This window comes from Gobio gobio (assembly GCF_949357685.1).
Source record: "Gobio gobio genome assembly, chromosome: 18".
NCBI lineage: Eukaryota > Metazoa > Chordata > Actinopteri > Cypriniformes > Gobionidae > Gobio > Gobio gobio.
This window is the reverse complement of record NC_137111.1, coordinates 26805684-26877772: the sequence shown is the minus strand read 5'-3', so window position 1 is coordinate 26877772 and position 72089 is coordinate 26805684. Positions and strand designations below refer to the sequence as shown.

At 38.5% G+C, this 72089-nt stretch overlaps 3 protein-coding genes and 1 long non-coding RNA gene across 6 annotated transcripts; 2 read left to right on the top strand and 2 right to left on the bottom strand.

Annotated features, from left to right (window-relative positions):
• Positions 1–12316: 12316 nt before the first annotated feature.
• LOC307142063 lies at positions 12317–16126 on the bottom strand. The gene is made up of 6 exons (XR_013818419.1): positions 15991–16126; positions 15739–15785; positions 15480–15564; positions 15321–15390; positions 14848–15003; positions 12317–13233 (listed from the first exon to the last, which is right to left on the bottom strand). It is a non-coding gene; the product is annotated as an uncharacterized lncRNA (long non-coding RNA).
• Positions 16127–23303: 7177 nt separating this feature from the next.
• On the top strand, positions 23304–47734 carry ercc6 (excision repair cross-complementation group 6). The gene is made up of 20 exons (XM_079841950.1): positions 23304–23443; positions 23914–24309; positions 24428–24548; positions 24759–24867; positions 26539–27247; positions 28974–29105; positions 29921–30079; positions 31705–31840; positions 32604–32774; positions 33637–33813; positions 38608–38724; positions 38936–39031; positions 41431–41649; positions 42084–42194; positions 42281–42400; positions 42524–42618; positions 43042–43187; positions 43514–44198; positions 46156–46234; positions 46334–47734. Exons 2-20 carry the CDS (start codon positions 23924–23926, stop codon positions 46763–46765), a joined length of 4200 nt encoding a protein of 1399 aa, XP_079698076.1. The 5' UTR covers positions 23304–23443; positions 23914–23923; the 3' UTR covers positions 46766–47734.
• A 1297-nt stretch (positions 47735–49031) lies between these two features.
• Positions 49032–53873, top strand: drgx (dorsal root ganglia homeobox). 2 transcript variants are annotated; one of them, XM_079841948.1, is made up of 7 exons: positions 49032–49181; positions 49335–49428; positions 49919–50019; positions 50706–50807; positions 52310–52479; positions 52566–52678; positions 52843–53873. In XM_079841948.1, the coding sequence occupies exons 2-7, from the start codon at positions 49371–49373 to the stop codon at positions 53172–53174; spliced, it is 876 nt and encodes a 291-aa protein (XP_079698074.1). In that variant the 5' UTR covers positions 49032–49181; positions 49335–49370; the 3' UTR covers positions 53175–53873. The 2 variants fall into 2 exon arrangements, with proteins under 2 accessions (XP_079698074.1, XP_079698073.1); XM_079841947.1 differs by having other exon boundaries at positions 49033–49428.
• On the bottom strand, positions 52217–71815 carry cUnh10orf71 (chromosome Un C10orf71 homolog). Of its 2 annotated transcripts, XM_079841946.1 has the most exons (4): positions 71308–71815; positions 59759–69602; positions 53716–53815; positions 52217–53138 (listed from the first exon to the last, which is right to left on the bottom strand). In XM_079841946.1, exons 2-3 carry the CDS (start codon positions 69477–69479, stop codon positions 53751–53753), a joined length of 9786 nt encoding a protein of 3261 aa, XP_079698072.1. In that variant the 5' UTR covers positions 69480–69602; positions 71308–71815; the 3' UTR covers positions 52217–53138; positions 53716–53750. The 2 variants fall into 2 exon arrangements, with proteins under 2 accessions (XP_079698072.1, XP_079698071.1); XM_079841945.1 differs by lacking the exons at positions 52217–53138; positions 53716–53815 and having other exon boundaries at positions 58062–69602.
• Between the last annotated feature and the right edge of the window lie 274 nt (positions 71816–72089).

The following is a 72089-nucleotide window of genomic DNA, read 5'->3' as shown; positions in this document are numbered from 1 at the left end:
CCCCACCTTGCAACTTAAAGGACTTAAAGGATCTGCTGCTAACATCTTGGTGCCAGATACCACAGCACACCTTCAGGGGTCTAGTGGAGTCCATGCCTTGACGGGTCAGGGCTATTTTGGCAGCAAAGGTGGTACCAACACATCAGTCATAATGTTATGCCTGATCGGTATATATACCAACAATTTTGAACTTATAATAATTAGGGCACAATTACAATCGCACATCTGTAGGTAATAGATAGGTGCGTAGGACAAAGGATAACCAAATCCAAAAATTTCAACGAATAAAGGGAAATCCCGCACACTATCAGTACTTGCAAAAAATATGAAAACTTTTTATTAGCAACGTTTCGGTCTACTGACCTTCATCAGGCATCTAATAAAAAGTTTTCATATTTTTTGCAAGTACTGATAGTGTGCGGGATTTCCCTTTATTCGTTGAGAACTTATAATAATAAAAATTACTTTAATATTACAAATACCTATACAAATACAAATATAGTAAAAATAATTTTTACTAAGATTCCGAAAAAATTACATTCATAAAATGCAGCTCAGTAGTAAAAAACTCAAATACGCTCCTTAAAATGTATGTTATAGAGAGAGTTCTTGACCTTTGTTCTCACTGGTATGTACAAATTCTCAATTATTTTGAAGGATAATGTGCCAAAAAAATATTTCTTTCTTTTTATCAAAACGAATAGCAGCAAGTGGGCATATTTATGAAGTGATCCTACAACCGTGAGTCTCTTTGTAATAACCTTTTCCCTGTACATAAATAATATATTAAGGAGTGGTCTATGTCTGCTGTTCTACTCTGGGCCATTTAGTTATCCAGAACAGAGCTGCTATTCCCTCCACACTTGTTGTGAATTCAGTCAAATTATTAGTGCACTGAATTTGACATATGATCCGATTCGTCACAAAATCCATTTTCTCTGAAAGGTTCGCCAAGTCACAGCAGAGCCCAGAGTTCACATAACCTTCACTTGATTAGATTCAACTAAAAACCAGCAAGACTAAGTAAAAAGTAAGTCCCAATAGGTTTAATTGATTGTCTGCCAAAAAGGACAGATTGCAAGAAATAAACTCTCGCTGCTAAAAGTAAATTAGGAAGTGCAGCGTAAGCTGACATTATACAAATGTAATGTCACCAGGCCTAGAGCACGATAACAAGGGTCCTGGGAAAAGGAAACCACTCAAGTGGTTTAGCCTGCAAACATTTTTTGTGAATGAATGAAGAAACAGCCCGGAATTTACAATGATCTATTTGCCCCTAACTGGCACCTTGACCAGGTGCTGACAGCAGCTACGCTGGTTGCCGAGCAAGAAAAACAAAGAACGAAGCCAAGAACATGCTTTGTTTGTAATGCCAATCCAACCAATGTCAACATGATTTCCTTCCTGACTGCCAGAAAACTGAAAGTACACATAGTTGTACTCCTCTTAGTTGCGTTTTACTGAAATAAAGCTACAAAGGTGGTGAGAATTATGTAACACACAGAGCAGGTAAAGCTTTGGGACTTTGGTCTCAAATCAGTCCAAAGGAATCCATTCCCAAAATCCTTAGTGATCAGTTATAGACATCCTGTAACCTGTAAATGTACATTGCAAAACTAGAATGCATGCTCGACCCTCCGAAGAGAACACTTAATCATTCCCTTCAATGTTAATTTACTGTTTATTTTTGATTACGCTAACTTATTTCTTTATAGTCCTCGGGTGCAGTGAACCACTAAGATGTCAAAGGCAAAAGACCCGTACATACAGTACCTTCCAAAAATTTCAGCACATTCTGTTCACATTTTCAAACTATTATTAGATGTGGCCAGCTGATTCTTGACTTTATCACTCCAATTCCTGATATTCCACATTGCACAATGACCCCTCAAAACAAAACAAAAAGAAGTGCATTATGTTTCTCCCAGTGGGGATTGTGCAACTGATACACATTTAAGTAAGATGTAAGATCAATCACAATATGTCTTACATGACCTGCAGTTGATTTCTGAAAGCGTAGGTTTCACGCACAATAAATAAAATGATAAAAACAAAAGCAATTGGACATGTTTCACAGGCTGATTTGTAGCTGCTGAAACTCGTTTAAGTGTTAAACAGGTCTTCCCCCTGGGCCGCTACAAGAAGGTTGCACAGCTTCAACCTTGATTCTGTGTGACATTACAAACCTTGTAGAACATGACTTTACTGTGTTGAAACAAATGACGTTTGAACCCTTGAGGTCTACCTTGAGGTCTGGTCTCTCTAGTCGCTTAACTGACAACACAGTCTACATCTGCATGCTGGAAAAACGCAGCATCCTAAATATTTAGGCCAAGTTAAATTGTGTGTGTGTTGAATTAAATTTAATGAAATAAATCCTTTAATATAGCATATCCACCCTTGTGGGGCTGGAACCCACAACTGTACACAAAATCCACTGGTTATGTATTATGAACGTGCCAGTTCTAAACATGCAGAAGCATGAACAAGATCTAAGACAGAATGTCCTCTTTTATACGTCCAAAAGAGTTTTTTCCCCATTTCATCATCTATGATTATCATCATATAAAACGTCAGTCTACCAGGGTTTTTCTTGTGCTCGACAAAAGCAGCATCTGTTTCCTAGCGTCCAAGTGGGGCACACTGGCGATTCACTAATGCTGGAAGTGAGGACAGAACTTTGGATTGGTGCTCGGCTGAACTTTAAGGTCTCTTGTAAATGATCTGTGACTGCTCATTTTCTGATTTGGGCCCCTGAGTTAAATAACATCAACCTCAGGACCCACATATGCGCTCTGCCCTGGGCCAGACAGTCAATCTGTGAGCCTTCAGTCTCTTCCAGACTTTAGAAAATATCAGTGGCTCCACCAGCTGACATGGGCAAAAGACAGAACGATACGGGGGGACAGTTCTTTTGACCCGAGACCTTTGTCTCTCACTGACTTCTGGGAAAACAAAAAGCCCAAGTCTTGATTGGAAGCTCAGGTCTGTCCCTGTTCAATTGCATAGACGAATTATCCAAACCCAAGGTCAATGCTTGAGAAAACAGCCAAGAAAAGAAACACTGACCTCTTCAAACTGCAAAGACACCGCATCTGTTTGTTTTCCTCAACAAAATAACTTTTTCGAAAAAGGATGTAAGCATCCGACCAGGGCTACTTCTGTGTTGCAACCTACCACAGTTACATTTCCTGTACTCTATGCATGGGATCTCCATTGGGACGCTATATTTTTGCTGAATAAGTCACTTCACTGCTGTAAAAAACAATGCCACACACATCTGTTAGTCTCATTAGAGATAATAGAGGGGCAAGGTAATATCAGGGCACTGAACTCAAGTCTTTCACTGCTGCTCGAGCATCAGCACTTCTATATGATGAAGACCCAGTTCTCTTGCTTACTGTAAAACGCTAATTATCCTCATAAATGTAATAGCAAAGCCTGTAATTACTTGAGCTTGCTGTAATGCATCAAGTAGCCTACATACTGTCAAGAAGACTCTTTCCCCAATAGTATTACATGCTTGCGTTTATTAAGGAGAACCAATAAAAGTATTAATAATCAGTAACAGACAGAGACTGTCAATGTTATAGAATTATGTAGTCTAAAACCTTTTACATATGAATAAAAGGAAAGAAGAAAAAAAAATGAGATTTCTTATATATATTAAAAAAAAATGGTCTGGAAGTAGAGCAGAGCATCTTTAAGTGATGCTTTCTGATTCTATGAGTTTGAATGAACTTGATTACATTTTCATTTAAGCTTAAAAGGAAAACACTGCAGACTTATTTTAAGATTTAGCCCATTAAATTAATGTAAACATTCAGACATCCTGGGATTGCATGCGTATGTTTTTAGATACTTAATATTGTGCCAAAAACAATGACTCGGGGTGGAAAAAGTGACTCTGCATGATTTACCTTCCCAGGTCACAAGCTGACCAGTGACTTAATTAATTAAAATAAATAAACTAAGATAACAGAGAACAAAATAATAATAATAATAATAATAATAACAATAAAAAGATTTCTATCTATATATTATCTATCTATCTATCTATCTATCTATCTATCTATCTATCTATCTATCTATCTATCTATCTATCTATCTATCTATCTATCTGTTTCAAACAATGCCATTTGCAGCAAAATCATAGATAAGCCCACAAAGTATGGCTTATTCATGATTCATTTTATTCTTTAGCACTCAGAGAGTAATACAGTATGTCTGCCGACTCAGGGAGGTGTGATGGCTCATTAATAGTGTTGACACAGTGAATTCTTTCTCATAAAGGGAGACATGAACACAAAGGGGAGGGTGGCACACAGGAGAAGAGGGGAAACTCAGTGAAAGCATGTTTCCTACCACAGGAAAAGCCTATAAGCCCATAAGACCTGTCTGCAAGATTATAAAAGTGCCAGAGTCATATTTAACACACTGGTCTGTTAGATGAGAATGATGAAGATGCAACAACTATATTCTTAGAAAAAAGGTACAAAAGAATGTACCACGGTCCAATCAAGTTGTAGAAACATCTCAAGGATGATCAGTGGAAACAGGATGCACCTGAGCTCAATTTTGAGTGTCATGACAAAGGCTGTGAATACTTATGTACATGTGATGTTTTTTTGTTTTTTTATTTCAAACAAACTTCTTTCACATTGCCATTATGGGGTATTGTTTGTAGAATTGAGGTAAAAAAATTTAATCCATTTTGGAATAAGGCTGTAACATAACAAAATGTGGAAAAAGTGAAGCGCTGTGAATATTTCCGGATGCACTGTACATGATGAAACAGAAAAAAACTGAGACAGTCTAAATCCAGAAGAACTGAAGCAACATCCCCAAGACGCTTGAAGAAACCTACCTCCAAATCTACTGTGAAAAGTTTTAGGCACTTGTGTAAAAATGCTGTAAAGTGAGGATGCTTTCAAAAATAATGTCATAAATAGATTTTATTTATCAGGTAACTTATTAACTAAATCAAATCTATATTTGGTGTGACCACCCTTTGCATTTAAAACCATTTTTGTCCAATAGGTACACTTGCGCACAGTTTTTCAGGTAGATTTGCAGGAAGGTTTCTTCACGCGTCTTGAAGATGTTGCCACAGTTCTTCTGTATTTATTCTGTCTAACTTTTTTCAGTTTTTTCATGTAATCACAGATGGACTCAATGATGGTGAGATCATATCTCCGTGTGGAGCATACCGGCTATTGTCAGACTCCTTGTGCATACAAAAATCTCACTGGATTATTACAACGAATGGCAAAAGGAATGTTTGGACATGCAAACTGAAATTTCACACTGACACACTACAGCAAAAGATAACTGGCTTAAAACATCTTTTTGAGTGAAAAACTAACGCGCCTAATACTTTTGCACAGAACTGTATATGCAAATAGGGTGAACTATTCATTTGTTCTTCTTCTAACATGTACTAAGCCATTGCCTTCATTGAATTAATCATCTGTACCTGTTCAGTGTCATCACAAACTCAGACAGCAGATTGGACGGACATGTTGTGTTTTGGTTGTACGCTCATTTCTGTGGTTATTAATCTCAGGCCTTCGACTCCTCCAAACTGGAAACTGCAACCCCCCGGAGCTCTGCCGGTCAACGGGTCCCCGATGCCTTTGCTGAAAAGATACAGCATACATCAAACCCTTGAACACACACACACACACACACACACACACACAAATGGAATTCCAGACACACTTTCGCCAGCCTGACCACATCTACTCATCTGGTTAATCATTATTTTGACTACAGCTGCTTTTTCTCACGTCTCACAAATGCTTGTTCTGCAAACATACCTTTGCGTCACACAACTGAGTCTATGATTTGATAGTGGCTAGAAATCGGTTCCAGCAGACTGACACACATGCAGGGGATGATTAGAGTCCTGCGAGATTGACTCCAGAGAGAGCGAATTGCTGTCTGACACAGACAACAGCGGTCTCCACACCTTCATGCCCTGTCAACACATCTGATGCGAGCATCAGTTCAGAAGAGGATATAATGGTCCCTTCAATTGCTAAATGACTTACAGATGTGTTTTAACTCAATACCGCTTAGCTAATGGATGTGATGCTACCAACTCATCCAAGCTAAATATGAAGCAAAGGCTCAAGTCATTTATCATCATCAAAATCATGGCAAACTATTCTCTGCAGCCATTCCCTGCAAAGAGTGAAGACTTTAATCACTACCATACAAGAAGAAAGGACACGGGCCTTAGAGAAGACATGTTATGATGCAATTCCAGAGTAAATTATGTTAATACAAGTACAGTGAACGGCAGAGTCAGCTGTTGATAAATGTCCAATCAGTAAATGTAATTGTGCAATCAGGAACATGTGATTATCCTCAGTGTATAAACAATTAATTCCTTTGAATCAAGACCTAATATGAAAAAGAAAGCTAAATTATTTCACAGGAAGTCCATCCATTTGGTCACATAAACAATTTGTGCATTTTTGTGCATTTGTAACTCAAATCTAAACCAGAAATATTAGATCCCGACAGTGTTGTTTAGGGATATGAGAGGGTGAATTATCAGAGGAATCTTTTTACACTCCACCTGTCTGAACTGGAGTTCACGCGGAATGTGATTGAAATTGAAATGTTTTGCTGCTTGCCTACAGATGTATGAGTCTCATTTCCTTCCCTAAAACTAATCTTTATACTGTCAGGGTGCTATGGATCCATATAATGACATCTTACAAAAACGACATAAATCTCACTGGACAGTTCCACAGCTCTGATTTCATAAATTATTATCTGTACATGATATAGCAGAAGCAATAACACAGCTGGTTTCTTATTAGAGTCTAAAAAAGTGCCTATTATGCCTCAATCAAAAGACTTGAGGGTTCAGTACAAGTTAAGCTCGACAGCACCTGTTGTTAGATACACATCCTTTTCTTTTAAAAAAGCTAACACTAAGTTTACATTGAAAAGTGAATGGGGCCCATTCATAAACGTTAAAATACTCACTGTTTCAATGGTATGGCCACATGATGTAAATAATATGCATGTTAAAGGGGTGGTAAACCACGATTTCACTATTCTAACTTTAGCTAGCGTGTAATGTTGCTGCTTGAGCATAAACAACATCTGCAAAGTTACAACGTTCAAAGTTTAAAGCAAAGGGAGATATTTGCTTTTAAAGAAATCAGTTTCTAAGAACTACAGCAAACGGCCAGTAGGCGACTACAGACATTCCTCCAGGGTTGGTGACATCACCAGGCTCAATATTTACATAAACCCCTCCTCCGAGAATATTAAATAAGGGGGGGTGAGGCCATTTTGTATCGCGGCGCTGTTGTGGTATAAGTTAGTTAGGCTGGAGTGTTGTTGCCGCGATGCCAAGGAAACGCTGTTATTTCCATCCGGATTGCAGGTCTGGGGTACTTGCTCTGTTCAGCCTTCCTTGGGACGGGGCTGCGTTGCAGAGCGTTTAACATACAGCATGTTGCACGTGTGTTTGAGTCAGCGGGGAATCAGGCGCGCGCAGGGCTCCCTGCAGCACATCTAACAGAGGAAAACATCCACCGTCTTCGCGATTTCAATGCCGGATTTGCACAACGTCAGCTGCGTGAAAAAAACACTGCCGGTGCGTGGATGCACGACGCGCGCGCTGCACATTTCACGGAGGACAACACAAACTTCGCGAGTTCAATACAGGATATGCACAACGGCTTGTCCTGAAAGCTGGATTTACAAACAGAAGCTGTTTACGGGCCACAACCTGTAAGTCTGATTTATATTTCATCGATGTGTTTTCCTGTAATAGGTTGTAGCAAGGAAGTAAACAGATGACAGCGCTGTTCTGCAAACCAGTCTGTTAAATGCTCATTCATACTTAACGTTATCCGACGAACACCTAACATTACAAACACTAACGTTAAAATCTCAACAGCGAACCTGACATTAGTGTAAATGATTCTTTGATTAGAGCTTTTATGTATTGTTTATCTACAGGCATGCTAAACATGATTCTGTGTGTGATTTGGCTAACTTACTAGTTAAAGCCAGTGCTTAGTGTTCGTTTTGGGTTAGTTCTTGCGACAGATATTTGGCTATAATCGTTCTAAAAATACAAAAGTTAAAGTGCCATTCAGTAGCGATCACTATAGACCCGCAGTCTTTACTCTTGAGGACTGAACAGGTTCTGCTCGATCATCTTCACTCAAATGTTCTGGGTCTGATTCGGGCTCATATGGTTTTATTGACGCCGACCAAAGCACAGCCTCCAGGTAAGGGGCGTGACGTTTCCGACAACCGTGCACTGCGGTTAGCGAATCAGAACACACTAGGCCAGCTAACCAATCAGAGCCCACTGCGTATTTTTGAGGGACTGGCTTCATACAACCCGGAAAGCATCAGACCGTTTTACAAGGAGGGACAGAGCAGTGTAGAATAAAGGTCAAATATATGAAAAATAAGGCAATTTTTTTTAAAACGAAGCATGAACACATGTTACAGTGCACCCCACAAACACAGTCAAGCCTTCAAAAGAATGTGTTTTACCACCCCTTTAACATGATTTCAGTGTTAACAAATCCCTTACTAACCTTTTCCGTGTACAGTTACATCCAAATTTACATCTTCATTAAAGCCTAAAATCGTTTAAACAGCTTTACAGCTCAAATAATACATAAGAATTGATGTGTGCATTTGTAAAATTATAAGCTTCACATTTATGCTTTTAAAATATAGAAAAATTACCCCTTTCACTTTGTATTCTGACAGTACCTGACCCAGAGTCAAAATTATTATTATTGATGATATTTCAATGTATTATTGAAGCGCTGCACTGTTTACAATGCGTCAACACCGTATAAGAGTCTGAAGAAATTGTTGAATAAAGCAGTTATTTTTGTTTGTTTTTTGTGCATTAAAAGTATACACGTCGCTTCATTAAATTAAAGTTGAACATGGACAATTTGAAGTGTCTTGAAAGAGTTAATTAAATATATTTCATCAAAAATATCTTAATTTGTGTTCCGAAGAACAACATGAGGGTGAGAAATTGATAACAGAATTTTCCTTTTTGGGTAAACTAACCCTTTAAACCTATAGCAGGGAAAACGACGAGCTAAAAAAAACAAGCCATGCAATCAAGTATAAGGAGTTTAACGACCCCATGAAACAAAAAGTCATTTTGTGGCATTTATTTAATGTTGTCATCTGCTTGAGTAATCTTGATAGTTGCTCCTGCACAACTGAAACTGCAAATAAGATCTTAGTAAGATATCTGAATAAAAGCCCCAGTTGATCTTTGTGTCAGGGGTGTAGGCAGGATTTTCTATTCGGATTGGTTTCCAAACTTGTGCATTGTGGCTGGGTGCGCACGAATGCAGGTCCATGCTGGCCCACCCGTAGTTACGTGTCTGCTTTATACGCACAGTTGCGGGTAACTACTCAATTCATCTGTGATGTGGTGGCAAAGATCTTTAAGAACTTTTGGGTCTCGCACATTATGTTCCCATGGTGACAATGGCAAGCAAAAGGTGAAAGAAAAAAGAAGAAGAAAAAAAGACTTTCGGTTCACTTCATTTGCTTCAAAGAAATCACATATTAGTCTTTCATATCCCCTACTGTTGTGGGAATTTTGGCAAGACTAGTGCTAAATTAAGAGGGCAGGGAATTGGGAGCAGATGCCAACTCCAGCTCTAACATTAGCGTCACGTCATGCAACAGTGATGCACGGTGCGCACACACACACACACACACAAAAAAAGCGTAAATATTAAATGATAATTGTTATCAATCACACCGCCGGCCTCGAGCCATTCTCTCAAGGCCCTCGGACTAGTACTGCATGCCAAAATAATATTAATGCATTTTTATTGTTATACACTATATTGCCAAAAGTTTTGGGACGCCAGGACTCTGAGCAGGCCAGTCAAGTTCCTACACAGCAAACTCTCTCATCCATGGGTGCTTCTCAATATCCCTCCTCGTTTCCTCGCTCCTCCATCCTATGACCCGGAAACCGACCGAACTCAGCCATCTTGTAGGACATCTCAATTCTCTAATTGCATCACGAGGATCGAGGAGTGAGGAGGAGTCATGAGCGAGGATACACGGGTGTATCCTTTGCGGAAGTGTTTTATCAACTAAACGTGACTCACGTCTAAATTCTCCTCCCCCTTCACATCTTGCCACAGTTTATTCATTATTATTATTATGTTTACATGTACAAGACACAAATGTCTGTCAAATAACAACAACTGACAGTTGCAGAATTATATCAAAGCACAAGAAAATTTAAGAAACAAACAGTAATACTATACAACAAATAAAAAGCAGTTAATAACTGGGAATAATTAGTTGTTATTAATAACTGGTAATGTTAAATAAAATATGAAACTATTGAAACTATTACAATATAAATAGTTATCTCTAATGTTCAAGAATCCCGATGTGCAAACTAAATCCATTATTTGACGACGCTTTGAAGTGACGCTAAAGGGAGCGAGGATATATCATTTCACTTCATTCAATTCCTCCACTCGCATCTTTTCCTTGCGTCCTTTCCTCGCATCCTGAAGGGGTGGAGATGAGACGCGAGGAAAGGAAGCTAGGAAAGGAAACGAGGATGCACAAATAAGAATTGAGAAGCACCCCATGTCTTTATGGACCTTGCTTTGTGCACTGGTGCGCAGTCATGTTGGAAAACGAAGGGGGCATCCCCAAACAGTTCCCACAAAGTTGGGATCACGAAATTGTCCAAAATGTCTTGGTATGCTTGCTGAAGCATTAAGAGTTCCTTTCACTTGAACTAAGAGGCCAAGCTCAACCCCTGAAAAACAACCCCACACCATAATTCCCCCTCCATCAAACTTTACACTTGGCACAATGTAGTCAGGCAAGTGCCATTCTCCTGGCAATGCCAAACCCGGACTCATCCATCGGATTGCCAGACAGAGAAATGTGATTCGTTCTCCAGAGAACACTCTAGAGCATGCAACGTCAACTGGCGGCCCGCGGGCCAAATCCGGCCCGCCAGTGATTTCCATCCGGCCCCCAGAATAATACTGAATTCAGGAATAGCCTTGTAAGAGGAAAAAGTTCAGGGCTGGTCCGAATACCATTTTTTGAGCTTCGAAGCTTCGAAGAGAGGGGCTGAACATATTTTTCTCTCTAATAAAGGCAGGAATCTGTGTCCATTTGCACTTTTATTATTTCGAGAACCGTTCATCCAATCGACTTCACAAGGGAGTGCAGTGTCACAATTGGTGCAATATAGATGGACACACGAGATGCGACACATTCAGAATTAATAAACTTTTAGTAAACTACAGTCAGAACAGCGCGAGCGGGAAGCGGCGCACCTCACGCGGGCAGAGCTTAAAGGCCCGGGTATACTTCCGCCGTCCGCGTTCGTGGCTGCGCGCGTGACGCGTCCGGGCACGGTCTGGGCGCGGTAAGTGAAGTATACCCGGGCCTTTAAGCTCCGAGAACGGACACTAGTGATATAAAACGCACACACACAGGTCTGTTAAATTAAGCAATACTTTTAAGGTAGTCTAATAGTTTTCTGACTAACAAATTGGCACAGGAAGGGTAGATTTAAATAAAGAAAAACAAAATTTGAATTAAGAAAAAATAAAAAAAATTAAATAAAGAAAAAACGAAATTTAAATAAAGAAAAAACGAAATTTAAATAAAGAAAAAACGAAATTTAAATAAAGAAAAAACGAAATTTTAATAAAGAAAAACAAAATTAAGTTAAATTAAAAACAAGATTAATTTAGATTGATAATAACGGGTAAAAATGCTAGTACATTTTTTTTCTACTATTCTATTTTCCACAATGTCAAAGCAACAAAACACAAGCTCAGACATGCACTTCGGTCCATACAAACTCTGCTGTTCTGCGCTCTAGCCAGAGAACACTCCCGTTCGCGTTGGTTCTATTTCTAGCATACACACGTTTTCCACGTGGCTCGAGTGCGCCTGAGACGCCTGTCTCAGTGTGCAAACTCCAACCTGTTAAATATGGGAGCCGAAATAATGGACACCAAGCAGCTGAAACGCTCACGCAGCCAGTGTGTCGCCGGCCTTATTCAAGCCGGAATGAGAACCGTTGCGCGGGGGATCCCAGGTGTGCAAAAAAACAAACAAACGAATATTCGAATGTCAAACTTTCAAATCGAATACCAACCCACCGAACGAATATTCGAATATTCGGGTCCGTTCCATGTTTATTCATTTTTAAATCTAACGGAAAAAAAGCCTTCTGAAAAGTAGCTTGTGCCATAGCCTGGCTTCAGTCAAGAATGATGATAAACGCGTTGCTCTCATTGAACATCTTTTATTGTTTCACATGCTCATTTTTCACAAATGTCAAAATTTTCCTTGCCTGGGATTTGCGCACAATTGCGGTGTCTCAATAACAACCATCAACATAACAGAGAAGAACATGGTAATTGCAAGCCTTGCACATCCACAAATAGTTCTAATGACAAATAAAAGCGAAAGGCCTCAGTTTTATTTTATATTACGAGTATCTGGCCCTTACAGTGTCTGCAGAGAAAAATTCTGGCCCTTGGACAAATATAGTTGATGACCCCTGCTCTAGAGTCCAGTGGCGGCGTGCTTCACAACACTGCATCTGACGCTTTGCATTGCACTTGATGTAAGGCTTGGATGCAGCTGCTCAGCCATGGAAACCCATTCCATGAAGCTCTTTACACACACTGTAAAACTTTTCGCTGTAAATTTACAGTAAAATACTGGCAGCTGGGTTGCCAGCCACTTACTGTATTTTTACAGAACAACTTCTGTAAACAGTATTTACAGTACTGTACTGTAAAATTTTATGCTGTAAATTTACAGTAAAATACTGGCAGCTGGGTTGCCAGCCACTTACTGTATTTTTACAGGACAGCTACTGTAAACAGCATTTACAGTACTGTGCTGTAATTATCAAATACTGTATCCTACTGTAATATCACATAATTTTACAGTATTAAACTGTTCTCTACATCAATACATAATTAGAAATATTATACTTTAGAGTTTCAGAACAGTAGTCACAATAGGAAATAGAAAACAACATTCTTTGGGGTTTAAAACATTTATTAAAAAAAAAAAAAGATTAAGATAAAATTGCCTGAAATGTTCTTTTTTGGCACAACATGGCCAGTTTTCTTTGAAGTTACTTTTCCTTTCTTTGTTTTTGATCCACGTTCTGGATTGATGTCAAGAAAACGTCTAAAAAAAACAGAAGAAGAAAAAATTATTAAATTTATAGGTTAAATGTTACAGACAGAAAGACAGACAGAAAGTCGCACCAGCTATCTGTTTTAACGACTAGTCTGTTTGGATAAAATTAAACAACATGAAAAGATGCAATGTTGAATGTTGTGATCAATTAAAAAACAAATTCTTCACTGGTTACACTGCACAGCTTAACAATATCATCCCCTCATCAGGTCGTTAATCAGGTCCCATCTAAGTATCATTGGAAATGCAGCCATAAATGCAGCACATTGCCAGAATCCCTTATGACTTCAATACTTAACTTAACTCAATTGCAAGACTACGTGATAATGTTAAACATCATTTAAAATGTGTGTTTGAGCGGTCTTAACTGAACACAACTTGCACTGACATATCTTAAAATGTCCGTGGCATTGTTTTGTCTCAAGATGCACACCAGTAATTAAAAAAAAATGACATTTTTATAAAAGGTGCTTAAATACCCTAATTTTACTAAGGTCTACACCTGGCATAAAAGGATAGGTCAGTCAAAAATGAAAATTAGCCCATGATTTACTCACCCTCAAGCCATCCTATGTGTATATGACTTTTTTCTTTTAGACGAGTACAATAGAAGTTATATTAAATAATGTTCTGGCTCTTACCAGCTTTATAATGGCAGTGAATGGCTGGTTTAAAGTTGATGACCTAAAACAGTGCATCCATCCAATATTTAAGTAATCCAGACAGCTTCGGGGGTTAATAAAGGGTTTCTAAATGAATTGATGCATTTGTGTAAGAAAAATATACATATTTAAAACATTATTAACTGTAATAACTTGCATCATGCAGACTGCCCTAAACATTGATTTGCGCCAAAAGAGTGAACTTTGACCCACAAGGCATGTCGATTTATTAACCCCCGGAGCACTTTTATAATAAATTAATGCACTGTTTTGGGACTTCAACTCTGAACCAGCCATTCACTGCCATTATAAAGCTTGGATTTGCAGGACATTATTTAATTTAACTCCGATTGTGTTTCTCTGAAAGTAGAAAGTCATATACACACCGGATGACTTAAAGGGTTAGTTCACCCAAAAATGAAAACTCTTTCATTATTTACTCGCCCTCAAGTTGTTCCAAACCGGTATGAGTTTCTTTGTTCTGCTGAACACAAAATAATATATTTTAAAGAATGTTTGTAACCAAGCAGATAGAGCAACCATTGACAACCATAGTATTTTTTCCCCTAAAATGGAAGTCAATGGTTGCTCTGCTTGATTAAACATTCTTCAAAATATCGTCTTTTGTGTTCAGAAGAACAAAGAAACTCATACAGGTTTGGAACAACTTGAGGGCAAGTAAATGATGACAGAATTTTCATTTTTTGGGTGAACTGACCCTTTAAGGGTGAGTAAAACATGGGTGGATTTAAATTTTTGGGTGAACAATCCCTTTAAAATAAGCCCTGTCTGTGAAACCAGGGCCATGTTGTTCATCCCTGCAGTCAGCTGTACAAAACGTTTGTGAACAAAAAATGAAGTCCTTAACATATGCTGTCAAGATGAGGTTAGTGACAATTCAATCTAAAATATATTAATGGCAAATATGCTAATGACAAACCTCTGAACAAACTCAAGGGTGCATGCGGGCCTCTTCCTTGTACTGCAAGTTGAAGTTATAGAAGGAGACAAACAGCGCTGCCTGGCCAGTGATGAAGTTGGGCTGTGCTCCTTCACACACAACTTGACATCCAGCGCTGGTTGCTCAGAGATTGACCTGTAAATGAAAAATAAAATAAATGAATAATTAAAAGAATGTTCTATGTAGTTGTCTATTCACAGTTCTGCATAACTATTAAAAGAACTCTGATGCTTTTAAGCATAAACTCACTTAATGTTTTTTTTTTTTTCAGAAAACAAGACAATACTTAACTTATCTAAAAATTCTTACATGAAGAAGCATTTAATAGACATCTGGACTGGAAACAACACAAAAATATTAATGAATAAAAAAATAATAAATTGCAGTGGGGTGAGTAAATGATAACTTGCTTTTCAATTTAGGGTGAAACTACCACTTTAATTTTTACATACCAAGAAATATAAGGCGTGGACTCTCTGGCAAATGTACAGTTTGTTGGACATCAGATGGATTTGCAAATTCCTGAAACAATTTTTAAAAAGGACAGCACAAATATGAGTAAACATAAAACATTACAGATGAATGATATTTGTTGAATAATCCTTACTTACATCTGCTTGAAGGATAACACCATCTGACTTCTCCTCTGGAGAGTATGCTCCGAACGTCATCGTTGGTTGGTTTGCTTTTGAAAAACTAAATTATGGAATATCACATTTGAAAGAAGTATTAGGAACATGACTATGGATTTTCATGTGCTGGCAAAATGCTGACAATGATTCAAAAGCACGATCACAGAACTTAAACCATAGCATTTTTGTTTACAAACTATAACTAGCACTGATGTGAACTTGCTTACTAAGCACTTACGTTGCTTGTTTACATGCACTGGACCGTCTTCGGTTTATAATACAAGCCTGAAACGGAGGGAAGAAAATAGGGATCAAAAGCAGGTCACACAAATGACATGGTAAATGTTAAATATTATGTGAAATATTGCATTAACTTATCTTGGTAAAGAGGTGAGAACAGATTATTTGCGCGGTAACAAATCGCGTTCTCAAAATCAAACCATTCGTGTAAACAATGTCAAAATGCGAACGCAAAACGTAGTTGGCTTACCGTATCAATGCTCAGTCGAACAATTTTCCATCTTCTTAAGCTCTAAACTCCTCATCGTCTTCTACAGATGACACATTTTTCCTCCCGTCTTCATGTAATGTTAAACGTCCTCCATTTTCTGCTGCGTCACAGGCAACTAACGTAATGTTTTGAAACGCGAACTGATTCAACCAAAGCACACAAAAAAACGTAAAAACTGCTCATATATTCACAGATATACACGGGTTTAAACATGATTACAGGATTAATGGTTCAGTTGAGTGCCGCTGACAAGTTGAGTTTGCTGTCTGTTCTGTTCGCATCTGATCTTAAATGAGCGCGAAAGAAATCAATCCCACAATTCAATGTCTTTACAGTGTGATACTGTATTATGAATTTAGCGGGCTGAATACAGAAAAGTGCTGTATATTCACAGATGTGCTGTAAAAGATACAGTATATTACTGCTTTATGGAAATACAGTACAATACTGTGAGAAATTCCCTGTAAATTTACAGTATAGGGTTACAGTGCACTGTTCTTGAGCTAATCTGAAGGCCACATGAAGTTTGGAGTAGGGCTGCATGATAAAAATAGTCAGTGCAGGACAGCTCTGTGATCAGTAGTACATACTGCTCCATCTGAAAGCACTGCGAGTTTGAGTCGCTTATAACATGCATTTGAAAAAGCAACATGTCAAACTTCTTTCCAAACATGAGAAGCATTTTTAATCAAGTCATGTTTAATCATTCAAAGCGTTTCAATCTGTTTATTCAGCTCACCGATAGTATGATGTTCATAGGGATTTCCATGAATGATATATGCTAACGTACTTCTGCAGTACCTATCGTACCTTTGCCAAATCACCTGCGTTTTTATTGCGATTTATTGTGCAGCCCTAGTTTGAAGGTCTGTAGCTATTGACTGCAGAAAGTTGGCAACTTCTGCGCACCTGTGCGCCTCAGCATGCGCTGAACCCGCTCTGTGATTTTACGTGGCCTACCACTTCGTGGCTGAGTTGCTGTTGTTCCCAATTGCTTCCACTTCCATTTAGTAGCGAGGAAACTAAAGAGTTACTGTATATCACTATGTATATTACTATGTGGTTTTAAACCACCTTTCAAAAGCGTGGGTTTGGTATGTTTTTTTTTTATTTTTTTTTTTTATAAATAACTTTTAGATTTTAGAATAAATTACATTCCTGTGATGGGAAAGCAGAATTTTCAGCATCATTACGCCAGTCTTCAGTGTCACATGATCCTTCAGATGTGTTACAAATCATTATAATATGCTGTTTGGGTGCTTAAGAAGCATTTCTTATTAATATCAATGTTGAAATTAGTTGTGCTGCTCAATATTAAGGATTATATCATGAACAGAAAATTCAAAAGAAAACCATTTATTTAGAAAATAAATATTTTGTAACATTATAAATGACTACTGTCAGAGTTTCATTTTGATCAATTCAATCTATTTTTGTTAAATAAAAGCATTCATTTCTTTCTTTTTTATCTCACTGATAAAATAGTTAATTTATCAAAAGATAGAAATAGAAATAAAAGAAATAATATAGAAATAAAATGTATTTTTTTAAATGATAAAACAACATTTACTTTTTTTTTTTTAACATGGCTGCATAGATTAAAAAAAATTGTACACAATGTGCATGCACTGCACTTTAATCTACCAACACCAGCGGGTTTCTGAGGACATACGCACATCCATTAAATCTACGCCTTCAGGTAGTTGCCCAATACGTTGGCTACCACCTTAAAAGACTCAATAAACGGCTCAGATATGCAGGCAAGTCAGATCAGGGAAAATCCCCCCAAGTGTGGAGCAAGTTTACATTCCTCTTAACAGGTCAGCCTTTGATTCCAAACAACATTAAGAGCATATCACTTGCTGAAGTAATTCATTTGTGGCTCCATGGTTTATTTGAGTAAGCTTTCTCCACCTGCCTACACACTAGAATCTCCCCCAGAGCAACATGTATGGACTTGTGCTGGGAACAATTCAAACATCAATTTCCATTTCCCTCCTCTGAGCTTTCCCCTTTTCATGCACTGTACATGCTGAGTAAATATTTTAATTGCCCATCCACCTTCAAAAGAATTCACACAGAGGGCAAAGAGACGTAAAGCAGTGATTAAGTGATTTCGTCATACTTACACATTTGATCATGATGGCAGGAGATTTACAGTTGTCTGTAGTGCCATAAACATTTTCAGTGAATTCTGATAAACAAAACAAAAAAAGTTTAAGGATGCAAAAATATCAAAAGAATCATAAAAGTAGTCATGCAACATGTGCACTACAGTATTTCAAGTTTGGTTAGACAAACAGACTGAAATTTAAGTTGTTTTTCACTGACAATTTGGACCTATGTCCAATTCGGGTTGATTCAATGAATCGATTGATGTTGTTCAGAAAACCAGTCCGTTTGTGAATCTGTTTGTTTCTGAGTCAGTTCTCGAGTGATTCTTTCGCCACTAGGGGTCGCTCATTTCTTTAAAACAATAACAATGGCGTAGATTGATGACGCAGTGAATGAGCGTGGAATTATGGAACTTGTCGTCATACTGATGGATCTAATAATGTTATGGGGAAATAATGTTTATGGATGAGTGAATGCATTCATATGTTTTAACATGACTGTGGTATGAAGTCCCGGGGGATATAAAGAAATGAGGACATTTCATTCTACCGAACTACCTGCAAGTGCTGAATTAATAATCATACAGGTCAGTTTATTTGACGAATTAAAATTGTGAGGAAACGCAATGCTTTTTAACTTGGTCTACACTATCTAAACTGCATTTGAGTGTGTTGAAAGTTATGCTATTTTGTGTTAGTTTGTTGGCTGTATGAGACTAGTAAGCTACATCAACATTAGAACATCATACTGATGATATTATAATATTTCATCGTGTTGAGCTACATAACATTGATTAGTTTGATTAGTACATTTTCTCACCTGTCTAATAAAGCACATGCAAGAATGGCATCTCTGTCAAGTCGAAATTTATTGCGAAGCTCTCGCCATCTCGATACTGGTCCTCTTTTGATTTCTCATTTTGTTCCAAAGTCTGCTTGTCATTGTCCCTAATGTTTGAACGGAACTACAACAGCGTGCCGCCAGACGTTATGCAGTTGCCCACATCTGTTGCCATGGTTTCTACGGCAGTAAAAGAAGCCGAGGGTAACGCAAATATGACGCCATTGACAGGCGACTCCCTCAAACGTCCCGGTTCCTTGGTTAAAATCGCAAATTTCTCATGATTTACAAATAGTTGGAAACATTTGGGATATTGTAAGTACTCAACTGAACAAAATATATAACACTGGCCTAGTGGTTTTTAGATGTTTTACTTAGGGATGCTCATTTCGGTTAATTTTCCCAACCGACAACCGCTGCTCATTATCCGATTATTAACCGTTAACTGATAAGATTATAATATTGAATTGGCATTAAATAAAAGTACGATTGACGAGTGTCTGTGGATCCATTAAAAAGACACTTTTCACTGGTTTATTTTACCTTGCAAACAGCAGCATACTGATCAGATAAAATATAAATAAAAATAATAAAATAAATAGGCCTCTACTAAATATTTTTCACTTAAATAATTACCAAATTAAGATGACAAAACGTAAATACACTGAATCCGTTTGAAGCTTTGAAGAACCGGAATAGTTTTTTTTGTCAAATAAAAATAGCAGGCCTACCTCAATCCACACCTTGTATGGTTTATGTCTAAGTGATGTGGGTTAGTCTGGAGCACAGCCTGTTAAACCCGCGGCAGAAAACAACCTCTCAAGCCTTTATACTTTCGTCTGGCTCCGCAGCGAGAGCCTGTGTTCAGTTGTTCTTTGAAACGACAGAGGGTGACTTGGGGTAATTGTTCTATAAACCATCAGGAAACAGCGCCGAGAAGAATATGTGACAATGTTTACTTTAGTAAATTTGACCAAAACCATACTACGAAAAGCCTTCAAGGCTTCAGATGGCACTGGTGCCCCGGGAATACAGAGATAACGCCTCGCTAGAGTGGCCAGCCTCGGTAAGCGCTTTTCATTTGCTTTCCACCAGTCAGGAGCTTGTACTGCTGTATTTTAATACCGCGTCGCCTTTCCCATTGCTTCATTTTGCGAGATTAGACATGATGTGGTTGCACGTGTCGATGCACTCAGTGAGTGAACAAATACAGCATATTTTTCTTTAACCATGCAGCAAACAAACAAACAAACAAAAAACGTTAAAAAAAAACATTTAAACCGTTTAACTGATAGTATTAATCGGTCAAAGTTCTTACTTTCGGTTAACGATTAAATGGTCAATATGAGCATCCCTTGCAAAAATCCTACATATTGCACCTTTAATAGCAAATAGCACGCATTTCAAATTTTGATATTGGTTAAAATATTCAATGAAATTATAACTAAAATATAATGAAAATAGAAAATATATATAAATATACATTTTTCAATGATGCTTGCTTTTTTTGCTGCAAAGCAAATCTGTTTACAGCACCAGCAAAAGTTTAACCTTGTTGCTTAAACTTTGTTATTTAGATTTAGCATTAACTCCTTATGGATGTGCATATTTTGCTTCTGCTCAGAGGGTCTACGTGACTTTTAAAAATCCATTCAGAATATACAAACAAACAAAAAATCTGCCACAACAAGCTGTGTATATTTTAACAATTTCAATGTTTGGATAAGATTCCTCTGCATTTGTGAATGGTTGAGTGAAACGTGACCGATTTTAATTAAATCCTCTGTTTATTTTGAAATGCACTGTAAATAAACGCTTGATACATAGACCATCGGCTTTGCATCAGTTTCTGTTCATAGTATAGAAAACTAGGCCAAATAATAAACAGAAAAATCATATCATAACACTAGGAACAAATTCTGTAAAATATACAGAGCTCATATAGCCATATCCCTTTTCAAGTCAAGTTCCTGAAGGATTCTGTGAAAAAGAAAACGTTTGTTTGAGGTTTATCCAATGCACTACACTTGCTCACCAATCAATAATCATCTGAAGCTCCACCAAGAAGTAACATTATCCTTCATATTGCACAAAGATCTAACTTCGGGGGTCAGAAAGTACAAAGTAAGGGAAAGAAGTGACAGTTTAATTTATAGCATCATCAGAAGAATGGGCTTTAAAAGCAAGCTAACCTAAGATTCATACACATGAACGCTCAAGGTGATCCACTGAAACCTTCCAGGTGGTGCACAATACGTAGTATTTTACAATATAAAGTAAAGCATTTGGTGCAATTCATCACTAAAGCCTAGATTCATGTTTCTTACACATGTCGGAAAGGGGATTTTTTTTGTAATATTAATATACTATTCAGTTCATAATGAAGATTACTTAGAAGTCAGGATTTTAAAAAAAGTCTAACCCTTAAATGATCATTGAGGTCAATATGACTGTGTTTGCATGTTCCTTTATTAAAAAACACTGCTACCTTTATCTCAGTGGCATGACATTTTGTTACGTTTGTGTCTTCAAGTCGTGTCTTTTACTGGCAACCTATAGCATTCTGCAAATTTACAGGCATTATTGCAAAAACAGACACCTCAAAAGACCTCAAACTGTTGCAATCAATTCATACACTATTTCAATGAGCTTTTCAAGTAAGACACACTTTAAAAAAATTTAAAAAATAAATCACGTGATGCAGATACATCATGAAACTATAAGGCAAGTAAAGCAGGGAGAAAGGAACTCAATTTCATGATAAAACACTTAGAAGAGGATATTAATAAAAAAACTGGATATATCTGTTAGTACCTCAGTAATCCCAGGTTGACACAACGCCATAAATATAATACGATTTATTTCCGTCTTTTAGAAGGAAATAAGGGAGTGGAAAACCTGCCATATGGAAGAAAACCTCTGGCAGCAAACTCAAGGACTAAGAACAATTGGATTTGGCTGGCATGATATCATCAGGAAAATAAGTAATAAAGTATCAAAGTTGTGCTCACCAAGCACAGGGAATATTATGGAATGGCTGTTTTCCTGATCGCTTGCTTTGATGTGTCACAAACACTGTCATTCATTCTTTCAACGGGACATTGAGGAAACACGACTGGAAACAGCATAAAACTATGATACTTGCAGGTTTTACTGGTTGGTTTCACACGTCTCCATGGCAGCACTTCACAGATGATTGCGGCCTTTTAAGTCTAGAAGTTTGGAGGTAACTGACTGAAGTTTGAGAGTTTGAAATATCAAGCAGTTCGCCTCCGCCATCTACAGTTCATTCACCAGTATTACATAGATTTTAAAGCAACCTGCTTTTCCGAATCAACACTAAACAAAATATTCAAAAATTCGATATTAAGTTCAACCCTCTAATATAGATTTATATTGTACAAATCTAAATGTACCAGAGGGTTTCTATGGGAAATTCATGGAAGGGATTGTAAAAGTCTGATCTCAAGGGGGCGCTGTATGATCAGAAACTTGGCGCCTTGGAATGTGTTTTCAAATATTTGTTATACACATATAAAAACTTATTTGTAATACAAACATATAATAACCACATAGCATATTGTCAATTTATGACAGCGAACTCGATCAATTGAATATTGGCTTCAAATATGGCTGTTAAATAGTACATAAAATGAATGTCAAATTCAAAAGTAGATTTAAATATTGCACCATTATACAATAAATGTTCTAATACAAATTGGTAACACTTTACAATAAGGTTCATTAGTTAACATTAGTTAACTACATTAGTTAACATGAACTAATGAACTGCACTTATAAAGCATTTACTTATCTTGTTAATTTCAACATTTACTAATGCATTTTTAAAATCTTGTTAACATTAGTTAATGCACTGTAAACTAACGTGAACAAACAATGAACAGCTGGATTTTTATCCAGCTTTTATCGTTATGATAAAATACAGTAACAGATGTATTGCTCATGGTTAGTTTATGTTACTTAATACATTAACTAATGTTAACTAATATAACCTTATTGTAAAGTGTTACCTACTAAATTAAATATTCGTAAGTGCTTTATGTTGTTTTTATTCATTCATTCATTCATTCATTCATTCATTCATTCACTCACTCGTTCACGAAAAACACTTTATATTCTACACACAGGCCTAATAAAATGCAGCTGAATATGTTTTTATGTAACAAATAAAAGCAGAGAAACTAGGTACGAGAGAATTTCTGCGATTATGAATTTCTGCACAACAAAATATTACTCACACTTAAGCGACCTTTCTGGACTTTTATTTTGACGTGTTTCCTCAGCCGGTGACATTGACGGTGACTTGAAATCTCTTCCTTCACAGTTTATTATGCAGTGATTGTGTAACAAGTTCACATGCTAGATAGTAGTACACAGCCAAACAACGAAAACCGAGATCTCAATGGATTTCACGTTAAACGAATAAATCATTTGAAAGAGTCGGGTCGTTGTGAAGGTTTGTTGTTTATTGCTGGGCTTTTTTAAAGTTAAACTGAGGACAAACAACAATAATAATATGCTAGCAGTTAGCATTTAGCACATAAGCCTATACTATTGCATAAAACACATTAAATTGTTTTATTTTTAAAGGATATAATCAAATATCAGTATAACCACATTTGTCTTTAAATTAAGCAATTTGTCGCGTTGTTATTGTGCGTTACTTTGAAAACCGAGGCTGTTATAGCATTCACTTATTGTGTCAACATTGTCCTTTGTTGTGTTCTTCAGTGGTTGTAATTGTTAAATACAGATATTTTACCATTTTATAGAGATAATTAGGGAAAACATACACTTTATGATTCTGTATATAAGCCATTATCAATTACTGTAGGGTTTTCGTGTTGTTATTATTATACTCTTACTTTGGTGTCTAAGTAATGAAACATATCCAAGATTACAGTCTTACATCATCCTTATTTACAGTTACTTAACAATGCCAGTAGAAGGTAACGAGGACCAGGCCCTGCCTCCCATGTCCAGCCCTGTCAGTGCCCTTACTCCTGGAGTCCAAGAAGACAATGGCCTTTCCATCCCAGGAAGCAGTAAAGAAGAGCCGACAGCTACATGTCCAGAGAATGTTGGGGCACAGAATCCTAGAAAATCGCAGCCCCTAGTCCACATCAACCGTCAGGAGATCCGATCGGTGGACCACAACTCTCAGGCTGCTGAGCTGCAGGGTTTGGGAGTGGATGTGTATGACCAAGATGTTCTCGAGCAAGGTGTGTTGCAGCAAGTGGACAGGGCCATTCAGGAGGCCAACCAGGCTGCTGCCAAAGCAGAGGCCGAGAAAGAATATGAATCCGTACTGGATGACGTCAGGTGAATTTATGCTTCCTTTGTTGATCTTGAAACATGTAAACCTGTCAAAGAATGAAATCTCAGTGTGAATGCAGCAATGTGATGCCACCTTTTGTAATTGGCTTGTACTGTATTTCAGGTCATGCACAAGTGCCTTGAAGCACATCAACAAAATTTTAGAGCAGTTAGCCCCTCATGCTGCCTCTAGCAAGGACATCAGTCGGAAAATTGAGTCTGTCAAACGACAAAAAGAGAACAAGGTGAGCATAAACTGGATTGTTCAATTTTTTTGTTTGTATTGTGTATTAGATATCTGCAATCTCAATATTAAAACATAATCTATCATAAAATATTATGTATACAGTATATACACTTTATATTCATAATGAAAAAACGAGCATGAAATATTTCACAGAAGCATTGCTCTTTTTTAAAAACACTTACCACACAATACTTATTATCCGTTACAGGAGAAACAGTTAAAAAAGATCAGAGCCAAGCAGAAGAGATTGCAGGCTGTTCTTGATGGAGAGGATATCCAGAAGCTTGAGGCAGAATTATTGATTGAGGATGATGAAGGTAAGTTTGAAGCTCAGTCCTTCGCAGAAGCTTTACATACATTATTAGCCTTATCATTGGAGCGTCATATACTCTTTTGATCTTGCTGAACAATCACTTTGTGTATATGCTGTGGGCGCCATAAATGATACACTTTCAGAATGTCTGTCCTGGATGTTTGTTTTAATATGCTATTGTCGGACCAGTAGTGGTACTTAGTAGTGGTTCTGCTCAGAAACTTTTTAAGGGGCAATGTTGGCGCCTTGGAATGTTTCTTTTTGTCTTTTTCCTTTTTTACTGTTTTTTTAAACATAAAACCACTCAACATATTGTCAATTTCGGACCACTGACTCGGATCAGTTTTTTTTAATAAATTGTAAAATTGACAATTATGGCTTCAAAAGTAGATGTAAATAATGCACAATTTAAATTCTCTGAATTATCTGATGTAATTAAAATATTTGGGAGTGCTTTTGTTCAGTGTTTTCAGAGGTTATTTATTTATTCATGCATTCATGACCTAGGGTCCGTTCTTTGTACCTCACTTAATACATCTGAGATGATTTGACAGATCCCAGAACTAATCGTGATAACTGATCTCTGGCTAATTTTGTTCTTCAAACAAATATGTGGATTGAATTAAAATATCTGGATTAAGTTGTCTGAGATTACTACGCGTTCTTTGTGTTCCCTGAAGAAGGCAGATGTATCGATACTCGAAACCACGATCAGCAATGCAGCGATTGGCTGGCGCCAAGACAGCAACGTAATGACATAATTTAAAAAACTTGACAAATTCGAAAAATACTAATAACACAAATTTCTGGACCTTTATAAGGAAACAGCCAAACGACCAAACCAACATAAAAGTTATAATAGATAAATTAAATGTGCATTCTTTTTTTTAAACATGATTCCCACTTATTTATATCCACGATTTTATAGTATTTATAGTATTTTTATTTAAATGTTGTAATTAACAATTAATTTAATTTTTAATTCAATTTGAAGTAGATTTGTTTACGTGACAGCATTAATTAAAGTTTCTTAAGGGTCAAGATCAAGTTATCTACTTCTCCTGTGCTGCATCAAGCCACTCCCATAATATCCGTCATTACTAAAATTAATGCACGACTCAGAGTAACTGTACAGCATGTGTGTAAGATTGCAAAAACATTATAAAGTAATTATTCTATCAAAAATAAATAAATCAAGTGGCTGTGTCTATAGTATTATACACAACATTATAATATTATTTTCAAATACATTTTTATATTATTATTATTATTTAAAATTATTATCGCCCCTTGTTCAGTAAGGAGCTCTTGTAATAGAGTAGCAGTGGTTAGGACAAATTTTTAATATCAACGCCACTTTAAAAGATGCAATCTAATCCTGTTTACATGAAATAAGCCTGCTCGCGAGCAGGTTTAAGCTTCTGGACCTGTTGCTATGACAGCAAGTCCAGGATGAGTGTCGAAGAACCAAACAATCCAAGATCATGCCAAATCGTCAATCGAGCTAACTGAGTTAGCTAGGTACGAAGAACGGACACCTGGGACACATGTAAACAAAATGTTACTGAATGGCTGTATCATGGAAAGTGTGACTCAGAAGAGTTCATTGAAATGTTTGCTATAATATGCTTTTATGGCAATAGTGGTATTAATCTATACTTTTTGTCTCTGTTAGAACCAGGCCCATCCACTCTGGGGAGCATGCTTATGCCAGCTCAGGAGTCCGAATGGGAAGAGCTCATCCGCACAGGTCACATGACCCCCTTTGGTTCACGGATCCCTCAGAAGCAAGAGAAGAAAGAGCCACGGAAGGCTATGCTCAGTGAGGGCTCCGGATTTGACAAGTACCTCTCAGACCAAGCTATGTTAGCGGATAGCAGGAAGAGACCCATCTTAAAGAAGAAGATCACCAAGAAGCTCTCAGGAGAGACGGTGCATGGCAAAGAGCAAAAGAACGGATCCCTCTCCAGCAAAGATAAGAAGCTCCAAAAGCAAATGCGTAAGCTCCAGAGGACCGCCTTGAGGGCTCACCCCAAAGCCAGGCCCAAGGTGGAGAAGGAGCCTTCCCGAGCCAGGAGGAGGAAAGGTGACGGGGAACAGACGTCAGAAAGCGAGGGTTCAGAGTATGTCCCGAGTGATGAGCTGATGGATCCCGAGGAACCAGACAGAGATGATGATGATGAGTTCGGGGTGGATAAAGATGAAGAATACGAACTTAAACCGTACAAGAAGAAGAACCAGGCCAAAACCAGGAAACTCAAGAAGGAGGACGAGAACGACGAGTACATCCCTAGCAGCTCAGAGGATGAAGACTCTCAGAAAGGCGGAAAAGTCAAGAAATGTAAAGATGATGGAGATATCGAGTGTTACAGGCAAAGGATTAGGTAAGTCTGAATCCATCATTTCCTAAACTGTCACAATCATTACAGTCGAAGGCCATTCGTATGTTTACTTACTTTGCCTAGCATGTATGCTAGAACAGATAGTCTAATCCACTGATGAGATTGGCTGCTGTTCCTTGACTAAGCAAATTCTATGCCTATTCATATTTTCTCATTATGGTATGCATGTATTTATTCCAGTGTTAACGTGCAAATAGATGGAAGCAAACCTAACAAGATTTATGCATTCGTATTTATAGTAAGCAAATTGAGTTGGCATGCTCTTTCTCTCTCTCTCTCTCCATAGTTTCCCTGCTCTGGTTGGTTTTAAATGTGAATGCAGCCACTCATTTCTGGTATGGTGGAGCGCAGCAGTGTTGAGTAGTGGAGGATAGGGGGGAAAAAAACATAATTAACTGAACCAATGCTTAGTCTTGACTTAATTACAAGTGCAGTCTCGGAAGCCCCAGATAAAGGGAACAGTTTCATTGCAGAGTGACAGGACCAACCCCAAATGAAGATGGATTTTTTTTCACTACACTCCTCTCTCTGTACCTTTCTTGGGGAGCTCAAACTCCTAATTGTCTGTATCAATCTTAATTTGCTTTTCTGACGATACTGCCACTAACTGCTGTAGCTTTCCCTGAAGCCAGAAGTGGGTCAATTAAATCTGGCCTGCTGGAGTGAGGGGCAGAGGAAGGGAAAGGTCTCTCACTCTCGCTCTCTCTTCTGTTTCTCTCTTTGTCTGTCTGTAGTTCTTTGGCTAGGAAATTAAAAACCGAGGCCAGGGACTTTTGGTACCTGACTGTACCTTGCAGACTTTCCCATAGGAGGCATCTTTAACAGAGTCAAATTTGAAATGTCAGCAGTAGACTTGTTTTAGTTTGAGAAGATTGTTAATCAAATACGTTAAGTCTTCAGCACGGGAAATGTCTCTGTGGGGTCTGCCATTCAGCGTGACACTGTGTCCACACCGGTTTGTGGCCTGTTTCTATTTTTGACATGATTCTTCATGGCTACTCAAGCTATTTTGTTACTGACCCTTGTGTTCATGGGTATGGATTTTTTTTTATGAAGAAAAAAATCTGTAAAATACACAATTAATACTTCAGATAGCCGATACTAATATCAAGGTGACCGAAGACCAATATAAAGGTATAAGTGATATATATATATATATATATATATATATATATATATGTATATATATACATATATATATATACATATACATATATATATATATATATATATATATATATATATATATATATATATATATATATATATATATATATATATATATATATATACATATACATATACATATACATATACATATACATATACATATATACAGCTCTGGAAAAAATTAAGAGACCATTTAACATGGATTTCTCAATGTTAAGTGGTCTCTTAATTTTTTCCAGAGCTGTATATAATATTTAAACTTACATCACATTTAATTTAAAGATGGTAAATAACACATGCCGCAATTCAATTTATATTTATTTTACACGATATTTGCTAAATTAGAAAAATATTATTTGGAAACGAAGCAATGTGAAAAGAAAAAACCCTGTAAAATAATCAGATTTATTCTTGAGAGCAACTTCTTGTTTCTGAATGTGATGAATGCTCTGTGATGATGAGCAGCTTCAAGCTGATTCCGGTTGTAAAGAGAGCATTAAAAATTTAGTGCTAATGTTGTGGTTTTGTCTTCTTGCAGGAAGTGGAAAAGGCAAAGACTTCTGGAAAAAGAGGCAAAGAGGGAAGCAGGAGAAGACGAGTCTGAGGAGAGTGACGCTGAGTTTGATGAAGGATTTAAAATGCCTGGTTTCCTCTGGAAGAAACTCTTCAAGTATGGCTCACACAAATCTCACACTCTCAATTGTGAAAGAAAACAATTAGTTGTGTTGTGTTTTCTTACACATGCACACAATGGCTGCGTCCGAAAGCTTAAATATGCTGCCTTCGGAGGATGCATTCCCAGGTAGGAAGGCATCAAGGCACGTCCGAATCCAATGTTAGCTTCACTTCCTGCCTCCTGAGATACCTTCATCTGATCGATTTTTCGAAGGAAGCATGGATGTTTCCTTCACTGCCTTTGATATCCCACATTCCTGTGCTTTCCATTCTGTGACAGTTAAGCTATAAAAAAAGATGTGGTTGGTGGTCAGTTTGTGTGTAAATGTACATTTTTGACCAACGTTTTTCCACTATTGATGTTATTTCTAGGGAGAAATGTCCATTGTAGTATTCAAATATTAGCTTAGTTCTCACCAAAGCTCTCTGTTTTGCTGTGGAGCATTACCGTTACCATTACGCTGCAACAGAAGTATGTCCAAAATCAGTGAGGTGTCATAAAAGTAGTGATTCAACAAGTTAGCTGCCTAAGTTTTCGGACACAGCCAATGTGAAATATTAAATGTGTACAAAAATGACTCACAATTTTAACTTTATGAGTCCTGAAAGCTGAGCTGTGAAGTGCTTTAGGCTTAGAAAGATGTTGTGTTCTGGATGTGTTTTACAGCACATCAATTGGGCAACACTTATGGCCCATTTATCCAGAATCAATAGTGATAATGGCTCTATGATTAATTCATCAGCCACTGTGTTTGTGTTTGTGCTGTGGCTGCGTTTTTGTGTGACAAAGTGTTTGCTTTTGTTGTCCAGGTATCAGCAGACAGGTGTCAGGTGGATGTGGGAACTGCACTGCCAGCAAGCAGGAGGCATTCTGGGAGACGAGATGGGCCTGGGCAAGACAATAGAGATAATTGCCTTCCTGGCAGGCCTGAGCTACAGCAAGCTCAAAACACGTGGCTCCAAATACAGGCAAGGGACTCTACATGCTTGTAGACTTTTACTTTAATATCTACTTTTTCCGCCTGAGAGTACAAAAAAAAAATCACATATATATATATATAATGTCTTGTATATACTGCTATTGATTATATATTAGAATTACGTGGATATAATTGAATATCTTAATTGTTTTTATTTAATCTGAGGTGAAAATGGGCTTCCATATTATTTACACCTTCTCTCGCTCTTTTTCTTTCTCTCTTCATACTGTCTTTGTGCTTTGAGTCTCTTCCTTTCCAAAACATGCTCATCATCATCATCAGCCACCGAGTCCCACATGCACCCATACATGTGTACAAACACTCATAAACACGAGCACACATAAACACAGACGTCAGCTGTCTCCCCCACCCCTCCCAGACTCAAAGTCTCGATTGCAATGAATATTTCAGCAGCTGGATTTCTGGTGGAGAGAGGTTTGGCGTGAATTATTAAAGACGTTTCAATTATGATATTCCTCTAATTCTCTTAGTGGCGACATCAAAGGAGAAACAAGGACGTGACATGAAAGAGAGACTGCTCGTTGGGAGGGGAGGGTGGAAAATTAAACATGAAACATGTAATTAAACCCCTTTAAGGTAGTGCCTTTTTACTTTTTTTGCTTTTCTTGCCAAACACTCTCGGGGTGGAGGCCCTCCTGGCTGGTCAATAAGCTGTCTGGCGTCGCCCATCCGCAAATTGATTGTTTGCAAACTCAATTATGGCTCGCTATCAATGGCTTTCACAATCCAGAATATCATATCAAGCCGTAATGCTCCAAAAGCCATTTAGTGAATTTTTTTTTTCCAGTTCATTTCTTTAGTGAACACTCACATGGAGAGGAAGACCAGAACAGCTGTGGTGTAAGCTCATGGCTTGAAGTATAATGTGTGTAATTGCAAGTAAAACATTTTAGGTGGATTTCTCTAAAAAGTAATATGGACAATCAATCATTCAGTAATGGTACTGACACACAACTTGCCTCATTTCGATAAGGATGACATCACTGAAAATAATATAACTTGTTCAGTAAGCGAGGCAGATGATGATTCATTAATCGCTTTGATGGATTCAATTCAGTGAAGGATTGGGCTACACTATGTTTCCGATTCACCAGAAAGAACTGACTCATAGGAGTCATTTGTTTGTGAATCATATCACGCTTATACGTTGTTTTTGCATGCGGCATGCAATGACAATTCAATAGATATTCAATATATCAAAGAATTTTCAGCAGCCATTTCTCCAGTTTCACATGGTCCTTCAGAAATCATTCTAATTTGATAAATAAAATGAAAAAAGAACAGCATTAATTTGAATAAATTAAACAAATCTTTTATGACTATAACTCTTTAAAGTCTTTTTTTAAATCAATTTAATGCATCCTTACTGAATAAAAGTATTCATTTCTATCCAAAAAAGTCTTACTGACCCCACATTTTGAACAATAGTTTATACATGCATATATGTATTGAAGGCGTTTGTTTACCCCAAATGAAAAGCAGATGACTGATTGCATATTAAAAACCTAGTAACCTACTACAGTACATACTAGAACTAGTAATCCAACTCTCATAGTTTCTCCAGTGTTGTGACCACATTCCTTTCTCATTTAGGTATGCTGGTCTGGGGCCTACGGTCATTGTGTGTCCGGCTACAGTCATGCATCAGTGGGTGAAGGAGTTCCACACATGGTGGCCTCCTTTCCGTGTTGCTGTCCTCCACGAAACGGGCTCCTTCACCAGCAAAAAGGTGAGACACGCTCTGCTGGAGCTGAGGCATCCATAATGTAAACTGTTTTGTTTACTCTCAATGTATGTAATCTCAACACTCCAAATTTTCCATACAAAGAAGCAACATGACAACAAGATTAAGATGAACTGTGTCGCTTCGGCCTGTAACGTTTATGCCAGCGTGAGATTTTCCCCTTGTCAGCAAATATCCTAGTGTGTTGAGTCGAATTGGCTCCAAGGAAATGTTAAATTAATTAAAGCTAAGGTAGCAGGAGCTGCTGTGGGGCGGCTGTGAAGTGTTTACTGTGAGTGGTCTTCACTGCCCCCCTCCCCATCCTGCCTGACACAGTGATTAATGGGGGTTGTTGTCTGGCAGTCCGTGCTTTGCCCTCTAGGTGGAGAGTTGGTCTCAAGAGCTTGTGGGAGAGAGACAGAGGAACGTTTATGCAGCGTTGGCACCTAATGATACCGCCTTCACGCTAACACTAACCCTCCTGTAGAGCAGATGTACCTGATTAATTGGCTACAAAGTAAAAAAAAAAGTGCGGAGGGGGGCTGGGAACAGAGGTTAGTCGCTTTGCACGTCTATAATTGGAACACACTTGAGACCATTCATGTGAGACGTCAAAGCAGACGTATAGACTAGTCGTTCTGATGAAGATGCTATCGCCAGGGGCCTGATACCGGCAACCTATTGCAATTTCCTCAATTTAATTAACAGCCAAAAAAGACATTGTGCGAGTGAGTTTACTTTCCGGTTTTACTTTATTCCTTATTTTCAGGAGAAACTCATCCCGGAAATAGTGGCCAGTCACGGCATCCTCATCACTTCCTACTCATACGTACGCATTATGCAAGATTACATCCAGAAGTACGACTGGCATTACATCATCCTGGATGAGGGCCACAAGATTAGGAACCCCAATGCTGGGGTGACTATGGCATGCAAGCAGGTGAGATTTTTTTCCTTCATTTTACAAATCAAGCTGTCAAATAAAGACTCGCTGGTCTCACAAAGTACACAAGTAAAGCTAGTTAACCTTTTAGAAATGATCTTAAGCCGGGTGCACACTGTGCGATTTTGGCCGTCTGAGAAAAAATTAAAAAAATTAGCAAATCCTAAAAGATTCCTCTGATCCTAGGCTAAAATCTGAAGTCTTTGATCATTCGTTTGACATGTTCACCGACAGCCGATTAATGACCGCTGCGATCAAATTTGTCCTCAGACGAAATTCTGGCAGTGTCAGACGATTTGGCGCACAGTCCTGCAGTGTGACTTCTCTTAGGACGACCGTCTTCATTTTTCAAGACAAACCATGACCAACATAAGCGCTAGAGAGTTCTTAGTAGCCACCATTTCAGTCCCGCGTGTAATGCAGCTCATTGTCACTGAACAGGTCATTGATTGCTGATATTAAACTCCGGACAAGTTTTCTTGTGTGCGTCTGACATTAATGACAACTTGGATCTTAAAGTGTGATCATGTTTGTACAGTCTGACAAGGAACAATCATAAAGGACTATTATACATCACACAGTGTGCACCCGACTTAAGTTTAGTCTGCATCAAGTTATATGAGCTCCAGAGGTATTGATTGCTATATTAAAAAATCAATTGGGAATTTTGCTATGCTTTGATTTGGTATTGAATAAACTGAAGCTAATGGAGCTTTAAAACCAAATAAGTGGGGTTTTATTGTCAATTAGTATCTGACTGCTTGCACAGGTAAGCTTCTAAAACTATTTTGATTACCTGATCAACTTGCGTCTCGTAAATTATGAAAGATTGTCACTGATTTTTTTTTTCCATACACAGTTCCGGACACCCCACCGTTTTATCCTCTCGGGCTCACCCATGCAGAACAACCTCAAAGAGCTGTGGTCGCTCTTTGACTTTGTGTTTCCAGGGAAGCTGGGGACTCTGCCCATCTTCATGGAGCAGTTCTCTGTGCCCATTACCATGGGAGGATACTCTAATGCATCTCCAGTTCAGGTGAACCACTCATCACCCAGAGCTTATTGATCAAAGCAGTTAAAATTCTCTTATTATTCATATAAAAACCTATAATTTATATCAAATATAACTGTGTAATGAATGCAGAACACATTGTATATTACACAGAGATGGAAGTGCCTGTATTAATTCAAAGGCATATAAAAACCTTCTAACAGCGTACTGATGGCTGCATGGTGAATGGAATCTAGATGTGCCATTATTAGGAAACCTTTTTAATAGCACACTTACTTTATGGATTTCATTTCCAAACTGCTTTAAAAGGATATTGATGTTTCCTTTGCCAATAATAAAAACCTTTACTAATTATTAATGTTATTAAATGGTTGTAGAAAGCTAACCCCTGACTCATAGTGCTCTCTTCTTTCCCAACTGTCTGCATAGTCCTGCTGACCAGCCTCATACGTTCATAAATTTTCTTTTAGTGGATATTCATTTGAGAAATGCGAGAAGACTTTACAATCTTGCAATTAGAATTTACATACTTTATGCAGTACGTGTTACTTTGCACCAAAAATATATGAAAAATGAACCAACGTCTGTCCTGTGCACTAATTCAAATCATTTTGCTATATATATAGCCCCAGACCTACTTAGGTTATCTTACATTTCATACAGTTGATTGATGAAGCATAGGATGCATCAACAACTCACTGTGCGGTGAATGCAGTTAGAATGTCCTTAAAATTCACGAAATGAGGCAAAAATGCCCCTGTTTGAGTTTTTTTCTCAGGGTGTTTTTACACTGGGCACTTTTGTTGTGGTCCGCATTAGAGCGCGATTGTTCCCGCCTGTGCTATGCGCGAATACACTGCAGGCTCACTCTTGCTTGTATCCATGGTAAATCATCAACACTAACATCCCTTACATGTGTTTAATTGAACTAAATACAGCATCATTTTTTCTTGCACACCCGAGTCAGACTCAGATCACCTCCTTCAGGCAGTCTCGGCCGGGTTCGGTACCCCCGAGGTCCGCCTGACAGTTTTCACATTACCAATGTTTCATGTGAACCGTGCCCCGTTTCGAACTAAAGTACCAGTGTGAAAACACTCTCACATTTACATCATGATATATAAGCAATATCTCTTGAGTTCTGTTTTTCTGTCCAGAATAGCACGAGTGCAAAGACGATACTGATCGTATACAACAGTTTAATAAAATAAGTTAATATTGTGTTGTTTTAGACATAATTTTTGTTTTTAGTCTGTTTTGCCAACGAAAATATAAAGACCAAGCAGAACTGTTCATCCCAGACTCCAAGCAATACACAGTGGCGTTTAATTTCTGAATCGCGTTTTGAATTAATCGGGTGAACCAATGATTCAATGGACCATAAAGAGATTAAGAGAACTATTTACATTTACCATTTTCATCAAGAGAACCATTTACTTCACCCCTGAATGAACGAATCAAATTAATGAAGGACTCAATTAGACATTTACAGTTTAATTTCATATTTCCATACTAATAAAAACAAACATTAAAGGTATAGGTCATCCAAAAATATTTCTTTCTGAAGCTACTTTTTCTAATGTCTGTTTGATTTTTTACACAATAATGACTTTAAATTATCTTTGGGAGTAATTTCTCAAACAAATTTAATGTGCGATTAATTAGATAAATTAATCGCCACATTGTGTAATTAATTAGATTACATTTTTTCATCGCTTGACAGCCCTAAAATATAAATATATATATACAGTGAGGAAAATAAGTATTTGAATACCCTGCTATTTTGCAAGTTCTCCCACTTAGAAATCATGGAGGGGTCTGAAATTGTCATCGTAGGTGCATGTCCACTGTGAGAGACATAATCTAAAAAAAAGAATCCAGAAATCACAATGTATGATTTTTTAACTATTTATTTGTATGATACAGGTGCAAATAAGTATTTGAACACCTGTCTATCAGCTAGAATTCTGACCCTCAAAGACCTGTTAGTCTGCCTTTAAAATGTCCACCTCCACTCCATTTATTATCCTAAATTAGATGCACCTGTTTGAGGTTGTTAGCTGCATAAAGACACCTGTCCACCCCATACAATCAGTAAGAATCCAACTACTAACATGGCCAAGACCAAAGAGCTTTCCAAAGACACTAGAGACAAAATTGTACACCTCCACAAGGCAGGAAAGGGCTACGGGGAAATTTCCAAGCAGCTTGGTGAAAAAAGGTCCACTGTTGGAGCAATCATTAGAAAATGGAAGAAGCTAAACATAACTGTCAATCTCCCTCGGACTGGGGCTCCATGCAAGATCTCACCTCATGGGGTCTCAAAGATCCTAAGAAAGGTGAGAAATCAGCCCAGAACTACACGGGAGGAGCTGGTCAATGACCTGCTGGGACTACCGTTTCCAAGGTTACTGTTGGTAATAAACTAAGACGTCATGGTTTGAAATCATGCATGGCACGGAAGGTTCCCCTGCTTAAACCAGCACATGTCCAGGCCCGTCTTAAGTTTGCCAATGACCATTTGGATGATCCAGAGGAGTCATGGGAGAAAGTCATGTGGTCAGATGAGACCAAAATAGAACTTTTTGGTCATAATTCCACTAAACGTGTTTGGAGGAAGAAGAATGATGAGTACCATCCCAAGAACACCATCCCTACTGTGAAGCATGGGGGTGGTGGCATCATGCTTTGGGGGTGTTTTTCTGCACATGGGACAGGGCGACTGCACTGTATTAAGGAGAGGATGACCGAGGCCATGTATTGCGAGTTTTTGGGCAACAACCTCCTTCCCTCAGTTAGAGCATTGAAGATGGGTCGAGGCTGGGTCTTCCAACATGACCATGACCCGAAGCACACAGCCAGGATAACCAAGGAGTGGCTCTGTAAGAAGCATATCAAGGTTCTGGTGTGGCCAGTCTCCAGACCTAAACCCAATAGAGAATCTTTGGAGGGAGCTCAAACTCCGTGTTTCTCAGCGACAGGCCAGAAACCTGACTGATCTAGAGAAGATCTGTGTGGAGGAGTGGGCCAAAATCCCTCCTGCAGTGTGTGCAAACCTGGTGAAAAACTACAGGAAACATTTGACCTCTGTTATTGCAAACAAAGGCTACTGTACCAAATAATAACATTGATTTTGTCAGGTGTTCAAATACTTATTTGCAGCTGTATCATACAAATAAATAGTAAAACAAATCATACATTGTGATTTCTGGATTTTTTTTTTTAGATTATGTCTCTGACAGTGGACATGCACCTACGATGACAATTTCAGACCCCTCCATGATTTCTAAGTGGGAGAACTTGCAAAATAGCAGGGTGTTCAAATACTTATTTTCCTCACTGTGTGTGTGTGTGTGTGTGTGTGTGTGTGTGTGTGTGTGTGTGTGTGTGTGTGTGTGTGTGTGTGTGTGTGTGTGTGTGTGTGTGTGTGTGTGTGTGTGTGTGTGTGTGTGTGTGTGTGTGTGTGTGTGTGTGTGTGTGTGTGTGTGTGTGTGTGTGTGTGTGTGTGTGTGTGTGTGTGTGTGTGTGTGTGTGACATTCTACTTTAAAAAATATGTTTCAGAATTTAAATCTGGAGTTAAAAAATAAGTTTCTGTAAAAAAAAAAGAAAACATTATGACATTATAGAAATGTTTAAGAGCCCTTTAAACAACATATATCTAATTATTTTATGATTATGCATCCAGATTTTTATGGCATATTAATTCGGAGGCAATTGTATTTTTAAAAGTACAAATATTCTGTCACATTGCAGCACCATTTAAAATAAACTAAAGGGTCTTTAAAAAATGTGAAAAACTTAACAGAAATAATACAATTATTGAAGAAGTGAATGAATACTAACAGATCCTGAAACAGGAAACCGTCTCTCTCTCTCTCTCTCTCTCACTCTCTCGCTCTCACTCACTCACTCACTCACTCACTCTGTGTCTCTCTCTCGCTCTCTTTTGTCCTCTCAAATGGGCCCTAATCTGGGCTCGTTGTATGCCCTGCAGTGTTGTGGTTCCACTGCAGGCTTTCTTTTGATCTGCGAACCCCTTTAAATTACAGCTAAATGGCATTTGGCCTAACGCTGGATCAGGAGAACATTATTGATAAAAGAGTGTATCCCCCCTCTGGAGTCCAGCAGCACTCTTATGAATCTTTAATGTGTCAATCTGCTGATAGGAGGAGAGAGAAAGAACAAGCGGCTGTTGACATGCCTCAGGACACGCTAATTTGTTTGGCTTTCATAAAGTCTGTTGAAGTGGATGCTTGTTAATTAGCCAAAACATAGACATAAATATATTTTAGTTGGTGTGTGTGCTTGCAAAAAGTTAAAACATGTACACTACTGTAGGTTTGGGGTTTGTAAGATGATTTAATGTTTTTAAAGCTGCATATATTTAATCAAAAATGATATTATGTTTAATCAAAATAATATTGTGAAATATTATTAAAATAACTGTCTATTTTAATGCATTTTAAAATGTATTATATTCCTGTGATTGGCAGCTTTATTTACAGTAGACATTACTATGATCATCCTTCAGAAATCATTCTAATATACACATTTGGTGTTGAAGAAACATTGCTGCTTATTATCAGTGCTGAGCAGGTGTGCTGCTTAATATTTTTGTGGAGACCCTTTGATACATTTCCACATTTATTTGAAATGGAAACATTACATTTGTAACATTTAGAAATTATTTTCTGTCACTAGCCTTTTTAAGACTGTATCAGTCTATATGCTGTATTATCAACTTTTTTCAAGTTGCAGCAGGGAATGTGTTATTATTGATTCGTCACAAATGGATTTGTTTTATTTCTAATCCTCAGGTCCAGACAGCCTATAAATGTGCTTGTGTTCTTCGTGACACGATTAACCCCTACCTGCTGAGAAGAATGAAGGCCGATGTGAAAGCAAACCTCTCTTTACCTGACAAAAATGAACAGGTGCCCACTAGTTATCTTTCTATTCCTTGCATGACAACAGCACATTTTGGCCAATTAGTTGATATTGTTTTCTCTGAAAACGTGTTTCAAAGAAAACTAAGCATTAAGCTTGAAACATTGAAACTTCCTAGTGTTGAATAATCAAATATATGTTGACTACAAGCAAAACATCAACTCTGTTATAGCCCTTAATGTTTTATTGTCCAAACAGGTCCTGTTCTGCAGATTAACGGAAGATCAGCGGCAGGTCTACCAGAGTTTTTTGGACTCCAAAGATGTTTATCAAATTCTGAATGGAGACATGCATGTAAGGGATACATGTGTAAAACACCAGTGTGATTGCTCAAAATTGATGATCTTCTCTTCCCCACAATGTAAAAAGCCTTATTCATTATTCAGTCCATTTGAGAGTGGTGACACCCCCTATCAATATATGTTCACATACAGTTGTGTTCAAATAAATAGCAGTGTGTTAATAAAAGTGAGTAAAGTGCAAATATATATATCATTTTTATCCATATTTCAAAAATGCACTGGAAATATTACACATTCAATTCCAAATCAAAGCTTATGAAGTCTGCGTTATTCTTTTACAGTAAGCAAAGAAAATGAATATTAATCTGTTCAGAAAAATCGACATTTGTCTCTTCAAACTCAATTTTTTAAGAGTAAACTTTAAATGACTGAACTTTTATCTAGTTGCATAACCATTGTTTTTGAGAACTGCTGCGCATCTGCGTTGCATCGAGTCATCCAACTTCTAGCACCTGGAAACAGGTATTTCAGCCCAGGATGAACAAACTACATAGTTTCACAGTTCCTGTGAATTTGGGGGTTTTGCTTCAGAGACTGCATTTTTAATGTCACCCCACATGTTTTGAATTGGGTTGAGGTCGGAGGATTGAGCAGGCCACTCCATTACCTCACTCCTTTTCGTCTGGAACCAAGATGTTGCACGCTTACTCGTGTGTTTAGGGTCGTTGTCTTTTTGAAAGACCCATTTCAGGGGTATTTCCACTTCGGCGTAGGGCAACATTATCTCTTCAAGTATTTTGATGCATTCATGATCCCTGGAATGCGATAAATAGATCCAACGCCATAGTATGAAAAACATCCCTATACAATTATTCTTGCGCCACAATGCTTCACTGTCTTCACAGTGTAGAGTGGCTTGAATCATTACTCGGGGGTCGCCTGATGTACTGTTGATGACCGCTAGACCCAAAAAGAACTTACTCTCATCAGTCCACAGAATGTTACGCCCTTTCTCTTTGGGCCAATCAATGTGTTCCCTGGCAAAGTTTAACCGATTCTGCGCATGCCGTTTTTTTAACAATGGTGCTTTACGGGGGCTTCTTGCTGTTAGCTTAGCTTCGATCAAACGTCTTCTGACTGTAACAGTACTTACAGGTACTTTTAGGTCATCTTTGATCTTTGTGGAGGTGATGATTGGCTGAATCTTTACCATTCAGACTATTTTTAGATCCGTTTTAACAGTTGTTGCTCGTTTTCTTCTGCATATTTTAGGATTTTGTTGCCATTTTAAAGCATTTGAGATCATTTTAGCTGAGCATCCTAAATTATTTAAACTCCACACTGCTATTATTTTGAAAACACCCCTTTTAATGAATGAGTCAATTACTCAAAACAAGCAGCGTGCATGTCATGACAGTTGGGTCTGTTGTTTTTCTATTACACTACTACATCTACAAGTAAATGATTTGCAATGCAGAAATATCACAACCACTAATACAGTGGATCATCAGGTTACTGATGTTGTACTGCTTCTTTCTTCTTTTTTTACACTACTGTTCAAAAGAGTCTAAAGAAAAAAATGTAGAGAGCTTCTGAAATTTGTATGGTGGGATGTTTCAAAAGCACTCCAAAAGTAGTGGGATTTAAATTCTAATTCAAACTTAAAAATGAAGTTTTAGGATTTAAAATATATATATTTTAAGGCATTTTATCATGTAACACGAATAAGAAATATGTATGATTTGCCATTATTTCTTAGTCACTAAAAATGATAATTCTGTCAAGTTATTCAGGACAACGTAATCATCAGGTTTAACTCACAGCTCTCATAAAAGCAAACGTAGGTCAAACTGAACTAATACAAACTTGCTAAATTTTCAAATGATTATGCTGACACCAATGTGAAATGAAAAAAATACCCCCAAAAAATTAAAACTATTTGGAATATGTGTACAGATATGTTTGCTTTCCCTTATAACAAGGATGCAGAATCTGTTAATTGGCAAATTTATCAGCCTTACACACCTGTGAAGATGCTTGCCTCGTTGCATTAAAAACAAAAACACTGTCCATGTGATCTATTGACTCGTTTTATGTGCAAAGTGTCATAGCAAGGAAAAGCTCCTTTATACAAACTATTCATCACAATGCTCCAAATGTGTTTTGTGCAGACAAAAGCTGTGGGTTGCAGAGCAGTTTACAAACCCCTCTTATGTGGTCACAAACTCCATTAAGCCACATATATAATGCAAAGACTGCTGCATTTACTTCAAGGAAGAGACTATACTTTGCTCTGGTCAATTACCTTCATTAAATTAACCAAGTTTATTAATATTAAGATTTGTGTTTCCTATTTCTTACATGGAAAGAGAGAATTGTTTTTCTCCCTCCATTAAATGTATTAACATATCCATCCGGTGTATTAATCAATTCCCCACCCTGTGGTTCTAGGTCTTCTCAGGCCTCATAGCTCTGAGGAAGATGTGCAACCACCCGGATCTGTTCACAGGCGGGCCACGGCTGCTCCGAGGCATCCCTGATGAGCAGCTGACCGAGGAGGAGCACTTCGGTTACTGGAAACGCTCTGGGAAAATGATTGTGGTGGAGTCACTGCTGCGCCTGTGGTTCAAACAGGGACACCGAGTTTTGCTTTTCACCCAATCCAGGCAGGTCAGTAATAAAGAAGGGAACGGCGAAAAGGATGGACTAAACGCACAACGGCGTAGATGCGATTGGTTGATTTCAGCCGAATTCACATAAGTAGATCCATCAGGCCATCGCTGAAGCAAAGAAGTGCGAATAAACCCACAGTATTGATGGATAAGCTGCACTCTCACTATCTCCAGCAGAACCACTAAAGGACCAATAAAGTTATTATGTCATTTTGCCCTCTAATAGAATTCATTAGGAGATCTTATTGCATTGTAGGGTGTCTGTCAGGACCCAGCTGTCTTTGTTCAATAGAAATGAGATTTGGCTTCAGAGAGAACCTAAAACCCACACAGTTGGTACTTCTGTACATGTAATATTAATCTCACTTAATCCTATTAGCACTAATCCTGTTCTTAATGCTCTGTCTGAAACCCTTTCTCCCACACACACAGATGCTGGAGATCTTGGAGGTTTTCGTGAGGGAGAACGGCTTCTCCTATCTCAAAATGGATGGCACCACTACCATTGCGTCCAGACAGCCTCTCATTGCTCAGTACAACCAGGTAAATATGAGATGGCAGGACATGTTTTATGCTCTCTGTGATGGTGATTTTGAACCAATTTATTAATCCCTTCCTCCTCCTTACAGAACAAGAACATCTTTGTCTTCCTCTTGACAACAAGAGTTGGAGGTTTGGGAGTCAATCTGACTGGAGCAAATCGGGTTGTAATCTATGACCCAGACTGGAACCCCAGCACAGACACTCAGGTCGGGCCAAAGCCACATCTCACATCCAAAACGCATGTCCTTGCTGTACCCGATGCAAAATTTTCAGCTTGTAGCATGCAGCGCTGATCGCTAATGATCTGAACTATTGACCTCTTCCTTTAGGCTCGTGAGCGTGCCTGGAGGATTGGGCAGAAACAGCAGGTGACGGTTTACAGGCTGCTGACAGCTGGAACTATTGAGGAGAAGATTTACCACAGGTTAGTTTCCTGGGACTGGGCATTGAGATGGAGCTGGTAATGGTGAGGAGGACTATTACAATCCATAATGTCCTACTTCTGTCTGCAGGAGCTCAATAGACAGTAATTGAAATGCATTATTTTTTTAATTAGATATCAACACAAATTTGCTAATTGGTCGCTAAAGGCTGTCGTAGACTACTGGGTTATTTGTAGGGAGGCAATGGGAATTTCGATACACTGCAAAGAGCGGGATTGTTTGCATATTAATTTTGCAATTTCAAACTAACCTGCGTTTGTTAAGCAGACAAAAACTGTCCAGCAGGGTGAGATTGTGGGATGTCAGTGTTTAGGCTATAAAGGAGATAATTCAGGAAATGAGGGGCTAGAGTGTATCATAATGACGATAAAAAACCCCACAGTATTTCTTGTCTCTTTCCATAGACAAATCTTCAAACAGTTTCTCACCAACCGAGTGCTAAAAGATCCTAAGCAGAGACGGTTTTTCAAGTCTAACGACATTTATGAACTTTTCACGCTGAGCAGTCCTGACGGCTCCCAGGGAACAGAAACCAGTGCAATATTTGCAGGTAATTCATGGATCTGTTAACCATTTGAGCATATGTTCTTTCTTTGTTCATTTGGCTGATATCACAAAGAGAAGAGGTGTTGAAATCAGGCAGTGTAAATATCATTTTAAAACATTTTTCAGGTACAAAAAAAAAATCTGACATTTTAGGGGTACAGCAGTTTGTTACTGGGGAAGTACCCTTAAAGGGACAACTTTGTACCCTAGCTACCCCTAAAAAGTATATATTTTTACCTAGAGTAAAAGTACTACAATGCACATTTCTTCTGAGTGTAGATGCAGTACATAACTCTTCTGAATTGTGTTGTATTTTGTATTATTTCATAGGCACCGGGTCAGATGTGCAGGTTCCAAAAAGACACAAGACCTCCCATCCATCTCAGGGGACCTCGAGACCATCACAGTCTCATTCGTCTGCATTTTGCGTTAAAGACCAAGATTCCACATCTCTATCAGGAAACAGAAACGCTACCTCAGTCAATGGTCTGTCAAACAACAGTGCTTCCGGGTCACCGAACAATAACCTCGAACCTCATTCCATTGCTGACCGTTTGACAAACAGCACTAGTAAAGATCTTTCTTCTACGAACAGCCCTCAAAAGCACAGAGAGAAGAAAAAGCACTGTGAAACGCCAGAAAAGGACGCGTTAGCCTCAGATGGACACAAGAGCAAGCATAAAAAGCGCAAGCACTCTGACGACGTCAGGTTTGAGGGCTGCCGTATTTCTCACCTGGTGAAGAAAAAGAGGTACAACAAAGAGGAAGAGGAGGAGGAAAAAAATGAGAAAAAGAATAATGATTATGTTCTAGCCAAACTCTTTAAAAAATCAGGGATACACAGTGTCATGACGCATGACACCATCATGGAGTCATCCAACCCTGACTATGTACTCGTGGAAGCTGAGGCCAATAGGGTTGCGAAGGATGCGCTGAGAGCTCTGAAGGTCTCCAGGCAAAACTGCAGGCTGCCTTTCTCAAGAGGGTCCGTGACAGCAACCCCACCTCCAGTCAAGTATGTCTCCTTTAAAGGTTATTTCAACCAAAAATTCTGTTATTAATTACTCACCCTCTTATTGTTCCAAACCCATAAGACTTTCGTTCATCTTTGGAGCACAGTTGAAGATATTTTTAATGAAATCTTTCTATCTCTCCATTGACAGCCTACGCAACTACCACTTTCAAGCCCCATAAAGGTAGTAAAGACATCATTCAAGTAATCCATGCGACTCCAGTGGCTTAAGCCCCGGTATACTTCACTTTCCGCGCCCGGACGCGTCACGCGCGCAGCCCTGTCCGTGCGTCTTTCAAAGTATACTACACCACGGATGCGCGCAAATGATCGCGTTCGACGCATGCGCAGTAAAAAATGTTCTATGCTCTTCCAGACATCGGAGGGCAGCACTGAGTCCTGTCATCAACGGGACATTCGCTGGGCATGATCAGAGAATAACTGTAGTGCATCCACCATTGCAACATAGTTTGGAAGAAACACTGAAGAATCAAAAATAGTCTCTTTTTTTTTACAAGCGTGTTGTTTTTAAACCGGTCTTTGCATACTCTTCTTCGATGGCTGAACACTGTTCTCAATACTGTGCGTATTGCCACCTAGTGGACTCTCCTGTACTGCTGGCGCATGCGCTGTTGCACGCGGACCGTTTCGACATCGTCGAAATTTGGGCTGCGCACAGACAGGGTGTGCGGCCGTGCACGAACGCGGACGGCCGAAGTATACCCGGGTCAATTTTCAAACCTCAATTTTATGCATGCATGTTATGTCAACGCGAAATCAGACGTTGCATAAACGTGCATTGGAGATTAATATTTCGTAAATAGTGGTAAATTGTGTTTTTTTGCACAAAGCACTTGCATCCAGTTGGGTAGGCAGAATTTTATTTTTGGTTGGGCCTGGGCAAAAGTGAGCGGGCACTTTCACACTTGTCACTGTCAACATAAACCAAAACTGTAGCTACAACCTGTCCACATTCAAAACATGAGCAGCGGTTACAACAAACGTTAGACACTTTATTTCCACTTTTCGAATATTTTCTTCATTTTTAATCGAAAATAAACGCCTTTCCGATCTGATATGTGATGGAAAAAGGAAGTACAGCGAGTTCGGCAAAAGCCGGATTCAAACCTCAGGTCGAATTGCGTCAAAACTTAGTGCCACGCACCTTACCCCTACACTATCACGACTGACAGACAGTGATGGCGTGTTCCCGGCTTTACAGAATGAACCTGCACTTGGAATTGAAAAGTCTTAAGGGGTTTGCACATTGGACGCAAAGCTCAGCGCTGCGCCACGTCTTCAAAATTCGAACACATTGTTTTCAATGAGTGTACGCACACCGGCGGCGACATTCGACGCCTGTCCGCGGCGCCCAGCTACGACTCAGGAAGTTGTTCAAAATCCTGCTGCGCCACAGAGCGGCATTTCAAGGTTTTATATGCAATTTATATAATATTTCCCTCAAATCGTCAATGTACATACTGACCTCACCCTGTGCTACAAGATACATTTGTTTTACATTCTGAGGTCAACAGCTTGAATAAAGTCTAACCATATTGGCGAAAATGTATTATAGACGTCATCATAGTGGGCGCTACGCCCCTGCTTGCATCGCTTCATAAAATTGAGGATTACTTTAGGGTCACATGGATTACTTTAATGATGTCTTCACTACCTTTCTGGGGCTTGAAAGTGGTAGTTGCATTGCTGTCAATGGAGGGACAAAAAACTCTGAGATTTCATTAAAAAGATCTTCATTTGTGTTCCAAAGATGAACAAAAGTCTTACGGGTTTTGAAAGGACATGAGGGTGAGTAATTAATGACAGAATTTTCATTTTTGGATAAACTAACACTTTAATTTCATATAACTGAATGGAAAATGAACAACATTATGTGACTTGTGATATAACAAGATGTCAATGATAAAATAAGGTGGTTTTAACACACATTTTCTCTTAGGAGAAGGTTTGGCCAGAAGAAAAACTCCCTCCTTTCTCAGCCATCTGGGACAACGGCAAAATCAGCAGAGAAATGCAAGGTATGTCTATACGGGCACAATATCCTGTGAACCCCCAATAGAACAATAAAGGTTGTTAAGCGTTCATGTTCTGTTTTTTTTTTTTTTTTTTTAATATAGGATGCAGATGTTATAAAGAAGTCAGTGGTAAAGAAGCCAGGATCTGCTTCTCACTTCAGCGGTGAAGGAGCACAGGGGGAATCTGGTTCTCTCTCCTCATCCTCTCTCCTCGCTAGAATGAAGGCCAGGAATCACCTCAATCAACCCCGGAGACAAGAGGATGAGGAAGAGGAAGAGAGAGAGACTCAGTCTGCCACCGTGCATACGACTCCTACAGAACACGATGAGCTTCTGGTTGACCTGAGGAACTTTGTGGCCTTCCAAGCTCAGGTGGATGGCCAGGCGAGCACCAAGGAGATCCTAGAGTACTTCACCCCGAGACTCACTTCCACACAAACCCCAGTGTTCAGAGAACTGCTGAGAAATATTTGTGAGTTCCACAGACTTCCTGGGCAGGAAGGGATGTGGAAGCTTAAAGCTGACTTCAGGTAAACGGAGCGGAGCATATTAAAAGCTGTTAACCGAGAAGCTCCAAACAAAATGTATACCTCTCACATTTGGGATCAACGGTGATTCGATGCAATTATTTCAATAATCTTTCCAGGTTGGCCGTAAAAAGTACAAAACGAATTGTATTTGCTCTATTATTGTAAAACACTCCTATTGTCTTTTTTGTTTGTTTTTGTAAAATTCCTGGAAATTACTTGAACTTGGAATTGTCCTGAAAACTGTGTTGGTCGGGTAACTAATGATGTATTTGTTTTGCTGTACTGTATTATAATACTATTGTTATCTTTTTTTTTTTAATTCAAAAGGAATTATTGGTACTCATTGCTACCATTTTTCTTTTTGGCAATAAGGGAAAATGTACATTTTATATAGGGCTTCCACCCTAAAGGTGCTTGGTGCCAAATTGTTTACATGACGTTTTAGCGAGTGAAGGTGATTTTGAAAGTTATGGCCAACATTATTTAATGTCTTGAGAGTATCTACCTCTACCTCCCGCTTAATGTTTGTTCATTGAGAACAAATGAGATTTAATGTAATTGCAATGTGTAAAGCCTGTGATGGAGTTTAGGGAATACTGTTATACGTTTCAACAATTAAATGTATTCATTAAAAGTTACCCAATAAACATCATCCTTTACATCAACTCCTTAGTACATTTTATTAATATGATCTAGGAAATTTAATGCATGACTAGATGAGGCGGAAGATGCACCACCTCACGGGGGCTTATTGTAGCTCATTTTGAAAAGAACTATGATTTTTCTGTTGCACATTAATCACAATGCCATGGGCTCTCAGGGACAGGGTTTTATTTCTTGTAAGTTAATGTGTCAGAAATTAGTGCTCGTCTTATATTGTTTGTCAGCGCGATTTAGCACACCAGCAATGAGAAACAACCTTTAAAAAAAAAAAAAAAAGATTTTGTGAAGAAAACTGTAAAATGCTCCTTTGAAACAATAAAGAAAACAAAAGATAGTTTATGAATTTATTCAATGCTCTGTTCGAGTTTCCGACCTCATTAAAACTTTATTCGTTTATGTAGTCGTTACTGTGCTCAGAATAATAGTAATTGACTTATTTATTTGTAGTTTATTAACCAAAAGTTGTCTAGTTTTTTTTTTTTTTTTTTAAATGGTGGTTATATGTGCGCGAGCAGTCCTGTCGCTGGCCGTGGTGCTGAAAGTTTTCTTTTCTTATGAGGCCTCATACGCACACAATTATTCTGTTAGTTAAAAATTAAAAACACCAATTTTTACTCGCACGTGCACTCTAAAGACAGCGCTTTATGACACTCGTTTCAGCTGGCACATATACTGCTGTGTCTCTCCCATTCAGCCTCGTAGAAATCATTTGATCTATAGGTTTGCTCAATCTAAATATATCTCCGTTCCGCCCTATAATAATACAAATGTCAGGAAGTTATATACAGAGCTCGTCCCCCAGTTCCCGATGCATTTTGACGATATCATAACACCAACTTTATTTTCAGCGGTGCATAAATTAATTACACGCATTTAATAACTAAAATATCATTATATTCCCCTCTTAATATCATAAACGTTCTACGCCAGGGAAGCACTTAATAGTGCAGGGGGCCATAACAGGCTATTATCCTTGTGTAATGCTATTAGAGAACCAATTATGCACCATTACACTTGCTTTTTTGCCGTTTATGTGATTTCATCCAATACCGTCCTGCACTTCAAAATTTCAGCTGCTACTCGGAGCCTCATTTCCAGCAGCAGAGGAGCGGCCGTGTCTGCGCGCGGCGTCCCGCGTGCGTTTTAAAAGTAATTGAAAGGGTCCCGCTGCATATCATTTACGCGAGAGTGGGAAATAAATCCTTGGACCCCTTGCTGTGAACAAAATCAAAATTTGGACCTGCGAGCGCGCAGCCAGTGGATTCTCGTATAAAGTGGACCCCTAACCCATATAATGAGCAATTACTGGTCTGACAGCCAATTTTAAATTCAAAAACAGTCATCTAGATTTTTAATATAAAAAGCAACTGTGTAAAAAAAAAGTGCATGGTGCTTGTGCCCGTGTGTTTGTGGTTTGGGAATATGCATGCATCGAGTTAAAGTTACACTTTCGGAGTAGCCTAATGCCTTGGAGGATTTTGACGTTTACCACCACGTGCGCAATCCGGCAAGGCGCGGAGAACCTATCCAAATGTCTTGAAAACGAAAATCTGATTAATTGCAATTACGCGTGAGATTATAAAGGCGAGGGCTGTCATGCTCTAAACAGTCACAAAGACATCTGGTCACTCCCTCTGTGTGCGCGCGAGAGCGAGCGGATAAACTGGAGCGCTCGGTGATTGACGGTGGGAGTGCGATTGCTCTGCTGAGGTTGTGCAGGACACACGACAAGCGCGATTGCGTAAAAACCATCTCTGGTACAGATGCTCTTTTTTTTTTTTTTACTTTATGCACTTCAAGTCGGTTGCAGAGAAGTATTAGTATTGTTTAAAGTAATTTTTTAAGACGCAGATGATTGCAGTAATAGTTGGAGAACATTACTGTTGACGGCCGGTTTTTTGTCTATGCAGAGTGAAATATTCTCCACTCGCAAAACACCGGGAAACATGTTTTACTTTCACTGTCCTCCACAGTTAGAAGGAGAGTGCTGCAGGACCAATACATGTAAGTAGACTGTGCTTCATTTCTTCTGTGAGAAATTGTATCTAAAATTGTAACTTTGTAATCTTTCAGGCCTAACACATAAATACGGAAACGCCTATAATTTATATATTCATGTTACGCATTATATTTCACGATCAAAGATGCTTAATAATGAGCCCATGATTTTGTTTGTTTTATGGCTTTATGGGGTTTAATGTTTTGCCACATGGTAACCTGATCGAGAGCTTGACAGCCGCCCAGCTGAGACTTTCTGTTGCAGTCTGTCTGAGAACAGATGTTAGATGTCATGCCTTTTAACTGGCGTTTTGTTGGTCATGGTTTCTCATTGTGTAAAGTGATCATTCGGGTCTCTAGCAGATTACAATGAATCAACTGTTCCCTGTGAATTAGTCCAAGTGAGAGACAAATGAGGGGAATCATATTTCCTTCCCATTTTTTTTTACACTAGAAATGTTATATTTTAAAAGTGTTGCGTTACTGTTTTAAATAGTGAACACGAATGGGTTTGGGAATCACACCTCTGGAGACTTTGATGACGGTTTTCTGCGCAGAAAACAACGCAGAAACAGGACAACCTTCACTTTACAACAGGTTAGTGAGAAAAAAAAATTAATTTCCATGATAATGTTGCTTTATAAAGTCCTGTTTTTACTACGCGTTCCGCGTGTAAAGTAGCCTAAATGCGCGTAAACATGACAAATACATCACCTTTTGGAAGTAAACTTAGTTTAATAGCTACTAAAGCAAAACACATTTTTTCGTTTAGGCTAATGTTGCCATGGAAAAATGTAAGACCGAAGAAAAAGGCCGAAGAAGAGCATAGGCCTTTAGGCTATTCTGTAAAAATGTTTTCATTTGAACAACATCTTTGTTTTTATCCATTTAAATTGTCGCAACAATTCCTGTCATTTTAATCGCTAAATGCAAAGTTTTAGCCATTTTGGCATCACTTTAATTTTACTTAACATTTTAAGGCAGCAAGTGACCAAACGTCCTGTTTTCCCAGGACATGTCCTGTTTTCAAGTCCTGTCCCTAATATAACAATTGTCTATCCATACAGAGGGGGCATGCTTTAAATGTATTGAAATAATAAGGAATCTTTGAGTAAACTTCGAGTATCTCCTTGCCGGGCAGAGTGTCCTGGTTCTCGAGGCTAATCAAAATATGGTCACTCACCCTAGCAAGTTTTAACCGTGTTTACCCATGAAAAGCGGATATTTCTTTGTGAATCATAATACATTCAAGCAATATGCGAATTAAAAAATATGTTTCGCAGTTGGAGGCTTTGGAAGCGGTTTTTGCACAGACCCACTACCCAGACGTGTTTACGAGAGAAGAGCTGGCTATGAAAATCAACTTGACAGAGGCTCGTGTTCAGGTGAGACACTTTCCACAGCTGTACGAGAATACACCACAAGCGTCCAGAGCACGTTTGGCCAAAGGACGTAAATGAAGCCACTCTGTCATTTCCGTGATGCGCTTTAATAACATCAACATAATGTGGAATATTAGATTAGGTTGATTAATCGGTCATTCATAATTAACTAGTGGTAATGTTCTACACTAATTTGCCCTCGTCTCTAAGGTATAAAAATTGCTTGGATGCACTGCCATTTCCGCGTTTCAGCAAACGGAGAGAGAGAGTGAGGACGCAGTGCTTTTTGAGCAAGACAAACGTTCCAGAGCGCTCGCGCGCACCTGAAACCTCCGATTTCATATTCTGCGGCCTTGCACAACATCCGCGGTAATATCAAGTCGGCCACATGTAATTGCATTCAATGTGTCTGTATGTAATTTCCTGCATTCCAGATTTGCTTTTGGGTTTTCTTCTGAGCTCAGATCTAATTGTAGGAAATATAATAGTTTCCCTTTTGTTCCCCAGGGTCATCTTACTATCGCTTAAAACCAATGACTGCGACGCGATAATGGAATTCGCTGCTGTAAATTAGGGATTGTAAACAAATTATTTCTCTCTAATCGGATTACCCGATTCCTATTATTAAATCTGAACATGAATCGGTCGCAGCATGCAGGGATATTAAACTTACATTATTATTAGGAAATAAATTTTCTGTTTTGTTGTAGTACTATAGTGGGCGCCCGCCGTTTTTAAAGTGTCAATTGGCTTGTGCTGCATTAAGAACAAACTGCAAATTGAGATTAATGGTGCAATTATAGAGCATTCAGTGCTGGGGGATCATGACTTCTAGCTGGAAGGTGCAAGGGTGAGATAATGTTGCCACAATTACATTGTGAATATTGTTGTCCTGCCAGTAAACTGTTGTGTCATATTATGTGGAGAGAGCAGCGGCTATATGTGTGTGGCGTTTTGTTTGCTCGCATCATTGTACCTTTGCACAATGCTGGCCAGGCGGTGGAGATATGGCCGCATTATGCAACCTTTCCCATTCAAATATGATTAATGCGTTAGAGAGCACAGACTTAATCGAATCTGATGTTGTCAAACAATCACTAAATAGAGAAATAAACGACTTCATCATGGTTCTCTCTCAGAAGCAGGGAGACTGTCAGTAGGAAGTCATTAAAAAATGATAATGAAAAATTGCTCAATTAAATGTTGTTATAGGCAATGACCTTCATTCAATTAACGTACAAGAACTTCGCTGCATATGCTCAGCAGTTGTGTTCGTGAAGTTTGACACGAGTCGCTGGCTTGTTAGATTCTGCAGCACATTTTAAAATGTATGCAGCCAACAATTAATATCAATGTGCTTCAAGAGAACCGGGATTAAAGGGATAGCTTACCGGGTACTTTTTTTCTTCTTTGGAACACAGGCTCCTTTTCCACAAAACAAACAAGTCTATGACATGAAAGTGAGACAGAGTTAGACAATTTTACTCATTGGGCTTTCTCTTTAGGTGTGGTTTCAAAACCGAAGGGCTAAGTGGAGAAAAACGGAGAGAGGAACCTCGGACCAGGAGGGAGGCAAAGACCAAATGAGTGAAGGTGCTCCTCCTGCAAGAAACCTCAACCAGTCTCCTGTTGACCATGGCAGAAATAAAAAAGAGCCGATGGAACTACAGCAGAAGTGTGTAGATCATCTTATCAAACGTGATTGTTCACAAACAATATTTCAAAAGAGATGCAATGCCAAATTCTTTCCTTTATCCACAGTATCAACAGAGTGGTGAGTTCAGCTGGACCTTTTTTCCCATCTTGTCTGCCTGGGACTCTGCTGAACACAGCCACTTATGCACAAGCCTTGTCACAAGTGGCAACTTTAAAAGGTAAGACCCGGAATCTACTGGATGTCAACTTTTTTTCTTTCAAATTACAACTGATGTGGGTGAAAACGCAACATAGCTATTGTATGTTGTTTACTAGAATATTTATAACGATAAAGGACATTAACTGCCCCATTATGACACACTATTCCGGTATACCTCATTAGGAAGTCCATTGTGTTCCTGCTGTGTGCCTGACCCAATGGGTCTCTCCTTCCTGCCACCATATGGGTGCCAGAGTAATCGGACAGCCAGTGTCGCAGCCCTGCGGATGAAGGCCAGGGAACATTCGGAGGCCGTTCTTCAGTCAGCTAACCTGCTGGGAGCAGGGTCAACAACCAGGCCCGGAGCAGGTCCAGGGGTCGGTCTGGGACAAATCACCGTTTCGGCAGGAGGAAGCGATTCCAGTCCTAACTCCGGCACTTCTAAGATCACATCATTACGAAGAACTCCAGACAAGCATCTGCACTGCCAAAAGGAGGGTCTGGATCAGAAATGAGGGATCTTGATTGTTTTTTTTCCTAATTGGAGGACACACTTTGGATGAAGGATTTATAATCAAACATTGAATGCCTGCTGCCTCTTTTTCGAGAGCACTGACATACCCTGGACAGGACGGTGTTAAGTGCAATCCCTTATGTATTTTGCGTGTTTGTATGTGTCAAACTAATAATTCAATTGTAATTTTTCCTCTTCTCGTTCACTTTTACTCATGATTCTTGCCAAGTTCGGGGTCTACGCGGGCGCCTGGCGCCGCAATTCGGTTTCAGTGGCGGAATGACTTTTTGAACATGCTGTGTGGCAAAAGAAAACTCCCTGGTTGCCAATGTGAACGTTTAATTTTTCACAATCCACTTTGATGTTTGACTTGTGTACTGTGAAGTCAGGTGATGATAGACATTCTGCATTGTGTCAAGATATATGCCATGCTGAAATATAAATGTACTAATGTGAAATAATATATGTAAGATAATATCAAGGACAGAACTGTATATTAAGTGGTTTGTCATGTTTTATGATATGATCAGGGTAACTCTTACTCATGCTTATGCGATGACAACCGACACCTCTCTTGTCACCACATCTGTACGTCCGTGATAGACTGCAAGAGTCCAGACACTGGTCCTGTTTTGACATGTTCTGTAAAACAATTAAACATGTAGGCAATCATGTACATCTCCTGTTGCCTATTGCTCACACCATCTGGCTATGATCAATTATTAATTGGTTCTCAAGCGGTAGGGCTGAAAAAATGGAAGCAACGGTTGGTCTTATTATTTATTTACCTTAAAGTACATCATGACTTTCTCATATCACATAGCTATTTTACATGCGTCCCATGATGTCAATGATGTGATTGGTGCTAATTATGACATTATGCATTGGACAACAAATCTCAGTTGTCATTAGGGGCTTAGTCATGCTCCTTGTATAAGAATTATTTTTGTAATTTTTTCATAGCAAAACAAACAAACAAAGCCACACTATTTTAGAACATCAGTGCAATTATATGATAGTGAATGAGGAATAGTCATTTAGGAGCATACGAACCATCAAATTGGTATTAAAAGCAAATGCGAGCACCTGTTTTTTTTTAGAGAAAAATATAGCAGCAATATTGAAAAAAGCTACTTAGTTTAAGAACACAACAGTGCTACCTTTGAAAAGGGGCTGGACTGATTAAATTCTTGTCCTTGAGGATTTTCAGGAAATTACTTTGATAGTCAATAACACAATTGAGTAAACTGCACACACATTAGCATTAATAATTGATGCTGAATTATGTATTATCACAAAGTAGTGATTTAATTATTCATGATGTGACACCCTGGTGACAAAGCAGAGCCAGCTAATGTCAAAAGTCTTGCCTGATGAAACGTTGCAGAATGGAATTTGTGTTTTATGGTGGCACAATAATATACGATCTATTAGAAATGTGTGACAATATGACTGAAAATGAGAATATTTAAATGTATACAAATAAGGTTAAGTATGAACAGGCCACAATGTTATTAATTAGCTAGTGTGACAGCATCTGCATATAATACGCAGAATTACTATTAAACATGACATTAAGTGACACTCATTTCATATCTCATAATAATCAGATGGAAGGATTTACTGAATCTACAATAAAATATATTGAAAATAATACACATTCTCCATAATTAGAGTTAAAATTGGTTGTGCCATTTTTAATGATTTTATACATTTTGGATTAACTAGCCTATAGGCTAAAGGTACATCTAGAATATTATTAGGCCTATAAATATTTAGCAAATATTATTAAATAAAGATTAAACCTCATAATAAGTCTAATATTAAATCAGAAGCCTGCTCTAAATGTTTAGTCAGGCCTACAAAGTGGCGAAAAAGCATCTTAGATCACGTGATACCTGTAAAGTCTTACGTTATGACCTTTTCTAGAAATTATCGCACTGCTTGTGGCGCACACATATTATTTATCTCAGCTCAAACAAAAATATTACCTGGTCCAGCTCATAACACGGGCCCATACGAGGTTTCAAACAGGTAAAGACCATAGACTGTAAGATACAGCGCCCTCTAGATCGATCAATTTCCTGATACCTGACTCACGGACAAGTTTTCACTAATCTGCATATTAGATAAGTTTTAATATCTACATTTAGACTTAATATTTTATGTAAAGATTTGCATTTAAATATTTACCTAAAATATTAAGTCTAAAATGTGAGTTAGGACGATTCTAAGGGCCCACACACTTTTGGGGCCCCTTAGAGATCGGTTTTATTAGTAGGCCTAGTAGTAATGTAATTCTAATCTACCAAAGAGTTACAAATAAAGCATAATTATGGCTTATTTCTGCATTTCCAGCAAAAAGCTCCACTCTTGAATGGCTCACGCTCACCAGTAAAACTATGTTCGCTCAAATCCGCTCCGACATTAACTTTCTCTGTACTGTAGGCGACTATACTTGTTGTAGACTTTAAGAAAATGTATTTAGTTTCATATTTATGTTTAAATATTATAATGTTATTTTTTTATTTCATCTATGTTGATTATGAAAAGTGAGCAGCATTAGTAAGAAAGGAGACCTATAATGCGTAATATGTTGGAAGACATGGAGCGGATCAGAAATGATTTTGACCACTTCATTAAGTTTTGTTTTGTAGAAAGCCTTTCTTTAAAGGGAATTTCGCTTTGTATAAATTGCATCTTAATTTTAATCGATGTTACATCAACCAATCACGGTGGCCCAGTAGTGCACAACACAACAAAATTTAAAAAGTATACATAAGTTCACAACACAACGAAATCAAGCCACAACACAACGAAAAAGCCACAATACAAAGAAATAAAGCCACAACATAACGGAATTAGGCCACAACACAACGAAAAAGCCACAACACAAAGAAATAAGGCCACAACATAACGGAATTAAGCCACAACACAATGAAATGAAGCCACAACACAACGAAAAAGCCACAACACAAAGAAATAAAGCCACAACATAACGTAATCAAGCCACAACACAACAAAATAAAGCCACAACACAACGAAAAAGCCACAACACAACAAAAAATCCACAACACAATAAAAAAGCCACAACACTCGGAGTGCGGTAAAGTTAGTTTTCCTTGCATTGTTCTATAGAACAATGCAAGGAAAATCAGGCCCGATTTCCGATCACGTGATTGGATCTGGACATCCCTAATTATAGCTGCATATTTATACTCGAGAATGCTTTGACCCGCGTGCCACGGCGCTAAGGGAACGTCTGCCAATTCCACCAAGTTGAAACATATAATTTACTTTTTTTTTTTATGTTCAAATTCCAATGGTGTGTTGTGCATTACTAAGTCAGTTTTACCAATACAATCAAGCTGTGGAATTTTAACATGGCTGTTTTTAAATGTTAAAAGTAATTTTAATTAATACAAATTATACGTTTCAACCACTTTGTGGAATTGGCAGACGTTCCCTTAGCGCCGTGGTATCAGGTCAAAGCATTCTCGAGCATAAATATGCAGCTATAATGCATGTAGGTTATTTTAAATTAATATTTAATGTCGATAAACAATGGTTAACCTACTGTTAAAACTAATTGTGGTATTGATATCTTTGTAAGATTGCAGTTTCTATAATTCTATAGAACAGTGGCAACTTTACCATGCTCCGAGTGCCCCCTAGTGGTTGGGAGCATTTCCGTTGTGTTGTGGCTTGATTTCGTTGTGTTGTGGCTTTTTCGTTGTGTTGTGGCTTGTTTTCGTTGTGTTGTGGGTGGATTCCGTTGTGTTGTTGCTTTTTCATTGTGTTGTGGCTTGATTTCTTAGTGTTGTGGCTTGTTTTCGTTGTGTTGTGAACTTATGTTTGCTTTTTATATTTTGTTGTGTTGTGCACTACTGGGCCACCGTGACCAATTCCCTGGATTTAATAAAAAATAAGCAAATATAGCCGGCAATATAACTGAGACATGGAGGCGCCGGCGCGATTAATAGCATTGCGCGTGAACTGGAGCGCATCTCACAGACATGAAAAATATGTCACTTGAAATGTCTACTTTTAAACGAAACAATTCAAAACAAAAAGAAATAGGCTACTCTCTGATTATGTAATGAAATGTGCATTTCTCTCGTGGAATGAGTGTGCTCGCGTAATAGGTCAGTATTAGATTTCGGAAAGCTTGGCTTGTATGTTTGGTGCGGAATGGGTGCGCTAGGGGGCCCAACCTCATAGGGCCCAAAATTGCTAGCGGCTCCCCTGATGACAGCCATGAACATATTAGCTACTCGGAAGTAGGTCGTTTTAGGGGTGGGGCATGCTTATTCTAGACAGCTTTTGATTGCACGTTCAGGATGAGTCATTAATATATCTAGAAGAGAAAGACTGTACATTTTAAATGACATGAATCTTAAACTCTTAGGCTATTTTTGCATTGGTCAATTGAGCAATTAATTATTCTGTATAGTACATTTGGGCATTTGTGGAAGAAGTGTGTTCATCTAATCCTGTCGATTGAAGTGCAAATTATGTTGTATTAAATTTATTAAATATGATGTATTTTTTATTAGATAAGTAGTCCATGGGAAATTTTGAAATTGGGTTTAATACCCTCCATCATGAACAACAAGTCCTTGCAATGATTATAAAAATAACTCATGAAAACCAGGCAAGATGTTGGTCATGGCGATCACAGTTTTCTTGTATCTAAACCTAAAACATGTTTGCTGCTCATACATGACCTGTAATCCTCTCTATGCTTTTCTCAGCCAATAGAAATACTATTGTAAGTGCACATTGCATCGGCTGATAAAGATGTCTCCACTTTGAGAAAACCCAACTCAGGGGAAAAATCAATTTAGACACTGTTGCTGTTGTTAATCTTTTTTTTTCTTTTCCAAAATGAATTCTCGCACAGCAAGCAAACAGAAAAACAAATGGCCTGTGATGGTTTTAAGTAATTTAGTGTTATTGTAGTAATATTTTTAGAAGATTGTTCGTAACATTCATTGCACGTGGATTATTGATTATTCAGTGCAGTAATTCATTCTATTATGAGAAGCATTGTTACATCAAATTAACTGGAGAGAGGCCAAGCAAGCCTAAAAAACCCTAAACTAAACTAAATAATGACACAAATCATTTGTTTCAAATTCTGTTTGAATGAAGTTAATGAGTTCTTTTGTTGCATTAATGATACATTGTCAGTGAAGTCATATCCAAACTCTGGTGCTCCAGTTGTTTGAGATATGGGCCTCCTGCACAGGTCAAGATATGGTCAACATTTGTGCAGTTATCACAGCTGCCCGCACTTATGTAAAAAAGAGATCAATAAGTCTGAGAAAGATAAGACGGAAATATTGTTAATGGATCTGATGACACTATGATTTTCATACTTGGTGCTGAATATTTATTATGCCCACTGGAATTACTGCAGAACGTAAAAGAAAACAGAACTTTTAAAACAGTTATCAGCCAGATTTCTTAGGAAGCATTAGACAAATAGATATGTTTAGAGATAGTTTGTAATATATAATCGATTGATTCTTGAGAATATAGTTTGTACATACAATGTGCAATGCACCCTATGTCCACTAGAGTGGTCTATTGTGCAGATACTGAAATCACTCAAACCCACAAATATATCAGTCTGTAAAATCACAGAAAATGAGGTAAAGAGAGCAACAAAGCTCATTTTCAAGTTTGTTACATCAGTTAATACCTGCATTTTTTAATGCATTAACTTTTTAATAGATTCGGTGTGAGAAAACAGCAGCCAGCCAATTTTTTTTTATTTCAAATCTTTCTTTAATGATGATGTAATGAGCTTCTGAAAGACTGTAAAAGTAGTACATTGCAAGTAGTTGTTTATAAGGCAATCATTTCATAGTCATACATCATCAACCATGGCAAGGTAAAGACAGACCACCCCTTTCTAATATGCAATCTGCCAAAGCACATCAAGGGAAAAGTTGGCACTTTATGGCACAAGTATAAACCTTCATAGTGTACAATTTTCATGCATATTATGGGCCATTTGGAAAATCTGATTTTCAAAAAAAAAAAACGTAACAGCTTAACAAAATGATCAATGAAGGTTCTGACTGGGTCTGAGGACGAGGCTGTAGCATTAAGCACTAAAATGTGCTCTGTGTGGGCATGGTCTTTGATGTATTATGAGCAAGTGCACTGCAAAATAATTTTCAGCTTAACATAATTAATTGGAATGCTTCATAGTTCTTCCCTTAACTTTTTCTGACAATAAAGAGCACCCTTCCCCGGGCTCTTTCCGGTTACCTCAGCTACAAAACACAATGCAGTTTAACAGCAATCCTTAAATACGAATCGAAAACAGTTTTAAGAACTCATTTAACTTATTTAAAAATCACAGTTCAATAGCTTAGATATACAGTCATGTACTGTAACTTTAGATTTGTGTACAAACAGTATTTACCTATCTAAACGACTTTACTCGTCATGTGCTCTCCATTGCAAAGTCCTCTAATTCACTCATAGATATAATATCTGTGTGTCTTTCATTGGTGTTAATGCTGTTTTCCGCATTCTGCGGATAAGCATTCTGTCTCCACAGTTCGTTACCTGTCTCAAGCATATCCTGTTCGTCTGTTAATGCAGCCGGTGTTGACATTTCAGACGATGACCTCAAGGGTGGTAATGAAGACGCAGCCATTGGCAGAAACCCACGATACAGCATGTAGGGAGCGTTTAACATCTCCACTGATGCTGGCTGCGTTAGGGCACCCTGAGACCTCTGACGGACATTCAACTGTACGTATTTACCAGTTTCTGGGTCATAAAATGTCTTTGTCTTAACCGGTAATGGGACGTCCACCATAAAGTACTGCCCTGAGTTTGGGTCTTGCAAAAGCTTTCTCTGTGTCATGGGGAAAGGTTGGGCAACTATACTGTGTGTTGGGTGGGTGTAATTTGGCTGGATGTCATACTGTGAAAGAGGAGGTGAGGCTTGTACCGCTAGATGTGTTGACAGTATTTCCGAAGGTGAAGAGGGCACATCGGCGACATCTCTGATTGATTTGGACTCTAGCTGTTCTTGGTTTTCAGGCGGCATCTTGGGGGTCTCTGCCTTTTTCATACGCCTCGTTGTAAGTCTTTGTGCTCGTCGAAGAGCTTTTTCAGATTTGGGGGGCACCGCTGGAGGTTTACCCAGTGGCCTCATATCACTACAGGCTGATTCTGGCCTGTCATAGCAGGATGACTCTGGTCGTTCATAGCAGGCAGATGCTGGCCTTTGGTAGGTGTCTCTGTAGGTTTCAATCTTGGGCATGAAGGCCAAACTTATGTCAGCCACATCTGTGAGGCTCGCTCTACAGTTCTCCATATCCTCTGACATTGTACTGATGACAGAATGAGTTTCTTCTTCATCAAAAAGTTGGCTTCTTCTCTGATGGCTCTTTGATTGTTTTGTTGTGTATTCTGCTGAGGACAAGTTGTTGTGGAGCGTCACTTTATGGGGCTGATGGACAGCCATAGCTGGTTCATGTAAGACTGGAGGGTTAGCAGGCTGTTTGGGGGGAATTTCATCTTCTCTCTCTGAACCGCTCAAGTGTTCCTTTGGTGAGCCAATCCTGAATTCATCAGAGAATGACCTGTGAAAGCATGGCTTGACGGTTTTGGTCACAGAAGACGTTCTCATGGTATTATCCTTTACTTTGAACAGGATGGGTTTCCCCATCGCTGGAGAAGAAGAGTTGGATCGCGGTCCTGTTGCATTAACTTTACCATAGTCTGTTAGACTCTGCGAAAACAGACTATCTTCCTTTTTCTCTTCCTCTGATTTTTCGGAGTCTTTGTTTTTAGACATTTTGAGACTTGGAGGAGGTGGTTCACTTGTTTCCTTTGGCTTTAGTTCAGTGTCAAGAGCATTCACTGTGTAGTATTGTAGTTCTTCCATTTCTTCAGGTGGTGATGCCATATTTACTGGGTTGTCTGAAAGTTTTACAGTGCTAGACGAAGGCAAGTTGGCAAGGGATTCTTGTCTACGAGAACGAGAAATATTGCCCTTTTCAGTTGTTTTGTCATGAGTCAGTTGTCTTGATCTGCTTATTGTACCTTCAGCTTGCAGTGGTGCAGTATTTGCACCTTGGGAATTCTTGGGTTGATACAATTTATTTCTTTCTCCTCTATTTGGATGCTCCATGAAAGCTGGTTTAGTGTTTGATTCCTTATGATTTGCTAGAGCCTTCGGTTGGCTGCCCATTGATGCGGCTCCATCTTGTGAACCTGCAGCTACCAGTGATAAAGGTTTTGGTTGAGCTGTACTCATGCTGGGATTCAAATGATTGTGTTTTTGAGATAGGGTCTCTTGATCTGTTTGTTTGTTCAATCGCGCTGGTGTTTGCTTGAGATTTTTACCTTTCTCCCTTGAAATGATCTCTCTTTTAGACTCTTCCCCTGCATCTGGCACATTTACAAGTGAATCTTTATGAATTCTTAAAACTGACTGATCATAACTGTTGTAGAACTCCAGTTTGGGGTATATATCACGCTCTTTTGTATCATCTTCAGCAGAGATAACTTTCAATCTAGCATAGTCTGCGATAGCTGATATTTCTGGTATAGTCCCCTTCTTGTTCCTCTGTGTAGCCTCTGATTTGGATAATATATCTTCTTTACTTGTGTCCTGTTGACTTAACTGAGAATTCTCTTGTTCATAACTTGCACTTCCTTTTGTTTCTGGGACAAAACTATTCCCAGGCTGATACTGGTTTGTATTAGTCCATTCAGTCTGTTTTGTCTCCGTAGCTTCAACATGTCTTTCTTTCTTCCCTCTGACACTGCTTCTGTTTTCATTACCTTTAAAATCATCATCATTTTGTCCACTCAGACATAACACAGGGTCTTCTTTCATTCTTTTGTCACTGCTCAGTGTTGGTTGTTTATTATCATAGACATTTATCTCTTGTTTACGAACTGGTCCTTGACTGGTCTTTTCTGATTTACTTGGACCATCTTTCTTAGGGGGTGTGATTTCTTTACCAACATCATATGCGTGTTTTGGTTTCGTTTCACTGGTCCTTTTAATTTTATCCACAATTTTGAGTTCATTTTGGGCTGTAAGGGTCTTCACTGGTAACTTCTTTTGCTCTATAAATTCTTTTTCACCCACACGATCAGTCACGACAGCTCCTTTCAGATTTTCCCTCTTTATCACTTCATGTTGGTTTTTGTGGCCTGCCATGAATTCTTTGTTTGATGATACTTCCTCTGTAGACACTTTTATGCCCTCTAAGTTATTTTGTGGGACTTCAAAAGAGGCCTGGTCTTGTTTTACAACAGTACACACATCCTCACCAATACTGCTAACTTTATCCTTATAATTATTAACATCTGTGGCAGCGGCATCTTTTGAAACCATCTTCATCCTGTTTGTAATTTCATTACCCATTTTAAATTCAACTTGTAACTTTTCTTGTGCCCTCTTCTCCCCCAAATCCCCCTTTCCATTCTTTTGCAGAGTTTGAGCATCTTTGTTTGAGACAGGCTCTTGTTTCATAGCTATTGTAGAATCCTCTTGTTTTGTCTCATGTGTAGTTTTCTGAACTTTTACGTTAAATGTTTCTCTTCCATTTATTTTAGTCTTATGCGGCGTAAATGTATCAGTATGATTGAATATTTTGTCTTCACCTTCCACCATTTGAGGCTTCTTTTTAGGTGTTGTCCATCCGGGAATTGTACTTTCAGGGAGTTTGTTGCTGACTGTATCCTTTGCCATGGAGAAATTAGAAATGGGTGCCTTTACAACTTCAGTCTTTGTTGCTCTTGTTGATTCACTCATTATTGCAGGTTGTTTAGTGGTTAGGGATATATTCTCAGTTTTCTTTGGGGACTTTCTAGAATTAGATACATCATCAGTAATGTTTTCTATCATCCTCAGACTTTGCGTTTTCTCAGTGTCTCTCACTTGCTCTTCAACTTTCTTTTCCTTTGACTCAATATAATTTCTCCTACTTTGCCCTGATGGGTCAATATTATGAGTATCTCGATCTTGTTGTTCAACATTTTCTATATCTTTTGGTATTAGGATGGCATCACTTGTAGAAGGAACAAGCTTTGGTATATCGTTTCCTGTACTCTTTTGCTTTTCAGCCATGTTGTTGGAACAAGTTATTGAAGGGATATCATGTTGCAATTGCTTGATTTTGCTCTCATTCTCTTTTAAAGGTTGACTTGTAATGGATGCCTGCTGAATGGGTGCTTGTCTTGTGTCATCTGGATGTGTTTGGGTGTTATCTAAGCTTTTCTCTTTGGATGCCAGAGTTTTGTTCATTCCATGTTTCATTGGTTTGTGTGACAGGTGAGTTTCAGTCTCCTCCCTTTCTTTTCTTTCTCTCTCATCCTGTATATGTTTTGATGTGAGATGAACGTGATCTCTGACTGAAAGCCCATATTTAACTAAGAGGTCCTCATATGATGTACTGATTCTTCCTATGTCACCAGGCAGTTCACATTTTCCAGTCTTGTCTTCTTTTTTGCTTTGTTCAGCAGGTTTAGTCATAGCTTTTTCAGAATAAGTATACTGGCATCCATACAGCTTTTTTTTCTCATCATGCTGAATTGTTTGTTTTTCATTATGGATTGCAGGTGGATTATGGGGAGTGGAGTTTTCGGTCTTGACTGCGGCTGTCAAATGACCTGACATCAGCTCACTTGGTGATATTTCACGTCGATGCTTTGCAGATTCCTTGTTAGTGTGTACATCCTCTGGTGAGCTTGTCATACCTATTTGTTTATCTTCTGAGATTCTGGAAGGCTGGTAGTTTTTATTTTTTATATCTGCCACTGTTGTCCCACCATCTGGAATAAACGTTTCTTTCTTCATCTCTTTATCATCTGCTAGATGTTTGTCATTCTGCCTTTCTATAGCCAAAGGTTTATATTTTACATTCTCGCCCTTCTTTTCTGAGACTGCTTTCTGATTATCTTCAATATGAAGAGGTTGTTTCTCCATTGCAGGCGGTTCACATTTTCCAGTCTTGTCTTCTTTTTCTTCAATGTTTGAAGACACTTCAGTCTGTCTGTGAACATCCTCATGCTCTTTTTCTGCTTTGTCGTTTTTAATACGAAAGCTTTCATCCTTCACACATCTCTCAGTTTCAACAGAACTCTCCTCATCTTTTTGACAGTTACTTGACACACAAATACTGTAGATCATAGGTTCATCATCTGATGCTGCTTCTGTTGTTCTTGACACACAAATACTGTAAATCATGGGTTCCTCTGCAGGCTCCTCTTTGCTAGGTGTAAGAATGGTGATGTTTGATTTATCTGATGTGGATTCTACATTCTGCGTTGAAACAGGCTGTGCATTGTTCCTTTGAGTTGCACCCTTGTCTACTATTACTTTATGCTGGGAGAAAGCATTTGGTTCTAGTTTGTCTTCAGCTGCTTTTTTGGATTCGGAGTTGCCCGGATTCACTTCTTGAGACTCTTTTATGGACTTGTTTTTCTCATGTGATATTTCTAATGGTCTAGGAAATCCTTGTTCTTTTTGTTTGGGGCTTGCACTTTCTGTTATTTTCTCTCTGTGTTGACTGTTATTTACTGCTTCTGAATTGTTATTTATTCTTGACATACTCTGATGGCTTCTAGGGAGATCATTCTTGTCAAATGAGAGCAGAGTCTTTGTATTTTCATCATCTTGAGGGTGTTCTTTTTGCTGACAGCTTTCTTTTGCTTTAGCTGATGCCATTTGTGTTAGTGATTGTTTATTCGTTCCTGGTTTTGTCTGACTCTCTACCATTTGGTTTGCAGAGGTAGTTTCCACTGCTTTTACTTGTGAAGTATTATTTTGTTGCTTAGCCAAGTCATTTTCCTTTGTTATATTGTTTTTGATTATTAATGCTTGTCCATCTTCGTTATTAAAAGGTTTTAGTGTTTCTGGCTCCCAGGTTCTTTGTGAGGCATCACTGATCCCCGCATTTTCGGCAGATGATGCCTCTGAATTTGAACTGTCCCCAGAATTATGTTTGTAGTTTCTATTTATAAGCTTCTCTGCATCTCCACTCAATGTATTGGTTTGAAGGTTTGAGGTGAGCTCTGATTTGGCAGGTTCCATTAGTCGTTTAGCAGGTGGAATTCCATTTTTAAACTTCATGTCACTTGATGAGGATGTCAGTTGACTAGCTGTAATCTCAGAGCTATTTTTGATTGGTTCATTTTTAGACTGCTCCACGATGGCATTAATCCTACTTTTATGATGTACATTAGGTTCCTCAACTCTAAGTGTGTTTCTGTCCAATCCCAAGAGAGAAGTTTTATTCAAACTGCTGTTAGATTTTGTAGTCTCTGTGCTTGTAACTTGTAAGTCTTTTTTGCTTTGTTCAGCAGGTTTAGCATTTTCAGAATAAGTATACTGACATCCATACAGCTTTTCTTTCTCATCATGCTGAATTGTTTGTTTTTCATTATGGATTGCAGGTGGATTATGGGGAGTGGAGTTTTCGGTCTTGACTGCGGCTGTCAAATGACCTGACATCAGCTCACTTTGTGATATTTCACGTCTATGCTTTGCAGATTCCTTGTTAGTGTGTACATCCTCTGGTGAGCTTGTCATGCGTATTTGTTTATCTTCTGAGATTAAGGATGGCTGGTAGTTTTTATTTTTTATATCTGCCACTGTTGTCCCTCCATCTGGAGTAAACGTTTCTTTCTTCATCGCTTTATCATCTGCTAGATGTTTGTCATTCTCCCTTTCTATAGCCAAAGTTTTATATTTTTCATTCTCGCCCTTTTTTTCTGAGACTGCTTTCTGATTATCTTCAAAATGAAGAGGTTGTTTTTCCATTGATGGTGGCGATCCATTCTTGGGATGATCGTTGTGTGTTTTAATTTGTTCTTTGTTCTGGGTTACGCTGGAATAAGTGATATCTTGAAACAAGTGATTCAGCTTGTCTGCTGTGATTTCCTTCTTAACAGCGTTACCTTCTTGACCATTGTTATTGATAGTCACACTTGTTTTTGTTGAATTTCTTGCAAGAATGCCTTGTTTGGCAAGTCCCTTTTCTTTAATCGCAGATATTTCCTTTTGAGCATGTGCTTTCAATTTCGATGTCAGTATTTCTTGTTTGCTTTGGCCTCTTTCCTTGTTAGAAAACACTCTTGTTGTGACCTTGTCCGTATCTTTACTCATTATTCTGTCTTTTCTGTCAGTGCTAATATTTGTTTCATTAGTATTGTGGAAATCCTTTCTTATATAGCCAGGTGATGGACTTGTGACATCCTGCACTTTGTATCCTTGTTGTTCTTGCTCTTTTACAGGCTCTGAAATGGTTAGTTTATCAGCTGTATCATATTTCATTTGATTTTGTGAGTGTTCTGATTTCGCCAAAACAAATGTATTATCCTTCAGTCTCCTTGCTTGCTCATTATCTCTGATGGCAAGGATATCATTGATGCTGAACCTGTCGTCGTGTTTAGTTTTATTATTTTGATCTGAGGTGTAAATTGGTACGATTGAATCTTTATCCTGCAAACCAGGATTTGGTGCACCGTTGTTGGTGGAAAACTCATTGTGGTTTATGTGTAGGGTACTTGACGATATATTGGACATTTTATAACTCTTGGCAGCAGTTTGTTCCATCATCTCTGATTGTTTCTGTGTCCATACACTTTCCTTAGTGTGCCTATCTTCACTTGTTGATGTCATGTGCCACTGTTTGTTAGGCTCATACTTATATGGCTGATATGAGTACAATCCTTCATTCTTTTGATCTTTATGGCCTTGTAAATGTGCATGATCTCTCTGATCAAATGTATTGTGCGTTGTCATACTGTTATAAAAAGCAGTTTGCTCTGGTACGCCTTTAACAAGATCATTGTTGACATTGACGCTTTGTAATCCACAGTAGACTTCATTTAGAGGAGATGTTTTGTTCTGGAGACTGTTTCTTGGTATTCCGTATGATTCAGTAGGCTTTGAAAATGTCTTTAATTGTTTGTCATGTACAGATGTATCACTGTAAGACGTTTTCCTGGGAGATATTGTGTCTTCTCTGACCTCTTTCTCTTCCTCTTTTGCAAGTCGACCGAGTTTTATGTCTTCATTGACTTTCTGCATGTACGTTTCCTTTCGGATAGGATAACTGTCGTTGGCAGAGTATTGCTTGGCGGTGGCCTTCCTCTGTTTGTCCATCTCAATCAGCGCTGCTATTTCTCCTCCAAATGGCCGTGATTCTGATCTTCTGTTTGTTTCCTTGACAGAACCAATATGGTCCCAAGGATATCTTTCTTTAATGGCCTCGTTTTGGCTATATTCAATAAATGGTTTTCTTCCAGAGTCCTTTCTTTGTTTTAGATCATTTTGACTCATGTTATCGCTCTGACCGTATCTCTCTGATGTCTGAGCAGGCATAGAATGTGTCAGTGGGTAAGCCTTTGGAAGCGCATTTGCTATTTCTGGCCTAGCAGGACTAAAAGTACAGTTGAGATCTTTTAATTGACCTTCTGAAGTCAGAGAGCTTTTACTCTGTGCTGAAAGATTGTGTGTTGAGAGCTCTGTGTTAGCCAGCGGATCTGTGCTGTGAGAGTGCCCTTCTGAACTTCCACAGAACGATTTGTAATTTGCGACTCCGTCCTGAATTTGAGGTGAAGCTAATGTCAAATTATCATATGATCCAAAGCCATCGGTATAATCTTTAGGGGTGATAGGGGCAGCACTGGGATCTCGGATTAGATTACATGAGGCCCGTGCATCCGTTCCAATAAAATTCTCCTGAGCCATTTCTTGGGATACAAGAATATCCGAAAATCTGGATTCACGACCCTCCAGCTTTGAGGTCTGCTTATTTCGATCTGTTATTTCTAGACCTTTGAATCTAGTTGGACTGTATGTACTCTTGACTCTTTTTCGGTTGTCTTTGAGGTTGAACAGCAAACTCGAAGCTTTGGATTTGTAGCTGTCACGCAGATGTTTGGCATCAGTCTGAAGTTTAGGGTCAGTTTCACCCTGAGAAGAATAATCTGAAACAGAAGGAGTGTGTGCAAACTGCAGGATCTCAGACGTCTCTGTTTCTTGTCTTGTGTGAATAACCGGTGTGAGGAGCTGAGTGATGTTGAACGGCGTCACACTGCTAGGCAGTGTGCTCTCGACCACTACCTCGTGTGCAACTTTGTTATTGCTAAACAAATTAGAATCCGACCTATATGTTCTCTCATTAGTAGGTGAGACCGTGGAGGGTCGGTTGCCTGGAAGTTTGTTCCTTACAAAGTTATTGTTTTTCTTCCAAGGTGGATAGTTGGAAGCCATCTCAGATTCACACCTCTTCTCAATCGCTGAGGCTTTCTGGATGACCGTGGACCTGGAGCGCTGACTGGCCACAACGTCCTGAATTTGTCTCTGATTGAAGTGTCGACTTTCGCACAGAGAGTTCGGAATTCTGTGGTTGTCTTTCAGCTCTTTGTACATGGGAGAATCGTACCACCTTGGGAATTCGCTAGCTGACATAAACCCTGACACATTCCTACTTTCGAAGGGGAACCTGTTGTACTCTTCCCACAGCTGGAACGGACTGAATTCGCTATGGAAAAAACAGTTTGTGTTCAATGTCTTTCTTTTTGAAGATTTCATCAGGACTGTTGTGTCCATCTGGGCCACTGCGGCAGCCACGTCGGATGTGTAAAAATGGTTTCTATAAGACTGAAAGGGTCCTGACTTAAAATTCTGATGGTATCCTGAGAACTCTGAGAGTTCTCTCTGGATGCTTAGCATAGCCGATCTGTCCCATGATTCACTGCCAAAGTCTCTATACCTATCCCTTGCCAGAATAACGTCACATGTCCCGCTGTCGTTGTAACAATCCCCTGAACTAAAGGCTTTAATTAGAGATGACACTCTAGATGCGCTCCTGCTCTGCTGCCACGTCACCTCCTTGGAGCCATTGTTCATATAAGACAAGTCTCCATCCCTAAAAGCCTGTTCCTGATGGGTTACATCCGTGTAGGAATGCTGGAATGTTGAGGCCATCTGGGACTGTACTTCTGCCTCCCCATATTGCTGAACCCCATATGAAAATGTCTCCTGGGAGACTGTCTTTTGCTGGGTTTCCTCTGCAAAAGCCTTATGTCGTTCAGTTGGAGATGAGGGGAATTCTGAATCATTGTAAATGGCCTCCTCTCCAATGCACAGGCTCCTGAAGGCACGGTCGGTAAGGTTGCTGACCTCCCTGTCCGTGTCATCCATAAAGCTGCCGCTGCTGGATGTGTCACTGAAGCCATCTGAGTATTTGTGGTGGCTCTGCATGCTTCCCCGCTGGCCTGTGTGGCGCTTTTCCAGGGAGCTCATTTCACGCACTTACTCTCATGGACAGGGCACAGTTGTCCCTGTCAGTCTTGGAGATGGCTGACGCAGGGTGTCTTGCATTTAAGTAGTTCACCTTCTAAAAGGTGATCAAAATGCCTTCCTTTCCTGCAAGAGTAGCAGAGATTTCATAAGCTTGCAGTTCACTGTTGTTTTCAACAAAGTTCTCGCAAATCACAATGCTATTGCTGAGTAATTCAGATGTCTACTGCACAATTGACATTTTATAAAGTATGACATCCAAACTGTTGAGCTGCACCTTGCATACTGCACATTCATATCACGTGAAGTATATTTAGAGATGGAAACTGCTTCCCATTCTTTCACAGGATCACATACGAACCTTATCTGACTTGCTTACATGCACGTGGCTTTCATATGGTAGTATTGGTAGAATTATAAAGCATTTGGTTCAAGCATTGTATCCATGGAGGTTGAGGAGATTCCCCCCTTCCATATGTAAAGAGCTTTGAGTTCCAAGAAAAGCACTATATTAATGTAACAAATTATTATTGCTATTATCCAGTATTAGATCATTTAGCTTTTTGTATGTTTGAAGCAAGTAGAACCGTTAATTTTAAACATTTGACTTTACATATTACAATAGAATGCATAACACATTATTACAGTTGTGACAATTGAAAAACAACACTAAATTAGGGCTGTAAAATCGATTAATCGCGTCTTACATACAAATCTGTGTTTACATAATATATACACACAGAAATATATATAATATATATAAATATAATAACACACACACACACACACACACACACATATATATATATACACACACACATATGCAATTTAATCGATTTTACTGCCCTAGATTAAATATGGATACTATTTAAGCTTCTTATGCAGAGCAAGATTTAGTACAACAAATGTAATGACAATTATTTCTAAATGCTTTGTTAATTCTGGGGAATAGATATAAATACCCCCTACATTACTTTGGTTACAAATTTAAACAAAAATAAATAAAATTCCCTGATGCTTTGAAACATGCACGATTTTAGTGAGAATAACTTTTGAATACCCTTTGCTTTGTGTTGATCTAGTATGGGTCTAGTATAGATACACATATACTTTATTAATCACTTAAAGAGTTGTTTGTGTTGTCTGAATGATTAAAAACAGCGTAATGGTTCTCAGTTTAAGCTTTAGATGAAACTTATATTGTTGATATATTATCGTTTTTAACAGAAGCAAAATAGGGTATTTGTTTGAAGGCGATTTGTATAGTCCACATAACTCTTTTATTCTTGTCCCTGCCTGCCCTGCCTTCACAGAGCAGCTACTTTCATACACCACTGTAACCGCCATAGATACATCCCCTTAATAATCAGAGTAGTGCTCATCTAATAAGACGATAACATCTGGCACCCCTACATTTTTAACATTTGGTTACATCTTTGCTTTTTATAAGTAGTATAAAAACTTAACAATAAATAGTATTTAGGGTTGAACCGCATGTTCATCATATGTTTTATTAAAGATAATTTAATTAATTAATTAATTAATTAATTAATACACTTATAAGTATCATGGTTTCTCTGCAATATATCAAAGGTTGGATGCTGAATCACTTGAATCAAATTTGTTTAGCGTTGCAGTTATTCTTTACTGTTTGAAATTCGTTTTTTGGAGTATGGTACTCATATCCACAAATAATAACACATTTAACATATTCTATATTACTTTAAAACATATAATAATAAGCAACACATTTTCCGTTTGATATTTTTATAACAGCTTGCATAAACTATATCCATGTAACAATCTGAACTCAAGTGAGTTTTTTTCTTACCTTTTGCTCTTATATCTCATTTTTTAGTGGAGAAAATATTTCTTGCGCTTCAGAAAGAAGCCATTCCTTATCCGTAGCATACTATATGTGGCAAACAGCAGCAAAAAGATCTCTGAGATTCTCTACAAAAACACTTTTGCTGGGTTCTCCTTAAAGTTGACAAAGAGCAGATGTAAAGGCCACTTTGTGCAAGGGCCCCGGCGGGGCTAAAGCAACGAGGGTTCAGAAGCAGAAACACGCTGAAATAGCAGTTGCATCAGGCAGAGACGATCGAGCTGGAAACATGGGATGATGGCTTGAGACAGCACACGTATTGGAATAACCATGTGGTGTCAAGTGTCAAGCAGATGAAAAAAAAAAAACAAGCCTGTAATTCTGTTGTGCCGTGCCAGGCCTTAATCTTCAAAATTACATTTGAGCACCATTGGCGTTTATAATGCCAAGAGAAAAAGGGAAAACAACTCTTGTTTGTGGCATGACATGTATCCACTTGTGGAGTTGTTGTGGTGGATAGAATGCATCTAACCAGATGAACATGTGCCCACGGTCTAAAAATAGCTTGCTGCTTCACTAACAAGTGTCACCCACTTCTTTTGGCTGAATCGTGCCTTAGACTTGTCAACAGATGATATCTGATCCCTCTTTGGGATTTTAAGAGTTAAAACTTTCCATTCATCCTGTATTTTTATCCCAATTTTATAATTGTACTTAATTTAAAACAAGTAACTGTCGGTTATTAAGGTCAGAGAACATTTTATGAGCCGCACAATCTCTGTTGCCAA

Bases quoted from the DNA above. Each gene is read 5' to 3' on its own strand.
- ercc6 (XM_079841950.1), top strand. From the start codon at position 23,924: ATGCCAGTAGAAGGTAACGAGGACCAGGCCCTGCCTCCCATGTCCAGC. The intron at 39,032-41,430 runs GTAAGGGATACA...CTGTGGTTCTAG, and splicing joins TTCTGAATGGAGACATGCAT to GTCTTCTCAGGCCTCATAGC. The intron at 43,188-43,513 runs GTAATTCATGGA...ATTATTTCATAG, and splicing joins AACCAGTGCAATATTTGCAG to GCACCGGGTCAGATGTGCAG.
- drgx (XM_079841947.1), top strand. From the start codon at position 49,329: ATGCAGAGTGAAATATTCTCCACTCGCAAAACACCGGGAAACATGTTT. The intron at 49,429-49,918 runs GTAAGTAGACTG...TGTTTTAAATAG, and splicing joins GTGCTGCAGGACCAATACAT to TGAACACGAATGGGTTTGGG. The intron at 50,808-52,309 runs GTGAGACACTTT...CTTTCTCTTTAG, and splicing joins TGACAGAGGCTCGTGTTCAG to GTGTGGTTTCAAAACCGAAG.
- cUnh10orf71 (XM_079841945.1), bottom strand. From the start codon at position 69,479: ATGAGCTCCCTGGAAAAGCGCCACACAGGCCAGCGGGGAAGCATGCAG.